The sequence below is a fragment of the Peromyscus eremicus genome, chromosome 5 (genome assembly GCF_949786415.1).
Source record: "Peromyscus eremicus chromosome 5, PerEre_H2_v1, whole genome shotgun sequence".
In the NCBI taxonomy this organism is placed as follows: domain Eukaryota; kingdom Metazoa; phylum Chordata; class Mammalia; order Rodentia; family Cricetidae; genus Peromyscus; species Peromyscus eremicus.
This window is the reverse complement of record NC_081420.1, coordinates 123,411,839-123,472,786: the sequence shown is the minus strand read 5'-3', so window position 1 is coordinate 123,472,786 and position 60,948 is coordinate 123,411,839. Positions and strand designations below refer to the sequence as shown.

Here is a 60,948-nt window from a genome sequence, read left to right as displayed (position 1 = left end):
AATTGGGGAGAAAATATTTAATGACAGGGAATGTTTATCAGTGAGTGTCCTTTAAAACACAAGGTAGGGCTGGAGATCCATCTGTAGCTTAAGTTTTCATGCCTGGCCCACAGTCAGGACAAATCTCTCTCACCTGCCAGTCCCACAGCCTCAGACCCAACCAAGTAAACACAGAGACTTATATTGCTTTCAAACTGTATGGCCGTGGCAGGCTTCTTGCTAATTGTTCTTATAGCTTAAATTAATCCATTTCCATTCATCTATACCTTGCCACGTGGCTCGTGGCTTACCGGCATCTTCACATGCTGTTTCTCATTGTGGGGGCTGGCAGTGTCTCTCTGACTCAGCCTTCCACTTCCCAGCTTTATTCTCCTCCTTGTCCCGCCTACACTTCCTGCCTAGCCAATGGCCAATCAGTGTTTTATTTATTGACTAATTAGCAACACATTTGCCATACAGAACATCCCACAGCACTTCCCCCTTTTTTTTTTTTTTCAAAAAGGAAGGTTTTAACCTTAACAAAGTAAAATTACATATAATTTGGGAATTTGGGCGTAGCATCTCTTACTACTTCCTGCTGGAGGGGGGGCGCTGTATCTTATGGGGATACAAAGAAAATTTTAGAATTATGGAATAGTCCGTGAGGCTGTATCGTCTGAGCCAGATGCCTTCAAACTGTTCTGGATGTTGGATCATCTGGGCCATGGTGTCATCGGAGACCTTTCAGGGGGTCTTGGCTGGTCAAACCTGACGTATCTTAATCTGGAACAAATCCATAGCCTTTGGCTTTCTGTGGGAACAAAAGCAGAGAGAGACTCCTTTCCAAAGTAACATATCCTTTTATCCAAATTTTGAAGTCAAGGTACCTTTAAAATATACATTTTGGCATAACTCAACAGCTTTTACAATCAAATGTTTTTCTGCAGTTAAAAATCCCAAAGACAACACAATCCAGATTCTCTGTGTAATATCCATTTTTACATGGCTTATTTTTTATTCTACCTTTACTGTCTCTTTAATGACTTTATTTTTTAAAACTATGTATTTGTTTCTATAACTCTATATATCACCTTTTTTGTCTCTTTCAAGCCTACGTATCTTTTACACACATTGTAAACTATTACATCTGAATCTGTCTTATTGTGAATCTCTTGCCTTAAACTGCAGCAGCTGTGGCTGCTGGGTCCGCCCACCCCAGCTTCCCAACATGGCTACGTTTACCGCCAGCTCTGGGAGCTATCGTGGGTCTATGCTTTTATCCAAGCAGCATGTAGTCCAGAAACCTCTTTTTTTGTTTTGTACTGTCCAAGTCTAAATCCACCATGCAGCTTAATGTGCCACTTGCAGAGGCCTGATTCCCGCCATACTGCAGGTTGAGCACGCACGCCAGGAACCCACCAGTAGCTGAAACCAGCAGCTGCCGCTCATTTGAGAGAGACAATTAGGAAGCTGTTTTTAGCTCCGTTTTAGAATCTTTTTTCTCAGTTTTTAGGTGGAAACTCTTGCCACCACGTTGGACGCCATTTGTAGCTTAAGTTTTCATGCCTGGCCCACAGTCAGGACAAATCTCTCTCACCTGCCAGTCCCACAGCCGTTCAGACCCAACCAAGTAAACACAGAGACTTATATTGCTTTCAAACTGTATGGCCGTGGCAGGCTTCTTGCTAACTGTTCTTACAGCTTAAATTAATCCATTTTTATAAATCTATACCTTGCCATGTGGCTTGTGGCTTACTAGCATCTTCACATGCTGTTTGTCATGGTGGCGGCTGGCAGTGTCTCTCTGACTCAGCCTTCCACTTCCCAGCTTTATTCTCCTCCTTGTCCCACCTACACTTCCTGCCTAGCCAATGGCCAATCAGTGTTTTATTTATTGATTAATTAGCAACACATTTGCCATACAGAACATCCCACAGCAGTAAACCTTGGTTTGTCATGTTTTGAAGTGGAAAAAATGTTGAAATATGAATATAATCTGGATTATATTTTAAAAGTTGACACCCTATATAACTTTGAAAATGTTAGCATTTTGAAAAACTAGATTTAAAGCCAAAGATGATAAATATTTTTGTGGCTGTTGTAGGATTTCATCATCTGCATCGAAATGTTCCTTGTGGCCATTGCCCATGTACATTGCCATGTATTCTCCTACAAACCCTACGTGCAAGAGGCAGAGGAAGGCTCTTGCTTTGGCTGTTTCCTGGCCATGTGGCATGTGTCAGATGTCAGAGATGATTATTTCTCAACAAGTAAGATGCCTGGGTAAGTAACAGCTGTTTAACTTCTGTTAGTGTGAGTGTGTATATTGGGGGAGGGGGAGCGTCTGCATGTGCAGAAAAGGTCAGAGGTGAACCTCGGGTGTGGCCCCTCAGGAGCTGTTCAGTTTGGGTTTTGGAACAGGGTCTCTCACTGTCTTGAGGCTCACAGATTGAGCTAGGATCTCTGTCCAGAGGGCCCCAGGGATCCAACTCTGTCTAGCTAGCACAGGGACTGCAAGCATGCCCAGCTTTGGACCTCTGCTGAGGACTGAACTCAGGTCCTCAATTTTGTGTGGCAAGCACTTTGCAGATTGAGGTATCACCCCAACCTAAATACATAAGATTTACTCTAGTAATTTAAGAAATAAGAACATACTTAAAGCAGTACCATGATACAGGCTCTTCAAATTTGGGGAGGACAAAGAGCAGAACTATTTTTAAATGGTAAAATTAACTTTTGGCTAATAAATTTATATTGTCTTAAAGGGAAAACAATGAGAGGGCATAGCAACAAAAAAATGAGCCCTGACCAGTGACCTTACCACCTGCAGCCTCACGACTTCTTGCACGTAGCCCTTCACCTGCACGTCCCCCTTCACCTGCGCGTATGGCACGTCATGCACCCCTTCCCTCCTTCCTGCCCCCTCTCCTGCTATATAACCCTTGCTGAGGAGAATAAAATTTGCAGCTTGATCAGAACACACTGTCTTGCTGTCGTCCTTTCGTGTCTCACCCGTCCCTCTCATTCTCTCCCGCAGGTGGGTCGCCCCCGTTGACACCCCGCTGGCCGGGGCATCAGGCCTTTGGACACTCGATTACTTTACAGAATGCAGCCGCTGCATCCAAGTCATGTGAAGACATTGTCACTGATATCCCAGAAGAACAGGAACCTCCTGATACAGGCCAACATCAAGACTTAGAAGACACAGATACTTCACAGGATGCACTTTCTGAGGCCAAGCTGTGTGAAGATGTAATGATTAATATCCCAGAAGAGCAGAAGGAGCCCCCTAATAAATTTATATATTATCTTAAAGGGAGAACAATGAAATGTTATCCAGAAAAAAAAAAAAAAAAAAAGTTTTCCTGAAGACTTGGAACATTCTGAACACACAAGTTGGCTTTCCTGATCATCACAAGATGTAGTATCTGCAGGTTCAAAGCCATCCTCACTTGCCCCAGGACTAGGATGCAGCCCATACCTGCGAGGAGCCTCAACCACAGCGCGACCCGAGGACGCAGCGCCAGCAGCTGGTCATTTTTCTCTGTAGAGAGCCAGAAGAGAAAACAATCAAAGAAGAGAAAGTGCCAAAATCTCGGTTTGGTTTGTTTTCTTGGCTTTCGTAAGCTAATTTGTTTATGAAAATGCCCAGCGTGTGTAATCTGAGCAACTGGAGGCGATGGATCCGACCCCTGGTCATACTTACTTATGTAGTAGCTTGCTGATCTTTGTTACCTTGTGTGTTTGGAAGTTTGACCAAAAAGAAAAAGGTAAGAGAGTCCAGCACCTCTACCCTTTCTTAGTCTGTTTGACAGAGTCCCTTAGCCTTTAATGCTTGGGGGTCAGAAAAACATTTCATCTCTGAACACTTTGCCGCTACAAGTGGAGGTGGGACCGGGTGGAGAAAAATAGATCTTCACACCCAAAGCTCTTTTGAGAAAGAGATTTGGGAAGGAGGAGTCCAGGAGAGTGACTGCCTCCGCCAGAGTGGAGATAACGGCCACCAACTGACCAGGCAGGACAGTTTATATAGGGTCTCTTGGGGGAGGGGGGCGTCACCCAGGGATTGGTCAGTTTTGTGGGCTAGGATCAGACATGGCCCAGATTTCAGAGCCAAACTGTGTTTCTTTCACTGGCCTTTTTTTTCAAACACTAATTCTAAGGCCAGGGCACATTTCTTTCACTGACTCTGATTCTAGGGACCAAGAGTGTTTCTTTGGTACTGGTTTCAGAGTCAGGGCATATTTCCTTGTTTCTGGGTTTGGGGATAAAGTGTTCATTTCTCTGGTTCAGTTCCCAGACCCAGGCTGTGTTTCTTTCCCTGGTTCTGAGCTCCAGGGTCAGGGTGGGTTTCTTTAGCCAGCCCCTTTTCCCTACAGGATTGCCACGAGATTCACATCCTTTTGAGAGCAGACTGTACAAGATATCAGAAAAACAAAAAACTCCTTCAGTTGAGTTAACCACACAGATTTATTTTCTACCTTGTTAAGAGTTTATTAGGAACCCTGTCTTTAACTGGTGCCACCTTTAAAATCAGCACTGAAGAGGTAGAGGGAAGCAGATCTCTGTGAGTTTGAGGCTAGCCTGGTCTACATAGAGAGACCAAGACTCAAAATAAACACACACAAAAAACAAATAAACACACACAAAAAACATTTGATGTCAAAATATGAAACATAAACTACCTGGGAAACTGCCCCCTAAAAAATCCAAAATAAATCAATTTATGAAAGAAAGCCATGTTTAAAAAAAAAAAAGAGTTTAACTTTTTACTAGCCTTTGAGCTAGAATTTATAAATTCATTATTTATGAAATTATGCTTTATTTCCTTGCTGCTTAGAAACTGGGTTAGCATACAACTTAATACTTATGGTAAAATTTACATGCGGAGTGGGGGTGTCTGGGTCTTCAGATACCTACCTGCAATTTACAGGAAAAGATGACCTTTAGTGAATAATTATCAGTCAAGTTTTCCAAAATTAGGCCTTGTTTTTTTTAACTTGATGATTATTCTCTAGCTTAATGGTTCTCAGTTTATAATTTCTTTAAGTTAAAAGGACTAATCATGGGCTGGAGAGATGGCTCAGAGGTTAAGAGCACTCACTGGCTGCTCTTCCAAAGGTTCTTAGTTCAATTCTCAGCACCCACATGGTGGCTCACAACCATCTGTAATGAGATCTGGTGCCCTCTTCTGGAATGCAGGCATATATCCAGCCAGAACACGGTATACATTTAAAAAAAAAAAAAAAAGGAATAATCATATCATACATATCTAGAAAAACGTTTCTCTGTTAGTGACCAAAGTCAAGTAATTTTCCATAGATTTGCTGAAGTAAACGGACTCTAACCTCCACACATGCACACCTGCACTCACACACACAGAAGCACATGTGTATACCATGAACTGAGTGCCTTCAAGAGGAATTTGTTTTGTCACAGTCTTGAAAATTATTTTGGAGTCATGGGGGCCAGAAGGTTGCTGTCTAGGGAGGGTACTCTCAGGTTGCAGATGGCCATACTCTTGCTGAATCCTCAGGTGGTTGAACGATTTCATTTTGAGATCGCCAGCCCTATGAGACTATGACCTCATTTCATCTAAGTCCCCATCAGCTTTATCTCCAAATATGGCCGTTTGCATTAGGGGTTAAGTTCCGACCTCTGAAAGGGGAACACACCTAGGTACTAATGGTCAGACTTTAGACAGTGTCTGCAGTTAAAGAATGCTTGAGATCAAGGACAGAGAGAAGGAACAGCAAAGACCTGGCACCAGCATTTCCCAGGAATTCACAAGGAACCAATGAAGTGAATGCCCAGGAGGAGGGTTTCAAGGGGACATTCTGAATACTGTCCACTCTTGCCAACCTGCCTGTCACTCTTCACAAGTAGAAAGGTCAGTGGGAGCTTAGTGATCACTGAAGCTGGAAGGACCAAACCCAGAACAGAATTGTTGAAGTACGAATGTGTGGTGGAAACTTAGAATCCGGAGAATATATGAGTTTTGAAGATTTTGACTCCGAAGGAGCCTGAGAAATGATAGCACAATAGGTGGAGGGGACTGAGAAGTTTAAAGGAAGGTTTTGTTTTTGTGTTCAAGGTTAGAGGCTTAACTGGAGCATTTCCTCAAGATAGCTCATAAACAGCAAACAAGAATCAGATTCAGAAAGCAAATAACACACTAGGAATGGGCAAAATATTATGTAAATTTTTTTTTTTTTAGGAAGAGGAGGAGGAGGGTTCTTTTGTCAGGCTGTCCTGGAGCTCACAGAGACCTTCTGCCTCCCAAGTTACTGGGACTAAAGGTGTGTGCTACCACACTCTGTAACACCCTCTTCTGACCTCAGCAGGTACCCACACTTACACATGCACATATTCACACAGACACATACATAGAATTTACTAAAAAGTAAATCTTTTTTTAATTGCTACTAATTATTTGGGAAATACAAAGCAGTATTAGTAATCTAATGAAAATTTAAGACAAAAATATTGATCTTTATAGTTTTAATGTCAGAATCTAAACCAATGTGTTCTTTTGTTTTTCAAGGTTGGAATACACACTAAAGTATGGTTTATTGCTGGTATGTTCATGCTGGTGACGGTACAAGTATCCTTCTGGGGGATTCTGCAACACTTGGTGCATTTCACACAACCTGAACTTCAAAAACCTATTATGAGGTCAAATCTTAATGTATTTGCTATTACTACTATTGACTGACTTAAATCATAAACATATTAAGTGTTTTTTATGTTTTACTTTCTGTAGGATTCTTTGGATGGTCCCAATATACAGTTTAGATAGTGTAAGTATGTTTCATTGTATTGCATTAAGAATTCTTGGGCTGGAGAGATGGCTCATTGGTAAAGAGTACTTTGCTCTTCTAGAGGACCCAGGTTCAATTCCCAGCACCCACATGGCAGCTCACAACTATAATTCCAGTCCCAGGGAACCCAATTTCTGATCTCTGTAGGCACTAGGCATGAACATAGCACATATGCATACATGTAGGCAAAACACTCATGCACATAAAATAATAAAGTAAATATTTTTAAAAAATCTTTTATGACACCTTTTTTTCTGGTTTTCTGAAACAGGGTTTTTCCATGTAGCCCTGGCTGTCCTGGAACTCATACTGTAGACCAGGCTGGCCTCATACTCAGAGACCCACGTGCCTCTGTCTCCCCAGTGAGTGCTGGGATCAAAGGCGAGCGCCACCACCACCTTGCTTCTCTTCTGACACTTAACTATGCTTACTAAAGAATGCTTAATAGCCAGGCAGCAGTGGCACATGCCTTTAATCCCAGCACTCGGGAGGCAGAGCCAGGCAGATCTCTGTGAGTTCGAGGCCAGCCTGGTCTACAGAGCAAGATCCAGAACAGGCACCAAAACTATACAGAGAAAGCCTGTCTCAAAAAACCAAAAAAAAATGCTTAATAAAGTAATAAACACAAAATATTGACTTTTAAAAAGAGATTGATAGTGAAATTTTTCATGTTTTTTTTGTGTTTTTGTTTTTGTTTTAGTTGTTTTTTTTTTTTTTTTTTTTTTTTTTTTTTTTTTTTTTTTTTTTTTTTTTTTGAGACAGGGTTTCTCTGTGTAGCCCTGGCTGTCCTGGAACTAACCCTGGAGACCAGGCTGGACTCAAACTCAGAGATCCTCCTGCCTCTGCCACCTGAGTGCTGGGATCAAAGGTATGCACCACCACAACCCAGATTTTTCTTTCTTTCTGTTTTTACTTATTATTTGTTTTTATATTTTTGAGACAGGGTCTCACTATGTAGTTCTGGCTGTCCTGGAACTCACTATGTAGAGCAGGTTGGGCCCCAAACTCACAGAGAGCCCCCTGCCTCTGTTTCCCAAGTGCTGGGATTAAAGCCATGCACCACTGCAACTGGCCAAGTTCACTTATTTTAGTGTTGGTAAGGAAGATATTATAATGAAAAATGCAGATATTTCAAAACAAATATTTTTAATATGTAACTGTTTTCCTTGCTCGCTTGCTTAAATTTAAGATTAGGCTCTTAATCTTTTAAAGAATGAAATATTGTAATTACCCTCATCCATACGTAGCCACAAGAGAATACTTTCCACCCCAGGCATCAAAATGTGCTGATGCTCAGTTCCCTTATATAAAATGGTTAGCATCAGCATAGTGTGTCCCCTGTCCTTATGGTCAGCTCTAGATGGTTGATGACACCTGATAAAATATCAGTGCCATAGGTAGGTAAGAGGACCTCCATGAGTTCGAGGCCATAGTGCAGACCTGGGGTCAGGGGCTGTTACAAATATTTCTGCTCCAGGGTTGGCTGAACCCATAGATGCAGACTCTCATAAGGATGCTGATTGTTCACTATCATGCTTTTTAGTTACTAAGTCTTTTATTTGTACCCCACTCCACTCCAAAAAAGAAAATAAAAGGAAAAAACACTTTCCACAGTAGACACAACTAAAGAAAATGGCTTTAGCCAGATGTGGTGTTGCATCCCTTTAATCCCATCACTCAGGTGGAACTCTTAAGTTGGAGGCCAGCCTGGTCTACATAGTGAGTTGCAGAACCCCCAGGTTACATAGACCCTATCAGGGGAAAAAAAAAAAAAAGAAAAGAAAAAAGAAAAAAAATGCCTTCAGTAGCATTTTCTGAATCAGTAGCATTTCTCTTTAACATCTGTGCTTTTCCATAGTGGTTGGCCTTAAAATTCCCCAAAGTTGGAATATATGCCGATACCTGTAGAGACTGCTATGAAGCTTACCATTTATAACTTTATGACCTTCCTTACCAATAATTTAACAAAATTCGGATCCCGAATATAATGTTACACCTGGAAGCAAAAGATCAGCAACAGCCTCCCATTCCACTCTGCTGGTGTCCACCATTGGCGATGGGAGAGTAAGTGTGTTTGGTTTTGATGGGCCTCTGTGTGGGTCTTAAATATCAGTCAGCTCTCTGCAAGGGGTGGGGACAGTAGGCAGAGCCCTTACACTATGTAGCACGTAATACAGTTTGAAAGATAATAAAATACATTTTTACAATGTACATGTTGAGAGGTTTTTTTTTGTTTTTTGTTTGTTTTTGTTTTTATTTTTACATTGCTTACCCCAATAGAAAAGTTCATCAATGTAATGAGGGAGAAAACCTTAGAAAATGTTTAATCAGCATCTTTTTTACAGTTGGGAATTGGAGTCTAAATGATGGTGCACGTGATCACGCAGCTAATTGTCTTGTACTTGTCTCCCTGCTGAGACAAAGTCACTGACAAAAGCAACTTAGGAACACAGTTGAGGGTGCAGTCCCTTATGGTGGGAAAGGCACGTGGCAGGTGCATGACGTCATACTGCATCTGCTGTCAGGAAGCAGAGAGGAAAGCCGGAACTCAGCTCACTGCCTCGTGTTCAGTCCAGGGCCCCAGCCTGTGGATGGCCACCCACCCTCAGGGTGGTTTGCCTTGTCCCAGGAAATCTTTCTGTGAACATATTCACCAGGAAGCTGCATCCTAAATGTCAATGCTTTATACACATGCATGTGCACAAGCTCACAGTTCATTTGTGCCTCTGTTTTTCTCCTGTGTTAGTTAGAGCCATCACTATCAATTCTATCAGCAAAGTTCCTGAGATAATCAGTTTTATTTGACTCACAGACTCAGTTCATTTGGTCCTGTTGGTTTGCAGTGTATCATGGCAAGAGTGGGAAACAGGAAAAGACCAAGGTCCCAGCACCTTCTTCTGTTCCTTCTGTTCTGGGTTACGCTATAGTGGAGCTGAAGGGAGGCTTTAGGAGATAAAGTTATTAAATATTTTCAAAATGGTCTTCAGATTTCCATGTTGCCACCACATTCTTACCCTACTATCATTTAGGAGGACGAAATTGGCAGGATTCAATATAATTAGTGTCAGCTGTCAGCGTGATTTTAATTTGGAGGCTTTGCCATGTTCTGATGCCACTGAATAGTTGAGATGTTATGTTCTCTTTCTTCTGCAGAACGCTGCTCTTTTGATGCAAACTGGGAGTCCTGCAGTACACTGTGATCAGACCAATTACCACTCTTACAGCATTGTAAGTATGGCCTTACCTTAGCTTTTTTTCTTTTATCTTCATGATACATGACTGGGAATATAGCTCAGTTGATAAGAGTGTTTGCCTTGTATGCACAAAACCCTGGGTTTAATTCTCAACAAGACAGAAAACAAGTGTAGTGATTCATGGCAAATAATCCTAGCACTTGAAGGTAGAGGCAGAAGAATTGAGAGTTTAATGCCAGACTAGGCCCTATCTTAAAAACTAATCTCTATTCTTAAATGGAAAAAACAAATAGAAAAACAATGTTGATTAATAGTGTAAATACGTATATAAAAGCTGGATTCCATTACAATGAACAATGCAAAGGATTGCCACGATTTTCACATTCTTTGAGAGCAGACTGTACAACACATCAGAAAACCAAGATTAGGCTTACTAAAGTAAACAGACTTACTGAAGTAAACAGACTTTACTAAAGTAAACAGACTCTAAATTTTAAGTGTTGCTACCACTACACCTTAAGAATGTGTTCAGGGCTGGAGAACACTCAGTGGAGCACTCAGTGTTAACAGCACTTGGTACTCTAGCAGAGGTTTAGTGAAATCTAGTTCCAGAGTATCCAGTGCCCTTTTCTGGTCACCAAGGGCATTGCATGCACATTGTGCACAGTATACATGCAGGTAAAACATTCATATGCATAAAATAAGTCTCTAAAGGGTACGTATTAAGATACGGGTTTACTTGGTCAGTCATAAAGTTGATTTTTGCCATTTTGAAGGGTATGTGAGACGGTTGGTGTCTACGATGAAGGGAAATTTGGTTTCTCCAGTGCAAGGACTTACTTGGTTATAAGAAATTATTTGTCACAACTAGTAAGTAAATCTTCATTCTTCTTAATTGTACTAAATTTGTTTCTGTTGCTAAATATTATCAGATACTATTTCTTGAGAAAAAAATTACCTTTTACTTTGTACATGGAACTTGAAACAGCTTTAATGTATACCTTTATACAATATAGAAGTACAGTAATATGTTCATGAATGATTTGGTGACTTACATGCAGAGCTGTTTGCTCTTGTGACCACACAGCCTTGTGGGGATAAGCATGGTGTGCCTTCTAAACAAACAAAACATAATGCAATCGGCCGATTCAGTGAGAGGAAAAAGTCTAATTGGCATGAGAGAATAGAGTTTAAATAAAAACACAAGAGTTCACCAGGCAGTGGTGGTGCACACCTTTAATCGCAGCACTTGGGAGGCAGAGGCAGGTAGATCTCTGAGTTTGAGGCCAGCCTGGTCTACAAAGTGAGGTCCAGGACAGCCAGGGCTATACAGAGAAACCTTGTCTCAAAACAAGAAAGAAAGAAAGAAAGAAAGAAAGAGAGAGAGAGAGAGAGAGAGAGAGAGAGAGAGAGAGAGAGAGAGGCAGGGAGGGAGGGAGGAAGGAAGGGAGGAAGGAAGGGAGGAAGGAGGGAGAGACAGAGAGAGAGAGAGAGAGAGAGAGAGAGAGAGAGAGAGAGAGAGAGAGGAGAAAGAAAAAAGAGAAAGAGGGAAAGAGGGAAGGAAGGAAGGAAGGAAGGAAGGAAGGAAGGAAGGAAGGAAGGAAGGAAGTTTATAACGGAAATAAATGAGGTCTGTCTCCAGAGCTTTCTCTCATGTTCATCTCCATGACCAGCAGTCTTTTTTCTGGGAATGTACTCTAAAGAAATGGTAGAAGTGTTTTTGCCTTCTGGGATGTAATGCCCATTATAAGAAAGGACTGGAAACACTCTAAACCCGGTGGACATAGTTTGGTCTTCCCATTGGCATTTAGACAGATACTAAAAGTAAACCTTATGAAACATACACAAAAGTTAGCTACTTTCAGTTGAAAAAGATATTGGGGAACAAAATTTCATTTTAGTTCATGACAGATATTAGAAAATTGGGTTATGACTGTGGAATGTGCCTGGAGTGTTTGCCTATCACACAGCCCTGGGTCAGATCCCAGCATGAGGGTCACAGTTCCTATGTACAGAGAAACGGCTCAGTGCTAAGAGTCTGTTTGTTTTTAGTGGTACTAGAGCTAGAACCCAGGGCCCGGGAGTGTGTGACATGCACCCTGGGTGGTCCTGCTCCAGTGCAAGGGTCTGAACTTGGTTCTTGCTTTACTGCTCTCATATCCTGAAGTATTTTAAATGAGCATAAAGTATCTCCTGGTCTTAATGGGGAAAGTAAGCTTCCAGAAATGCTTCTTGCTGTTGAAATGCTGGTTGGTTATTATAACCGACTCTAAGATGTGAGCACTTATTTTAAGAAGTAAGGCCAGCTGGACTTACACACTGCTCTCAAGGAAATCGGTTTGTGTGATGTAGATTTCATGATCACAGTTATATTGAAACTGTGCTTATTGAAAAAAAAAACAAAATAAAACAAAACAAAACAAAAAGTAACACTTCAAAAGGAAAAAAAAAAAGGTAAGACTTCATATATTACATGAAACAATTTAGGAAATTCTTAAAATTCTTAAAATTAAGAATTAAGGGCCGGGCATGGTGGCACACCACAGAGGCAGGCGGATTTCTATGATTTCTAGGCCAGCCTAATCTACAATGTGAGTTCCAGGTCAGCCAGGACTGCTAAACAGAGAAAACATGTCTGGGATGGGGGGTGGAGAGGAGACAAAGAATTAACTTCTTGATTTGTTTTACCTGAAGACTGTTGAAATCCACTTTCATAATTTCAAAGCACTCTGTCAGAGGCAAATACCCTCCAGGGATCCGACTCATCTTCTCAGTTGTATATGGTTCAACTGCTTCTCCACTATCTACAGTAGAGTAGGCTGGGCTCTGAAATTTCACATTTGCTGGCAAATGGACACCAGCAATGTCCGTAGTGCCCACTCTGGTAAGAGTGTAAGAAAAGGAGAGGTAAAAGATGAGTTGTTTTTTTTAAATTATCAAAATCATTATCTAACTGTTGAGAAAATATAAATATAAAATGATGAAGTCTATACTAAAATGAACAACTTTGTAGGACTGAGAGATGGTTGCTGTTCTTGCAGAGGTCCTGACTCCCAGTCTGACTCCCAGCACACACCACCTGTAACCCCAGCACCAAGGGATATAACACACTCTTATGACCTATAGACACCCCATACACATGGCAGACAGTCACACAAACACACGTGCATAAATAAAAACTGAAAAACTTTAAAAAGGAAAATATTTAGAACACATATTCAACCAACGATTCATATTGAAATGTACACCTGAATTCCAGCAGGTTAACAGAAGACAAACAAAAATGAACAAACACCGAAACTTCACCCAAGAGGACAACCAAACAGCATAAGAGCATCAGTGATCACCAAAGCAATGAAATCAAAACCACACTACGTGCCACACCCCCACAATAGGAGCAGTCAACAGCCAGGGTGACTGAGGACACTGTCTCACATGACTGTATCTATTGGTATTCTTTAATGAATTAAATTGACACACCGAGGCATTTATAGACATAGAGTTGACAGTCAACCAGTACATCCCCCTTCAAACAACTTGGTAGCTGGGGTCTGTCTGTCTGTCTGTCTGGTATCCTTGTGCCTACCAACCTCTAACCATTTTTACTATTGCCCTGTAACATGAACAAAGATTAATGAACAATTCACAGCAAAGATGAGCAGTAGCTATGGACTGCTAATCAGTTCAGGGTGATTTTTATTTCTTTCCTTTATTCATCAACACTACCTAAAATATCTTTATGTTACCTTTACACAAGAAGGAGACATCTTTGAATGATTTAAAATTCCATTCTGCCCAATCACTGCATTAATGAACTTACTAAGAAAACCAATACTAAAATTTATCTTCACACTGGAAATCCTTACTTGAATCCTTCAATTGAAATCAATCTGAACTTAGTATTTTTCTATACAAACTTCTCCCACAGTTAAACGACAGTGAGCTGTATGAAAACAATTTCCATTTAGAAAAAGCTGGGCCAGGCAGTGGTGGCGCACGCCTTTAATCCCAGCACTTGGGAGGCAGAGGCAGGCGGATCTCTGTGAGTTCGAGGCCAGTGTAGTCTCCAAAGCGAGTTCCAGGAAAAGGCGCAAAGCTACACAGAGAAACCCTGTCTCGAAAAAAACAAAAAAAAAAGAAAGGAAGGAAGGAAGGAAGGGCGAGCGAGCTGGGTTTAATCCTGGAGTTCTTCTTAAAATAAGTAAGACTAAACATTATAAACACGCACTAAGCCTTGAAGTAGTAGTTTTGGGGTTTTTTTTTGGGGGGGGGTTAGAGGGAGGCTTTCTGAGTCAGGGTTTCTCTGTGTAGCCCCGGCTGTCCTCAACTTGCTATGTAAGCTTCTGGGCTCGAAATCAAAGATCCACCTGCCTCTGCCAGCACCCGCACTCCACCAGTGCTGAACTAAAGGCGTGCACCACCACTGCCCGGCTTGGAGTGTTCTCTAGCCACTCACCTGTGGTATCTTCGGATCTCTGCACACTCTACTGCCATCCCAAATATAACAGCACTTGCTGGGATAACTTTCCCATACTGTCCACAATTTCGCTTTTCTCCTTTGGTCTGAAAATATAACAAAAGTCACATCATTCCATGTACAAATAAGAGAGAGAGAGAGAGAGAGAGAGAGAGAGAGAGAGAGAGAGAGAGAGAGAGACTGTGTGTGTGTGTTCATGTGTGTGTGTGTGTGTGTGTGTGTGTGTGTGTGTGTGTGTGTGTGTGTGCAGGCTAAGGAATTTTTCCTTTAAAAAGTATTTTCACTGTTTTGTGTGTGTATATATAAATATATATGTTATTTAATGTTTAGAATACAAGTACAAAGAGGTAGAGAGGTGTAAAACTATATCAGTTCAGGATACAATTTAATGGAAAAAAAAAAAAGAGCCCAGTGATCGTGGCACATGTCTTTAATCCGAGCACTAGGGAGGCAGAGGCAGGCAGATCTCTGCAATCAAGGCCAGCCTGGTCTATAGGTAGAGCTCCAGGACTGCCAGCTCCATAGAAAAATTCTGTCTTGAAAACAAAACAAAAACAAAAATGGAGGGACTGGAGAGATGACTCAGAGGTTAAGAGCACTGGCTGCTTTTGCAGAGGACCAAGGTTCAATTCCCAGCACCACAAGCAGCTCACAACCATCTCTAGCTCCAGGCCCACAGGATGCAATGCTTTGTGACCTCCACAAGCACTGCACACATGTGACAAGCACACACACACATCCCACAGGCACACACACACTCATCAGGCGCACACAATTCCCACAGGTACACACACACTCAACAGGCACACACACACTCAATAGGTACACACACACTCGACAGGCACACACACACACTCGACAGGCACACACACTCCACAGGCACACACACTCGACAGGCACTCACACACTCGACAGGCACACACTGGCAAAACATTCAAACAGAAAAGTAAATACATATTCAAAAAACAGGAGAAAAAAAAAGCAGATGACATAGAGCTCAGCAGTAGAGAACACTGGCCATGTGTGAGGCACCAAGTTCAAGAAAAAAGAAAAACATCAAGGTCATTATCTATTTGAAAAATAAACTGCTGTTCCATGTTAAATACATATCATCTTCTATAAACAGTGGATTTTATTCAAGTCCCCTGATACAGCCAATGTATACAGTGAACGAACTGTACTATACATACGGCACATGGGCTATAGCAGAGGAGTTCAGTGTTCTGTCTAGTAGCCTTAACTCACTGAGTACCTTAAAATATTACCGAGCTAGTATTACTACCCTCTTTTCTAGAGATTTGCCAAAATTCCAAGCATTAACACTGTAAGATTCAAAGTACTTCCCTCTCCAACAACTACACTCAAGAATTTTAGTCAGTCCCTCCACAAATAACTTCATTCATACGACTCCCTTCTCATTGAACTCTTATCCGTAAACCTCACTGGTATGCGCGGTGTGCACTGTGTTACACCGCTGTACCTCACTGGTGCACGCGGTGCGCACTGTGTTACACCGCTGTACCTCACTGGTGCACGCGGTGCGCACTGTGTTACACCGCTGTACCTCTCTGGTGCACGCGGTACGCACTGTGTTACACCGCTGTACCTCACTGGTGTACCTCACTGGTGCACACGGTGCGCACTGTGTTACACCGCTGTACCTCACTGGTACATGCAGTGTGCACTGTATTACACTGCTGTACCTCACTGGTATACACGGTGCGCACTGTGTTACACTGCTGTTGAATGCTTTCTCTGGTTTCTTTTCAGGTACACAGACATACTCTGATATATTTCCAGTCTTGCGAACATTCTTGGGCCTCTTGAAATAATAAATTCTTAATCAGATTTGAGTGTTTTCACGTAGCTTACCTTTGGTTGCAGAAGTAAATGCTCCCATGCATGAATTAAACTCTCCACAATTCCTTCTCCAAACACACCTGCATCCACAGTTTCTGTTACAACTAGGGACACTCTATAGAATGATGTTTTAAAGATACATGTAAGTAAAATGACATGCTATTTCTATAAAGCTGTCAAGACAAGAGGAAAAGGCAAACATGTTATAGAAAATCCCTATGTGAACTTTTCTGATACATTTTATTTTAGTATCTTCCCCCGAATCCTGGTGTCCCTTGGGCTCCTCTCTTCTACATCAGCTCCCTTTCCTTGCTCTAGGTGTAAAGGGGTTGCCTTCTCAGACTCTCATTCACTGCCTATGTCCTTAAGAGTAACCGGTACCCACATCTTTACTAGTCCCTTCCTTAACATCAAACACTGAGCTTCTAACACTCCAGACAAATGTTTTTCTCCCAGCCAGAACTTGGGATGTGGAGACAAAAGGATCAGGCAGAAGTTAAAGGTAATCTTTGACTATGTCGTGGGTTTGAAGCTAGCCTGGGCTACTTGAAACCCTGCACTAAAAAAGCAAAAGCAAATCAGGGAGGGAATACATCCAGATTCTCTACCATCAATGATCCTTCTCAAAATGAGTTTTTGTTTTGCTTTTGTTTTCTGGAGACAGGGTTTCTCTGCGTATCCCTGGCTGTCCTGGAACTCACACTGTAGACCAAGCTGGCCTCAAACTCAGAGATCCTCCTGCCTCTGCCTCCCAAGTACTGGGATTAAAGGCATGCACCACCCCACCAGGAATGAATTTTCTTTTTGAGCTGTCTTTTTTTTTTAAACATGTTTGTTTTGTGTGTGAATACATGTACACACTCTTTCTGTGGGTACGGGTGTACCATAATGCACATGTGGATGTCTGAGATGGTTCTCTCCTTCTACCTTGTGTGTGAATATGTGTACACACTATTTCTGTGGGTACAGGTGTACCGTAATGCACGTGTGAATGTCTGAGATGGTTCTCTCCTTCTACCTTGTGTGTGAATACATGTACACACTATTTCTGTGGGTACAGGTGTACCATAATGCACGTGTGGATGTCTGAGATGGTTCTCTCCTTCTACCTTGTGGATTTGAGGGACTGAACTCAGGTCATGAGGCTTGGCAACAAATGTCTTTACCCAGTGAGCCACCTTGCCAGTCATGATTTGATATGCAAATAACATTTAATGCTGACAAGAACCTTCACTCCCAAAATTCCATCTTGACCGTCCACATTACACGTATCTGACTGCGCCTCTCCTACCCCTTCTCCAGTCTTCACAAACCTACCCCAGAGGTCCGCTCCTTTCCTCAGTCATTCATTCTTTCTCAGAGCCTCTCCTACCCCTTCTCCAGTCTTCACAAACCTACCCCAGAGGTCCGCTCCTTTCCTCAGTCATTCATTCTTTCTCAGAAAGAAGGTTTCCCCTTCTCTAAACTTCTCTAGCTTTCACTGCCGGCACTGTTCACTTCTGTATCTAAAGATGTACAAAAATGTCATAAATGGCCCTTATGCTCCTCTCCAGATGTGGAGGCATCTGAGAGGTAGGGATGACTTGGGTATCCTCCACAGTACCTAGACCCAACTATACCTACAGACAGAAAACATTCAATATTTATAACTGCATACACTTAGAATATGAAAAGTAACTCAAATCGTCTAGTCCTACAACTTAGTCCAGAAATCTGCTTATGGTCAAAGTGAACAAGTAAGAGTCTGAATTGAAATATCTATTTCACCTGCTTCAAAAGCACTCTGTGAGGAAAATACGTATTACAGTAACCTTAGCTTCATGCCAGTCCAAATCTTATGTGGAAGCCCTAATCGTATACTTGAAGACAGAGCCCTTAGGAGGCAATTAAGGTTAAATGAAGTCACCAACATGAGGTCCTAATCCAGCAGGACTGGTGTCCTACTGGAAGAACCAACACTTGCATTAAGTCACACACAGGAAAGGTCACACGAGGACACAAAGAACAGGTAGCCAACTGCAGCCAGGAGGAACCCTACCTGAAAAATTATGTGCCTGTTGTTTAAATTCTGTGACCTTAAGCTCCTAAGACAACTTAGGACAACGTTTCTGTTTTGTCTAAAATGAGTATACACCTGCATTGACAATCTGATACACTTCTTCTCTAACAAAGACCCCTGACAAGTGTAAGTACCATGCACACATTACTAAAACTAGAAGAAGTCTTAAAAATCAGAGTTCAAATAACAATAGAGTACCAAAAACTTCTTTACATGTAGACTACATTTAAGTAAGCCAAAAGACAGACAGCACGGGCAGTTACATCACAAGTGTTACATTACGAAAGGGAAAGTTCAGCCGGGTGGTGGATCTCTGTGACTGTGAGTTCAAGGCCAGCCTGGTCTAATGAGTGAGTTCTAGGACAGCCAGGACTGTTTCACAGAGAAACCCTGTCTTGAACAATTTTTTTTAAAAAGGAAAGCTTTAAAATGATGGGACAGATGACGTTCAAATCCCTTCTAGTTCTAATCTTCCATTGCTCTCCTGCCCACAGTGAGACGCAGATGAAAACCTAAGGCTTCTCAGACTGCACGTACAGTATCTGAAGGCCAGAGGAAAACACTCTGTCAACTGGCACTTCTACACTTTCATTTTAATCAAGGATAGTGATGAAAATGGGATGTCTGCTCAGTGTGAACTGTTTACACTTTAAACAGTTACTTAACACTGCTGACCTACAGGAAGTCTATCCACTTTTATGGACAAAAAAGCATGAGTTTATGTGATGTGTTAAAGAAGGGTTTTTGCTAACTTCCTCAGTATCAATTTTTGAGTTCTTTAGATACTTTTTAAAAAGTACGTTATTATAAAATCCTGTATCTTATTAAACTGGCTGATAACCGTACCACAAAACGAGGATGTTAATACTTTTTTTAACATAAGAAGCTAGAAATGCATCTTAATGTTTTGGTGAGTTATAAACACACCTTTCAGGAATGTGTTTTGGAATCTCTATATCAAGTGACTTCATGTGGAGGAGCTGAATCCCAGTCTCCATCTTGTTTGCCGCCACGACGTCACAGGCGAGCTCATACATGGTCCTGGACAATTCACAGGCGTACACGGAGTGCGCACCAGCTTGTCTAGCAAACATGCTGCAAGAGAAGAAAACCCACCGTGAATACTTCCAACGTCTACAGTTATCACTCCAAACACGAGGTCTTCCTTCCCTTCCTCAATACAACCATCATTTCTTCTGCATTAAAGATTAGGGCCAGCAAGACGGCTCAACGGGTAAAACATCTGCCACTCAAGTCTGACAACTCAAGTTCAATCCCTGAAACCACAGTGGAAGGAGAAAACTGACTCCTGAGAGTTAACTTCTGGCTTGCACATGCACACTGTGGTGCACAGGCTTGCACATGCACATGTACACACAAAATACACCACACGTACACACAGATTAATAATAATCTAATTAAGCCAGGCGGTGATGGAGGCACATCTTTCTTTAAAAGACTTATTTATTTATCATGTATACAGTGTTCTGCCTGCATATTTGCCTCTAGGCCAGAAGAGGGCACCAGATCTCATTATAGATGGTTCTGAGCCACCATGTAGTTGTTGGGAATTGAACGCAGGACCTTTGGAAGAGCAGCCAGTGCTCTTAACCTCTGAGCCATCTCCAGCCCCCTGTGGAGCATATCTTTAATCCCAGCACCCAGGAGGCAGAGGCAGGTGAATCTCTGTGAGTTCAAGGCCAGCTACATAGCAAGTTCTAGGACAGCCAAAGATACATAGTGAGACACTATCTCAAAAAGGTCTAAAAAAAAAAAAAAATCAAGATTAAAAAAATAATAATAAATGAAGCTGGGCATGGTGGTGCACATCTTTAATTTCAGCACTCAGGAGGCAGATGCTGGCAGATCTATGTGAGTTCAAGGCCAGCCTGGTCTACAGAGGGAGTTCAAGGAAAGCTAGGAATACAAAGAGAAACCCTGTCTCAAAAAAAGAAAAATAGTAATAAGCATCATCATAATAATAAATAAAAAGAATGAACTAGCATACTTGTTTAAAAACAAACCATTCAATAAAAAATGACATCCACACATTTTGTTTTGTTTTGCTTTTTGCTTTTTTGAGACAGGGTCTCTCTACATTGCATTGGCTGTCCTGCAACTCACTGTGTAGACCAAGCTGGCCTCAAAGTCACAGAAATCCTCCTGCCTCTACCTCCCAAGTTCTGGGATTAAAGGCATGTACTACCACACCCAGCTCAGTATCCACACAATTAAGACACAACTGGCAAGAAGTTTGCTCAAAGGCTTTCTAGATTCCACCAAAATGTTAATATAAAAAAAACTCTAAAATTCGTTATTCAGAATTTCAATAACCCCAAGTTTTTCTTAGTTTTCTTGAACTTTTGATAAGTAAAATCATAGTAAAAAGTACAATACTAACAGTTGCATCAAGCTGGGCGGTGGTGGCATGTGCCTTTAATCCCAGCACTCAGGAGGCGGAGACAGGGAGATCTCTCTGAGTTGGAGGCCAGCCTGGTCTACAAAGTTAGTTCCAGGACAGCCAGGACTGTTACACAGAGAAACCCTGTCTCAAAAAATAAAAAAGAATAGTTACATGAATAACTCTAACAATTATGAAAAAACAATTGCCATTTTTATATACCAATGTTACAATTTTGCTCTCTAACAAAACTGTTCTGTCATGTAAATATAATAAAGAAAGAATAATTACAACAAACCTCAGTATTCCAGTTCCTGTGCCAATATCCAGAACACTTTTGGAGCCCAAGCACACGGCCTTCTGGATGGCTGCATTATAAACCCTGTTCCTCTTGGCGTCATTAAGCATGATGAAGTGCCAGCGCTCCACCAACCAGTTTGCAACACGGTAAAAGTTCTCCTTTGCATCACTGAAATCAGGGTTGAGCTTCACTGCTTTATGAAAATACCCAGCTGCCTCATCTCGAAAGCCCATTCTAGGGGAAGATATGAAAGAATACATTCACCTCTACATGGTCAATTACAGTGCCTCTGTTCACTCACTACCCCAGATCCCAGAGCAGTCTACCTCCAGGCAAAACTTTCTCCTTCTGTGAGTATGGCACTCTCCTGACTTCTTTTCTGAATCTCTACCTAGGCATCTCAGAGGGCCTGTGTGTGGAAATGGGGCATCAAAGGCATTAACTTGTTCTGAATTGAATATGAGCAGATAAAAAATAAAAGACAAAGGGGAAATACTATTAAGTCATCTGAATGCTGCTTCTCAAACTGTGGTGAAAACCTCCTCATCGCTGTTTAAAACAGTTAATCATAGGCTGACTGCACTGCCCATGACTAGACACTTCTCACATCCCATCGGACTTCAGCAGCATCCAAACTGGTCTCTACTTTGTTTACCCTATGAGCTCTCACTTGAGCAGACATGGATTTCTACTACTATCAAATTCTCTACACAGCTGTCATGAATCGGGAATTTACGGAGCACACATTCAACAGATCAGAACAAGTAGAATTCTCATTCATTTCTTCCCAAGCACCGTTAGTCACCATCCATTCTAGAGAAGCTTCATTGTGACTATCATTCTAGGCATGGCTAAGACAAATGGGACAAGTAACAAAAAGGAGATGCTGGTTAGATTGTAGGCACTCATGTTTTAAAATTAAAATACTTAAGGTCAGTATACGTTACTTCTTTGTTACCCCGAAGGGAGAGGTATCGTGTTTATATTCTGAGACTGCACAGAACAACACATCACAGAAGAAAACACATGGTATTAATGTGAACAAGCCTCACCATGCTGAACCAAGATGTGTAACAAGGAAGACTACTGCTGAATTCATTTACTTTATCAGAACCGCAGAGATTGTACACACTCCCTTCTCCACAGCCCTGGCCCTGCACAGCCCTTGGGAGTAGGAGACAAAACTACTAGGTTGATTATTGTGCTGGTTTGAATGTAACTGGCCCCCATAAGTTCATAGGGAGTAGCACTACTAGGAGGTGTGGCTTTGTTAGAGTAGGTGTGGCCTTGTTGGAGGAAGAGTGTCACTGTGGCAGTGGACTTTTATATAAGCAATGTGACTTATGCTGCATATGGCTTTTAGTCTGGGAGTCTAGAGTCTGGGTATGCACCACAGGGAGGTGGAGACTAAGTATGCAACCTCCAATAAAAACCCTGTGTACCAGATTGCAAGCCCAGCGCCACTTTGAGATCTTTGGCAGCAGTTAACTCTGCAGCTCACACATGATTGAGCCTATATGAAGATGAGTATTCAGAGACGGGTAATGCCTGGGGGGCGCTCACCAACCTAAGACAGAGCGCCTGCGTAGCCTGGGCAGGCATCTCCATGATGGGTAAGGTGACCTGCTGACGTCCCACCCAACCTAAGTCAGAAGCTCATTTTTTAGTAAAACGGGGACCTGTAGGACCCTGGCCCCAATTTTGGGTAACTTTTGCCTTGCTTGCTGACCTTGACCTTGATATCCTCCCTATACTAATTCCCTGCTGGGTTCCACCCTCCTGAATGCTTAAGGGAAGTTCTTTGTCTGTGTATCCCGCATAATGGGCGTTAACAGCTTAGATGCAAGATTATAAAACATCTGTAGCGAACTTCTGCACTCTGGGGTTCTCCCATTGTGCTGTAAGCCTGTATTTAAGACCTCCTCCTCCTTCAATAACGGCATTCGGCTTGTTATCTCCCATAAAAAATAAAAATAAAAAAAACAATCCTGTGTACTAGAGCTCCCCAGCCTGCAAGCACGTGACTCACTGCGGAGGTGGGAATGTACACTGTGACTTCAGAAAGGAACCGAAGAAGACTGCTCTTGGATTCTTTCCGACTTGCCCCGTATTCCCTTTCCTTCTGCTAGTGTTGCTTTCCAATCAAACTAACTAAAGACAACCAGTTCCTGACTTACTACCAAACGCACCCACTTCGCCTGCAATGTGAAAGCGAATCAGGCCTTTAACAGCCACCAGTCAGTACAAGGTGCAGGAGACACTGCAGAAGGGAAGTGTTCTGGTCCCCTGTCCTCAGGGCTCCCTGTGTGCATGGGAGGCAACAGCATCCCAGGGCATGGCGCCAGCAGCAGTGATGGCAGCTTACCTAGGACTCCACCCAGCGGAGTTTCATTAACAGTACGCTCCAAATTTATACTTCCCCATTAGGCTTTCTCTGGCACCCCAAAAGGAAAAATTCTAGCAAGTTCTAAAGAACAGATGCACCAGTTTTCTGGCAAGGCATCCTGTGAACCACAGTTGTGCCTTTTCAAACAAGGACTGGATCTGAGTCCAGTAAAGAAACCTCTCCCTTCGACAGTTCCTCAGTCCCAGGGGTATGACTCTTAAATAATATACTGTAAAACTGCCATGGCCCTGCAAGATGGCTCAGCAGGTAAGGGTTCCTGCCACTAAGCCTGAACACCTTAGTTCAGTCCCCAAGGCCTACATGGCAGAAGGAGAGAACCAACTCCCAAAAGTTGTCCTCTGACATCCACATGCAAATCATGGGACATTACCCACACACATGTACAAATGCACACATACCCACATGTGCACACACAAAATAAACCTAATTTTAAATTGCCAGATTACATACCATCTTTACTATTCCTATATTCTTTTGAGTTCTCCTTATTACTAACTAATCACTCACTCCTCCGATCCTGTTATGGTTAATTATGTACAATAAACTTTCCCTATTTAAATTATTCTATTTACAGGCATAGTGGTGTATACATGTAGTATCTGGCTGAGACATCACGTAAGCCCACAAATTCCAGCCCAGACTGAGCTGGTGGTAAGACTCCATCTCAAACCAAACAAAGTAAGTTAATGCATAATTTATACTTGCTTTGGACTGATAAAGAATAATCTTCAACAAGTAATAGTTAAGTCACTACAAACCTGAAGAGATGCTCTCCCATACTATTGCAAATCACTTCATCATCAGGAAATAGTTCCAAGGCCTGCTCATAGCAACCAAGTAAGTCTTGTATTCGACTGAGTGCATCAAGCTCTTCAGCCCACTTGAAAAGTGTATACTGAAAAGTTTCCTTTACAAACAAAAAAAAAGTACAAATTAGTAAACAAGAATGAAGAACACACAACTCTAGCTGAAGAGTCCAGCAAATGGAACTATAGCAGAAATAAATGATGACCTGAAATTGCTAATTTTTAGAAAGACTGTTTGCCAAATGTGGTGGTTTGAATAAGAATGGCCCCATAGGCTCATATATTTAAATGCTTAGTCCCCAACAAATGGCACTTGTTTGAGGATTAGGAGGTGTGGCCTTGTTGGAAAAGCATGTCACTGCGGGTGGGCTTTGAGGTTTCAAAAGCCCAAGTCCAGACCAGTGTCTGTCTGTCTGTCTCTCCCACATCCCTTCCTTCACTCCCTTCTTGCAGATCAGGATGTAGCTCTAAGGTACTGCTCCAGTGCCATGCATGCTGCCAAGCTCCCCACCATGACAACCGTGGACTGCACTTCTGAACTGTAAGCAAGACCCCCATTAAATGCTTTCTCTTATAAGAACAGTGACTAAGACACCATATAAGCACATGCATATATATATATATATATATATATATATATATATATATATTATGTAGAATTAGGCAGTACGATCTTTCTGTAAACATCTGCTCTTAGCTGCCTCTCTCCTGTCTGTGATTTGCAGTAGCTGTGCATCAGGAGTGTCCCTGGCCCTCTTACTCAGCCCTAGTGTACAGTGCACTGTCGCATATGTGTTAATGATGCAACATGTATATGTCTACTCAAGACCTTGTTTTCTGGCCCTCAGACTCTGGCTGTCTCTACCAGTCAGGCACTGGATCTCCAGTCATCTCATCAATCAATGAGCAAAGAACTAGAACTAATACTCAATGATGAACGTGAATTTTGCTGCTATCCTCACAGAATCCTGTAGGCAGAAATTTAACAATCTTTAAAAAGTAAAGTTCAAAATGTTCTCAACTGCCCCACCACATTCCCTTCACAGGCTATAAAGATATCATTCAGTCTCAAACCACAAAGTCACTATTTACTGCTATCCTGTTGTATAAGTTTCCTCTGAGACTAAAACATTCCATCCTGCAGAAAAGCTCCTTAAAAACAGAAGATAGCCGGGCGGTGGTGGCGCACGCCTTTAATCCCAGCACTCGGGAGGCAGAGGCAGGCAGATCTCTGTGAGTTCGAGGCCAGCCTGGTCTACAAAGTGAGTTCCAGGAAAGGCGCAAAACTACAGAGAAACCCTGTCTCGAAAAACCAAAAAAAAAAAAAACAGACGATAAACAACTCAAGAAGTCCCTGAAACGGACCAGGTTCACTACGCCCCAATATAACAAAATTACATAATATTGTTATGATTATAAACAATAATAGTGCTGAGCGTCACTCAGACAAGCCTTATAAGTCTCCTTATAAGGAGACTCTTGAGATCACACCAACTGCCTGGAACAAGCAGAAACCAGGAGGTTTAGAGCAGAGTCACTTGCAAAGGATGCTCTCGAGTCTGGTGGGCTGCCAACAGGTTGTGCAGAGTGTTCCAGTTTCCAGCTTTGTGAGCTGTCATCCACGGTGGGATGGGCTTGGATGACACAGCTGTCTTTAAGTTATTTCTGTCCCTGTAAGTAACCCCAATAAACTCAATGGTTCACTAAGTTGGACTTTAATGGTATCCATATTTTGGTCTGTCATGGGATCCCTATCTGGGGCAAGTAGACATACGTTGTGTCCCCCAAGTTTTATCACAAAACATCTGAACTCCACTATCTTTAATCTGCCACTTCCGGACAATCTCTACTGCTACAGCCTAGCCTGACCCTTGGTCAGTTGGTGGAGTGCAGCAATTGCCTCTCACTGCAACCGAGCTCAGTCTCCTCTTCCTGCATCTGTTTTCCATGATATTGCACTATGCAAAGAAGGCAGGCCCAGACATTCCACTTCTCAAGATAATAAACTTTACACCTTAAGAGTTAATATCCAAAACTGAACTACAACTTTACTAGGAAGACAAGGATAATGAAGGAGATTCTATTATATATATGATAGATATTCTAGATATCTAGAAATATGAATGGACCAAGAGTTCTCTAGGTTAACAGATTGCTCAGTGGTTGAGTACTCTTTCCTAGGATGCTTAAGGCCCTGGGTTTGGTCCCTGGTAACAACAAAAATAAGTAAATAAATAAAACAGCTAAGGAGCTCCAGAAATGGTTCAGTAGTTAAGAGCACTTGCTGTGCTAGGTGGTGGTGGTGCACACCTTTAATCCCAGCACTCACTGGGGAGGCAGAGGCAGGCAGATCTCTCAGTTTAAGGCCAGCCCGGTCTACAAAGCAAGTTCAAGGACAGCCAAAGCTACACAGAGAAACCTTGTCTCAAAAAGGAAAAGAAAAAAAAAAAGAAGAAGAGTACTTGCTACTCTTGCAGAAGACCCAGGATCAGTTCCCCAGCACCCAGATAGTAGCTCACAACTGGCTATAACTCCAGTTCCAAGGAATCCAATGTGCTCTTCTGGTCTCCTCAGACACTTGCATGAAGAGACTCTAGCCAGCCTGAGCATAGCAGGCATGGCTCTGGCAGGCCTTGCCCTTCTCCCCGTTCCCTCTGCCTTGCTAAAAACTGTTAGATTACATTCCTGAAACTAGTCACCAAGGTCTGTTCCCTTATTTGGCCACTTCCTCCTCCTGAGGCTGACTATCAAGGTCCAGCTATCAAAGTATTGAAGTCCAGCAATCAAAAGCCCCCTTTGGCTCACCTAATGAACATGTCCAATTAAAACTAAACACCTCATCCTAACACAGGGTCTCCCCTTTACCCTTATAAACCACCTTTTGCCTCTGGACCACGTCTGCCTCCTCTCTATCCAGAGGCAGTCCTATGTTCCCCTTGGGATAAATCCCCTCCCTCTCCCTGGTCCCCTCCCCTCTCCCTGTCTTCTGTCTCCTGTCTTTGTCTCTTGTTCCCCACCCTTTGTCCCTCTGGGGCAAATAAATCTCCTTCGCGCTGAGAACTTGGTCTTGGGGTGTCCTGAGCCGATATTGGTCCCTTTTACTGCACACACGTGGCACATATACATATATATAGGCAAATATTCATATGTATATTAAATTTAAAATTTTTAAAACATAAGTGGTTTAATGTTATTTGTTTTCTTACTCTTTGTCCATTTGGGGGCCTGCCACCCAGCTCCCAAATAAATCACATATGGAGGTTTATTCTTAATTATTAATGCCTGGCTTTAGCTTGGCTTGTTTCTTTCCAGCTTTTCTTAACTTTAAATTAACTTGTCTGCCTTTTGCCTCTCGGCTTTTACCTTTCTCTATTTTTGTAATTTACTTTCACTCTTACGCCATTGCTGGAGAAATACGAACTTCGTTTCATACAAAACAAACCAGTTACTGAGTCCTACTGAGTGTTGGCCATCACCAGTTTGTTTTTAATAGAAAATGAGGATGAGTCACACACAACCTCAAACTCATTCATGTAGTTGAAGCTAACCTGGAACTTCTGATTCTCATGCCTCTACCTCCCAAGTGCTGGGATTACAGATGTGTGCTGCTGCACTAGGTTTAGACCTCACACGTGCTGAGCACAAATCCACCAACTGAGCTATGTCTCCAGCCATACAGTCAAATTTTACATTTATTTTTTTCTGTGCTGGGAGTGCAACCCAGAGCATCACACTCAGGGCCATTCATGGCAAGCTGTTGTACAGGCCTATCCTCCAAGCCAAACAACTGCCATCTTGGAGGGGAGTTTAGCTGTGTCCGCTTGCAAAGATCCTACCAGACGGACTTGTTGACTGTTTACATCTCTCCTAGAAAGGCGGGCTGGGTCATGAGACCCTCACTGAGTATCCTGCGGTTCATACCACCTGTTGTATGCGACACTGCTCTAACTGCATGGCTTCAAGTAGAGTCTAGAGCTATAGTTCTCAACTTTCCTAGTGCTGCAACCCTTTAATACAGGTCCTCATGTTGTGATGACCCCAACCATACAATTATTTTTGTTGCTACTTCATAACTACTTTTGCTATTGCTATGAATCATAATGTAAATTATCTGATATGCAGATATCTGATCTGTGACCCTTATGAAGGGGTCATTTGAACCCCAAAGGGACCACAACCCATAGGTTGAGAACCTCTGGTATAGAGTGTATAAACCAAGGAAGACAGTGGAAGGTGGCGGGGAGTCCAGCAATGAGCTATGAGAAGGCTATCATCCCTGCTGGGTAAAGGCTTTCCAGTGTAGCCTTTTGTGAGGGGAGCACCCACATCCAATAAGTAACCCCTCATCTATGCTCTGTAAGTAAGTCCAATGAACTCACTAGTTCCCCAGAGACCTCGGTTTGTTGTTGGGATCTTAGGGAGAAGGGCAGATATGGCTTATGTCTTCCCCTGGATAAGAATTTTACCAACACAAGCACTCCTCCAATGATCTACACTCGCAGCCAAATTTTATGTGTACTTTCAACATCCACTATTTATCTTGTCCATTCACAGAAGCAGCAGCTAGAACTGCACAAAGAAAAAATGTGTTGATTCTACTGCTGTCTATACACAGGAGCAAACTACCCAGAATGCTATCATATTCTGAGGTAAACCAACAGGTCCTGAAATTTCTGTGAATTACAAAAGCCTAATGCTACTGACATCTAGTGGGCAGAGGACAGACCATGCTGCTAAACATGAAGGAAGACACAGGACTGTCTTGTGCAAAATGTCAACAGTGTCAGGTTGAGAAATTCTGGGCTAAACAAAGCAAGATCGTCCACAGCTTAAACTGAATGTGCAATTACATTACTTTTTGACACTGAGATTCTAATACACGAAAATGTACAGTAGTTCAAAAGGGTAACTGTTGCACATAAGATGGATCCTCAAATAAAGAGTCCTTTAGGATTGCACAATTTATTCAATTCCAGGATGAACAGTATTCCTTCTACACAGGATAATGCAAAGCCTCCAAGGCAGGGCTAATTAGATTAGATACTGGAAGAGAGAAAGGATTATCCAGTCTTATTAGCATTTAAAGAGCCTTTGGAACCTTAAGTGAGGCAGAAATTCTGAAACAGATGTGAGACGACTTTTGACTTGTTACTAAAACCTGGCTGCAGGAGAGCCCAGTAGGGAATCGACTCCCATAGTAGTCAGATGCTTGAAGTTTCTTAGTCTCTGACACACACACACACACACACACACACACACACACACACACAGTAGGGAATCGACTCCCATAGTAGTCAGATGCTTGAAGTTTCTTAGTCTCTGACACACACACACACACACACACACACACACACACACAGTAGGGAATCGACTCCCATAGTAGTCAGATGCTTGAAGTTTCTTAGTCTCTGACACACACACACACACACACACACACACACACACACACACACAGTAGGGAATCGACTCCCATAGTAGATGCTTGAAGTTTCTTAGTCACACACACACACACACACACACACACACACACACACACCACCCTGTTGTCACTGTTAAGATCGCAAGGTTTGACAGGCACTCCGGGAAGGAAGGCCTCACCTTCACGTCGTCTTTGAGCTCCGGCGCCAGGCTGAGCACCAGCAGGTAATGGGCATAGGCAGTGCCGAAGTCCTGCGCGCCCAGACAGTGCTCAGCGCTCTGCAAGGACCGCGCCACCAGCCGGTCCCGGCCGGCCGCCCCTGCGCCACCCCCGGCGCCGCGGCGGGGTCTGGGCCTCGAGTTCGGCATGGCTGAGTCTCCGCTCGGAAGCCCTCGAGGAAGACGCCCTCCTCCGGGAACAGAGACCCTCGACGTCTCACTTCCCTGGGACCCAAGGCAGCCCCAGGAGGGCAGGAGGAAAGCGCGCTCCGCCCTACACAGAAGGGAGCTCCGCCTTCTCAGGCTCGGGCGGAGCTGCGCACGCAACGCGAGGCGGCGCGCAGTGATGACGCCACGCCGGCGCGCTCGCCCGGGGGAAGCCCCACCCCACCCCACCCCAGCGCCCTGGAGACCGTAAGCTGTGAGAGTCTTGGCCTTGCGGTCAGGTTGATAGGGCGGGCTGAAACCGACGGGTTCGTCCTCTCTCCCACCTCCTGGAGTGTGCTGCTGCTGCTGCTGCGGCGGCGGCTGCTGCGCCAGACCCTGCTTGCCTCGGCCGTGTGCGGTGCTCGGAGCTCAGGGCGCCAGTCTCAATATTGCAAAACGAAATAAAAGCACCGTAAAGTTGGTCACGGTGTGCCCTCTTAACGTTAAGTATTCTCACAAAACCCCGTGAGACGACACTTTGGATTACACTCCATAAAGAAGAAAAAGGCAGTCTCTGAGAACTACTTCAAGGTCGCACAAGTTCGTGGGATGGATGTAGCCGAATCCGAGTTTCCTGATGACCTGTTTCATTCATACAGAAGACTTGGGTCACATGTGGCCTCTAAGATGTTAATCCGAAAGCTTTAAACGATATATAGGAATTGATAGCATACGCTGTTTTTGTCCTCATTTTCAAGAGATTGGTAGTGTGTCAAGTGGCTAACAGGAAATGGAGGATAGAGCATTTTGGACATCAAACTAAAATTCTCCGGCTCTCTAAAGTCAACCTTTGTGTGACTTTCTGCTTTCTCTTGTGACATTCTCTGCCCCACTCTTTTTTTTTTTTTTTTTTTTTTTTTGGTTTTTCGAGACAGGGTTTCTCTGTGTAGCTTTGCGCCTTTCCTGTAACTCACTTGGTAGCCCCACTCTTTTAAGCACCTACCTCTGTGCACCCTAAGAATGTAGGACTTAATTATAGAATATTTCTCTAAGAAGGTGGAAACACAGAGGAAGGCCTCTACACCTAATAGGACTGAGTAGAACATAAAGACCGATAGACTTGGGGGAATGGTCTTGTTCCAGTCCATGCTTTTCTCCTTCTTATTCATCTAGTAACCTTCCTTAAAACATTCAGAAAGACCCAATAAAGCTCTCTTCCTGGCTTAAGTCATAAGTTTTCTCTAACTATACAATGAAATAATCTACAAAAGCATTTTACTTAGACGTACATAGTTAATGTAATTCATTATCTAGAAACATTTAGAAATCACCTAAACTTTTAAAAAAGTTATTATACCTGTAATAACTGTAAACATCTAACCAAATATGTATGATGTCATTTGCATGGTATAAAAGTCAGAGGTGATAGGCTGTGGCTTAGTAGAGAGAGAGATCTCATTCCTTCTTTCCAGAGACTTGGATTGGAGATATGCTGGTTAGTGTTGATTTTCAAACTAACAGAATCTAGAATCACCTGGCAGACTTGCCTCTGGTCATATCTGTGGGTGATTATCTTGACAGCTTTAATTGAGGTAGGGAGACTTACCCACTGTGGGTAGCACCATTGAGTGGCTGAGAATCTGGACTGTGTAAGTGGAGACAGGAATCCGAGCCACAGTGTGCATTCACCACTCCCTGCTTCCTGAATGTGACAATGATATGACCAGCTACTGCGTGCTGCTGGTGCCCTGGCTTCCCTGCATTCTTTCTCTCTTAAATTCCTTTTGTCGGAGCCTTTTATCATCTGACAGCCAAAGTTACATTTTAATTACTGAAAGAATGATAAACGGCGATGGTGGTGGCACTGGTTACCAGTGGAAGTCACGAGCAATGGCCACGACTATTTAGTAGCAGAGCTTTATTAGGAAGAAGCCTGGGAAAGGAGCACGTGCAGAGAGAGGGAAAGATGGTGGGGGGAAGAGACAGAACAGAAAGAGAGAGGGTGGGGTCTGAGTCACGGCTCTTTAAGGCACAAGTGGACCTACAGTGGGCCTACAGAGCTACACCAGGCATGTGCTGACTCCGTGATCACTGCGTGACCACTCCGCAAGCACGTAGTCACCAGCGTACACTGATGATGTAAGACGCAAGACCCTTTGCTTAACTCCTGAACTGTGCATGTGCAGCAACAATTACCATGCCTAAGAGATCCATGAAACAAAAATGCCTCTGATATGCAAGCCCCTAGCCAAGGACAGATAGTTCCTGAAAGGCTGGAGGCTATTGTTTATGGGCGATAACAAGCCACATGTTTTCACTCCCCTAAACAAGTTTATCTGACCTATCTGCACTGGATATGCTTGATCACATGTGGGCGGGAGGCTCACAGGCTGGATGTATGTCAGGATGTGTGCTTGCCCCTGAGTGGACTTGATGGGAAGTGCAATGAATTATGGATTTTCCTTCTTAAACCATTGCAAACTGTGATTCTGGGTCATTTCCTGGGACAGGGGGTATGAACCTGGCCACTTGACCAGTATTTAATTAAAGCTTGCTTCAAATTTGGCTTTAAACTGTGGTAGTAGGCTTAACAATCACAGCAACAGGAAAAGAAACTGAGACAAAGACTGGTGTTTGTTTGACACTTAGTCCCTGGCTGGTGGCACTCTCCGGGAAGATGGGTCACTGAAGTCCACCCTTAGGGTTTAATAGGCTAGCCCACCTCTCCCTTCTTGACAAGAGATCAGCTGCCTCTGGTTCTTGCCACCAGGCCTTCCTGGCTATGGAGGGTTGTGTTCCCTAAAACTGTGAGCAGAAATAAAACCTTCTTCCCATAAGATACTTGTCAGGTATCTCCATAGCAACAAGAAAAGTAACTAATACAGGAAAGATCATTCGAATCACCACATGAGTTTCTGCTTCACCTGAATTATTTCATTTTGTAAGTTATCTTCTACTATGGGCATGATTTCCCCTTCCACAGGGTAAGTTCTCTTTTGGTCTTTTTTTTTTTTTTTAATCTACTCGGTGCCTTGGCCTGACCCAAGTACCTAAAACAACTAGACTACATTGTTCTAGAATATTAGTTGAAGATGTGTTACATATGTTTATGTTGTGCAATATTTGTTTAATAATGCAAGGATGTGTTGCATTCTTTTATGTTGCATTGTCTAATTCCACTGTGTTACTTTGACTGTCTAAAACACCTGATTGGTCTATTAAAGTGTTGAATGGCCAATAGCTAGGCAGGAGAAAGGATAGCTAGGGCTGCCAGGCAGAGAGAATAAATAGGAGGAGAAATCTGGGAAGTGAAAAGATCAAGGAATGAGAAAAAGAAGAGGCCAGCCACACAGCGAGACATGGAATCAGAAGGAAAGAAAAGATATATAGAAACAGAAAGGTAAAGCCCAGAGACAAAGGGTAGATGGATTAATTTAAGAAAAGCTGCCTAGAAATAAGCCAAGCTAAGGCCTGGCATTCATAAGAAAGAATAATCCCCCATGTATTTATTTGGGAGCTAGGTGGTGGGCACCCTCCAAAGAGAAAAAAAAGAGTAAAAACAACCAACAACAGTACATGAATGAAACTGAGAAGGGACATGATTCCTTGAAAGTAACAGGAGGGAAAGGACAAACCATAGAGAACTAAAATTTCTGCGGGAAATGAATGGTCCAGTGCCTGTTCTCTACTGTAGAATTCCTAATATGCCCAGCAAAGTGTGCCAGTTAGATCTTCATCAAGTCAGTGTTGGTAAGAGTTGGAGGGTGGGGCTGGAGCTATGGTTCAGTGGTTTAGAGAATGTACTGCTCTTCTAGCAGACAAGTTCAGTTTCCAGCATCCACGTCAGATGGTTTACAAACTTCTGTAACTCTGGTTCTGGGGGATCTGACTTTGCCTCCAAGAACATAATTTATAATACATGTAATTAAAAATAATAAAAAAACAACTTCTGGGCTAGAGATGGCTCAGTGGTTAAGAGCACTGGCTGCGCTTCCTGAGAACCTGAGTTTGATTCCTAGCAACCACATGGTGGCTGACAACTATTTATTGCAGGATCTGATGGCCTCTGCTGTCATGCAGGCATACATGCAAATAGAGCACTCATATACATAAAATACACAAATAAATAAATCTAAAAATAATTGAAATCTTTTAAAGGAGAGAGATGGAGAAGACACTAGGCAAGAAGTGTAGAAAGAACAAGGAAATAATTAAAGAAGCTGGGTGTGGTTATTTTTCTCATCACCTCTAAGATTAACCTATGGACGGTGACTACTGTAGAATGAATCTTTTTTTTTTTTTTTTTTTTTTTTTTTTTTTTACTTAAACTGCTCAGCCATTAGCTCAGGCCTACCATTGTCTAGCTCTTACTCTTTTTTTTTTTTTTTGAATTTTTTTTCAATGCTGAATGCTGTTTATTGAAGGAGGGAGGAGGTCTTAAATACAAGCTTACAGCACAATGGGAGAACCCTGGAAGGCAGAAGTTCGCTACAGATGTTTTACAATCTTGTAGCATGAATCTTAACAGGTCTTATTAATAAAATCAAACCTGGTGCCAGTTATTGTGGTGAATGCTGGAAGATCAGAGAGACAGAACAAGTCACAGCTACCTCACCTCGCCAGTTCCTTAGCTGATCCTGTTTCCTCAGACTGGAAGACTCTGAGTCCTCATCCAGAATGAGTCTCAGCTGAACTGCTGCTCCAAAGCCTGAAAGCTTAACCAGCTAAAAAGCTTCTAGTTTCTGGTCCTCATGCCTTATATACCTTTCTGCTTTCTACCATCACTCCCTGGGATTAAAGGCTCGCTTTCTGGGATTAAAGGCATGAGTCACCATGCTTGGCTATATCCTTGAACACATGGATTTCTGCCTCTGGAATGCTAGGATTAAAGGCGTGTGCTACCACTGCCTATCCTCTATGTTTAAAATTGTGGCTGTTCTGTCTCTGACCCCAGATAAGTTTATTAGGGTGCACAATATTTCGGGGAACACAATACCACCATAGACTACTGTAAAAAGGAGAATGATAGTCTTCCTGCCTCTTCTAAAATACCTCAGATAACCATGAGCTACCAGATCTCACTAAAACAAGATGTAAGTAAATTAGGTTTAGTACAGATCATTTGTGCTTCTTTATGTAATATAGTTTACAGACACTTTAGGAGGCCTTTTGCAAAAATACAACTGACAAAGTGTAAGGCCTGGTTGTCATAAGAAACCACAATAGAGCTGAGTGTAACAGTGCACTCAGGAGGCTCGGCTCTCTGAGTCAGAACCCACTAGCACCAGTTGGACTAAGCTGCTCCCAGAGAAACAGAGCCCATCAGCACTGATTCGACCAAGAACTCCCAGTGGACCAAGACTATCAATTGGAACAAGAGAGGCACCCTCAGACACAGACACCTCCTGCACTGAGCAAAGGAGAGATGAGTAGATTCCAGTGCAAAAATACAGACAACAACATAAAGACCTATTTGACAGACACCATCAGAACCTGCAAGACCTGAACATACCAATGCAGAAGAAGCAGAAGAAATCAATCCTAAAAATGACATTAAGAACATGATAGAGGCCTTTAAAGAAGAAATGAAAAATTCCCTTAAAGAAATGGAAGGAAAAACAAACAAAAAATTAGAAGAAACCAAAGAAAGACAAGAAAAAGCAATTAAACAGATGGAGGAAACAGTTCAAGATTTGAAAATTGAAATCGAAACAATAAAGACGACACAAACTAGCCGGGCGGTGGTGGCACACACCTTTAATCCCAGCACTCGGGAGGCAGAGCCAGGCGGATCTCCGTGAGTTGAGGCCAGCCTGGGCTACCAAGTGAGTTCCAGGAAAGGCGCAAAGCTACATAGTGAAACAAGGAAACCCTGTCTCAAAAAAACAAAACAAAACAAAACAAAACAAAAGACACAAACTGAGGGAATGCTGGAAATAAAAATCCTGACTGAATGAACAGGAACTAACTATAGATGCAAGCATAACCAATAGAATGCAAGGGATGGAACAAAGAATCTCTGAAGTTAAAGACACAATGAGAAAATAGATGTGTCAGTCAAAGAAAACATTAAAACCAAAAAAGTCGTAACACAAAACATCCAGAAAATTTGGATGAAAAGATCAAACTTAAGAATAATAGGGATAGAAGAAGGAGAAGAATACCAACTCAAAGACACAGGCTGACAGAATGGATATGAAAATAGGATCCATCCTTCTGTTGCATGCAAGAAACACACCTAAACTTCAAAGACAGACACTACCTCAGAGTAAAGGGATGGGAAAAGGCTTTCCAATCAAATGGACTTAAGAAGCAAGCTGGTGTAGCTATCCTAATATCTAATAAAACAGACTTCAAACTAAAATAAATTGAAAGAGATCAGGAAGGACATTACATATTTGTCACAGGGAAAATCCACCAAGATGAAGTCTCAATTCTGAACACTTTGCCCCAAATACAAAGGCACCCATATTTATAAAAGAAACATTACTAAAGCTTAAAATGCACATCAAACCCCACACCCTAGTAGTGAGAGATTTCAACACACCACTCTCATCAAAAGACAGATCTACCAGACTGAAATTTAACAAAGAAATAAAGGACCTAACAGATGTTATGACACAAATGGACTTAATAGATATCTACAGAACATTTCATCCTAACACAAAAGATGAACCTTCTTTTCAGCACCCCAGAGAACCTTCTCAAAAATTGACCACATGCTTGGTCACAAAACAAATCTCAACAGATACAAAAAACATTGGAATAACCTCCTGTATCTTATAGGACCACCATGCCTTAAAGTTAGATTTCAACAACAACAAAAACTATAGAAAGCCTACAATCTCAACTGAAACATCAATGGGTCAAGGAAGAAATAAAGAAAGAAATTAAAGATTTCCTAGAATTCAATGAAAATGAAAGTACAACATACCCAAACTTATGGGATATTATGAAAGCAGTGCTAAGAGGAAAATTCATAGCACTAAATGTACACATAAAAAAGTTGGAGAAATTTCACACTAGTGACTTAACAGCACAACTGAAAGCTCTAGAACAAAAAGAAACAAACTCACCCAGGAGGAATAGACACCAGGAAATAATAAAATTGAGGGCTGAAATCAATAAAATAGAAACCAAGAGAACAATACAAAGAATCAATGAAACAGACATGCCAAGCCCACCCCTCCTCTTCTCTCCCATGCTCCAAGCCCATCAGCAGGTTCCCTTGTCCTCTGGATTCTACTAGATCTCACCAGCAGAGAGCAAGAATGGGTGGAAAACACCACTCCACTGGTGGGTGTGTCTGGGCACAGGTCAACACTCTCTGTTCAGATGGCCTTGCACACGGCCTGTCTTCAGGTGGTCTTGCACATGGCCTGTCTTCAGATGGCCTTGCACACAGCCTGTCTTCAGATGGCCTTGCACACAGCCTGTCTTCAGATGGCCTTGCACACAGCCTGTCTTCAGATGGCCTTGCACACAGCCTGTCTTCAGGTGGCCTTGCACACAGTCTGCCTTCAGATGGCCTTGCACACAGTCTGTCTTCAGATGGCCTTGCACACGGCCTGTCTTCAGGTGGCCTTGTACACGGCCTGTCTTCAGATGGCCTTACACACAGCCTGTCTTCAGATGGCCTTGCACACAGTCTGCCTTCAGATGGCCTTGCACACGGCCTGTCTTCAGGTGGCCTTGCACATGGCCCGTCTTCAGATGGCCTTGCACACAGCCTGTCTTCAGGTGGCCTTGCACACAGTCTGCCTTCAGATGGCCTTGCACACAGTCTGTCTTCAGATGGCCTTGCACACGGCCTGTCTTCAGATGGCCTTGCACACAACCTGTCTAACTCCACATTCTAGTGACACGTTGCACAACTGTCTCAAACGGCTTCTGTGTTCCTTGCTGACGCCTTTGTAAATACTCCCTCCACGGAACTCTCCTCTATTCAGTTGATTTAATTTATCATGTGTTTTTAGCTGGAATCCTGAATGAAATAGTCAGAAATCATGTTTCAGATTGTGGGGCAATTAGTGTCCATTCAAAAACAGTTGTTGGACAGTAACAAGAAGTGTGACTATTTCTCTTTACTCTATTAATAGTTTCCTTGACGAGCCTGAGGGGCACAGACCTTTGATACTATCTCTCGACTCTTCTTTAACGTTATACGGCCTCACTTTTATTAAAATGACTCTTTGTTTATATGCTGTCTTGGGGAGTGGAGAGCAAGCAAGCAACTTTGCCAGATTGACTTGAGTTGGTCTTCTATCCACCCACTGTACTCTCTCTCTCTCTCTCTCTCTCTCTCTCTCTCTCTCTCTCTCTGTGTGTGTGTGTGTGTGTGTGTGTGTGTGTGTGTGTGTGTGTGTGTGTGTGACAGAGATGGAGGGGCAGGGAGAGAAGAAGCAAGTAAGTCTGGCTTTTGAGTTTAATTCTTTTTTTTAACTTGTTTCTTTAGTATTAGTGCTAGGATTTTAGTTATGGTGAGTTTTAGACTTAGAGTAAACTTAGAGCTGGTGTTAGAAATAGGGTTAGATACAAACTTAAAAATGGAGCCATGTGAACATTAAATTTAAAGTTCATGTGGTTAGGGTTAGGGACAGATATTGGTGTAACACTGGGATGTGGGTATAATTACTGTTGAAAATGATTTACAGTTAGTTTTAGTCCTAGTTTTACTACTTGGGTTATACGTCCAGTTAGGCTAGTTTAATTCTTATTGGGAGGCAATTCCCAGGAAATGTTACCTGGGTTCTATCAGCTTTTATTCTAGAGTATTTTTTCAGGGGTGTTTATAGACAGCCTCAGGCAGGGAGCACAGATTTTCCTAAGCTGTAAGAGAAGACAATGTCTCCCTCCAGGACATGCTTGGTCAGGTTAGCTCGTGGTTCACCAGAGAAGACTGGACGTTCTAAGCTTGGAGTTTCTCAGCTATGCCCACTGTACCTGAAGCATACAAGTGGTCTCTTCACACGGCCTTTGGGACTTGAAAGACAAGGGGCACTAATGCAAGCCTGCTCCTGTTCATTCTGACTGCTGTCTTATGAGTAAACGCGGCCTGTGTTTCATGTCCTCTGCTAACACCTATGGATTGTAGGAGGCTAAACTGCTAGGTTAAGTGTCGGTCACTCTCCTGTCACTATAACAAATCCCCAGATAACTAACTAATAAGGAGAAAGGGCATATCTTAGCTCACAAATGACAAGGCTGATGGAGTGGACCCATAGATTCTGAGGCCTCTGGCACTGCTGTTAAAACCACAGCAGGATGCACAGGGCACAGAAAACAGCTGATCCCATGGCCAAGAAGCAAATAACAGGAAGGGGCCCATTTGAGAGCACCACCACTGCCCAGTAGCATCATCCTAGAGACCAAGCCTTTCAACATGGGGGCCTTTGGGAGACATTCATCACTCAAAGTACAGCACCTTGCACATGTGGAACCAAAATAAGACCAAAATGCTTTCACCCCAAAACTAAAGGCCTAAGACTGCTCCTTTTTAGCTACAGGCCAGAAGTTACTGGAACAGACCAGAAGTTACTGAAACCAGTCAGTTCAGATTCCAGAAACCAGGAAGTGTAAAAGTACAGAGTCACAAGGTAGTCAGGAGGTAATGGTTGCCGGACTATGGAATGTCCTCTCCCTGGCCCCCTAGGCAACTACTTGACCATAGAATGTCCCAATCCTAGTTTCCAGAGTGACTGTGTAATCACCAGATGCCCCCATTTGGGGGCAGCCAATGAGAAATGGTGGCGGGCAACTACCTCCTTAGAAGGAAAATTGAATTGTGATTTCTGGAATTCCTAGACACAAGCCAATCAGAATTGGACCCGTACTAGCACCCCTAAATGATGTAACCTTGTGGTTTTTCCCTTTAAAAACTGGGCTTTCAGATAGGTGGGCACTTCCTCCAGCCTCCACTGCATTGGATCTGTTGGACAAAGTCCCTGCCTAGGCTTGTATTGCATTTGGATATCCCGAAATTAAACCTTGCTTTTGCATTCCGGCTTGCTCGTCCTTGGTGGTCTCTCTAGGGGTTGCGATCTGGGCACAACACACACAGAATCATATCTCATGCCCTTCACAGCCCTTGCCAGCCAATGGCATCCTTTGATTAGTTTCCATCCTGAAGTTGGGTCATTTTGTACCAGACCTGCTGTCCTATACAACTGTAACCACTTTCCCTCGAGATACTCTGGGCCATGAAGTGTCGCTCGTTGGTTTTTTCTGTGTCTCTGTCCTCCCACCTTCATTGATTAGAGAGCCTAAACTCATTACACTGCTCTCCAGTAGTGTGGGAGCCCATTCTCGGGTTCCTCGTGGCTTTACCCAGCAGGTCTGAATAGAGGATGATTAGACCATGAGCCTAAGTGCAGGTGTCTGGGATGGTCTGCACTTGGCTGTGCTGGGGGAGGAGGCCTTTTGCTCCACCCCTTGGCGTCTCTATAAAAACCCTAGGGCAGAGACAGTCGGGCCCGTTGGAATAGGTTCCAGGCCCTCTCGAGGCTATCCTTTATTTTCTATCTGTTTATCTCTGCGATATTCTCCACAATAAATCCTTCTATCTAATATTTCCTGCTGCTCGCACTCAAGAAAACTCTGGGGAACTGTGGGGGTGGTTGGGTAAACGCCCCACAGAATGGCGCCATGAACAGGGACTGAAGAAAAAAGAAAAAAAAAGGGACTAAAGAAAAGGGGGGACTAAAAAAAGGGACTAAAGACAAAGTAATAGGGACTAAAGATAAAGGAAAATAATAGTTTTATTACAGAGTTTTTGGAGAAAGTGCTGAGTTCAGCCCTGCCAGTGGATGAGGCATGCCGGTGTTATGGAAAATATATATTTTTTATATATATTGAGAGGCAGGGGTTTTATCCTCGAGAGAAAAGGAAAGTGGACTGGAAGGATGTCCGATGCTGCAGCGAAATTCTCTTCTGTCAAAATTTTCTATCTTCTATCCCTTAATTTCTATCTGTGAAAAATAAGTATAAGGCATAGGGTAGTAATATAGTGTAGGAAAAACTTAGAAGTGTAAGATTGTGTAGAAAAAAAATAAGGCAACTAGACAGGAAAAACTCTACAATTTTCTAACTTTGGGGGATATAAACGCAAACTGGGAAAAAAAATCTTTCTTTGGGCTTTTTGGGTAGTAAAAAAGCTCTTCTCTGAGCTTTTGGGGAAGAAAAAGTTTCCTATGGAAGCTTTTGACCTGGGGACAGCTGAAATGCTAAGTCCAAGCTGCAGGAGAAAGTGATTTCTCCCTGAGGCAAAAATGGGGGTGTAAGAAGTCAGTTTAAAGTTGGGAAGTTTTGGGAAAAGTTGGTCTTTCTCTCTTGGGGGGAAAAAAATCTTTCTCTTAAACTAAAAAGCTTTTCTAGAAAAATTTGGGAAAAAAAAACTTTCTAAAAAGTCTTAATCTTTCTCAAACTAAAAGCTCTCTTAAAAACTAAAGCCTTTAACTTTCTCAAAAGGACAAAAATTAGAATCACTTGAAGATATTAGTATGGGGACCACCTGTGATTAGCTCAAAGGAAAAACAACAAACCTCTTAAGACAGCAAAACCTAAGCTCTCTTTCAAGCTTTAAAAATCCTCCCTGCAATGCAGGAGGCAGGGACAAGTTCCTAAAAACCTCTTCTAAGCTCTGTCTCTTCAAACTAATAAAAGACAGTGGGTCAGAGTACCCTAAGGGAAACGCTTGGGAGAGTGTGGGTAAAAAGCTACAGAGAGCCTAAAAGGGCAGGAAACTTTACTGAGAAAAGCAAAAAAGCCAAGCTTTTCAGTTACAGCCAGCCGAGCTAAGGCATCAAGGGTTGTGTTTCTGAGTGAGTGTCTTTGAAAAGGTGCTCCTAATCTTCCTAACGCAAAGATCCCCTGAAGCATTGTATCCTTACTTCTGACCAAAAACCCAGAGGCGACTGGCCAGCGTCTGAGTTGGGGTGCATTTCGGGGATACTAGGGTTCCTGCAGTTGTAAACTTCCTGGAGCACAGAGCTGAGGCAGGAAGGTGCAGGACCCAGGAGAAGATTGCTAATGAACAATCAAAGCTTGACTTTCCTACAAGTCCCGGGTTGATAGGTCCACAGCTGCAAAAAGAAATCTGAGAAAAAGCTTTCCTATCAGAGTAAGGACCTTTCTGGGAAAACAGTAAAGCTGAACTGTGTCTGAAGCAGTTGTGCTGCTGAGTCAGAATGCTGTCTGGGGAAAGAGCCCAGCCAGGGCAGAACAGAACTATCCAGGAGTAAAGCTTTCTTTTCTCTCAGAGAAAGCATCTCTGAGAAAAGCTTTGTTTCAACTGACTCCAGGTGAAATGAGGGAGTATAGCCCTAAGGGGTGATTGCCTCTGGCATAAGCTCTGTCCTTGAGCACCCAGACAAACAAACACAACCCACTGGGGGACTGGGCCAGGTGAAGGCCTGATGAGGCAAAAAACCTATCCTAACGGGAGTTTAGAAATGGCAAAAACCTCTTGTTAGATTTTCAGTCTGTACGCAAACCACACAGACCCTGAAAACAAAAGGACAAAAAGCCCCTACCTTCAGTAGCAGGGAAAGCCGCCACTGTAGTGTCAGAAACTGTTCCTGGGGTAGAGGGGATAAACTGAGACCAAACTCGGAATTGTCTGGGAAAAAGACTCTGAAGAAACAGAAGGGACATATTCCTCCCCAGAAAATACATGACCTGTGAAAAGCTGCTAGAATTTGAGGCAGATTTGGGGGGAGAAAAAAAGCCCCTACCTCCAAAAGCAGCTAGCAGAGGTACAGAGCTGCAGACAGATACCTGAAGCTCTGCATCTAGGGGGGAAGGAACAAGCAAAATGAGATAGATCAGTGGGAGAAAATCTCTGAAAGAGCTATGGAAAAGCTGTTGTAAATGATCTTGTTTTTCACTGACTGGCTAAGACAAACACAAGCCCCCTAGGAAAGTTGCTATCAGAAATTGCCCACCTCAATGCGCGCTAACGAGGCAGGTGCGGTTCTGATTTGGGGGCCAGAGTCAAATGAAGGAGAGACACCTGTTGAAGCCAGCTGAGGACAGAATAGAAATCTCCCAATGTGCCATAGCTGAAAATGTAAAATGCTTGTTCAAATCTCCCGTTGCAAAAGCAAAAAACTTTGTTCAAACCTCCCGGGCAAGTATTTGTAAGCAAGTCTGGTAAAAGAACTAGTTGACTCTCAGACCCAAAAATAACTATGGGAAATGACTGATATAAGGGAAATGATATAAAGGACTGATATAAGAGACTGATATTATTATGGACTGATATAAGGGAAATGCATTCTGGGAAAGGTAGTTTTTCCACTAAAGATGGCGACATTGCCCTGAAACACTTTTGTCAGCTCGAAAATACGTTCATGGTAAACTTAAAATACAGCTTTTAAAAGAATAAGGAGGAAAATCATCTAAGAGTTTAAGTGTCAGTTCCAATGAAACATTGAAAGGATACGGAACTAGGCACTTTGCGGTTTGGGGGTTGGTAAAATGACTTATTTACCCTAATAGCTGTGCCAAGTTTTCCGGTAGTTGGATGACAAAAGCTACCTTTAAGAGCAAACAAGCCACTTTAAAACCCTTAAGCAAGAGAGAGCAGTTTATACACTGAACGTTGTCTTAGATATGAAGAAACTTATGTGAAATTAAAAATTATTTACCTCTTGAACAAACAGCCTGCAATGAGTGATTCCTTTGCAAATCTAATTAAGGGGATAAGAAACAAGCATTCAAAAAGAAATGACTGCTTTATAGATGGGAAACAAACTTCAGAAAATTTGTCTTAAAAAAAAAAGCTTTACCTGAAAGTTCCTTATAAGAAATCAATGCTAAATATTACAGCCGCTAATAACATCAGAAGTTAAAGCTAATGAAGTGAAAATACTAAATACAGTTCGGAGCTGTGCCGCTTTTGGCTTTACTAGCTCCTTTAGAAAAATACTTTATATCACCTAATAGCTGTGCAGTATTTGGCGAAGAGCTTTACAGCAGCTAAATACGGTAATTTCACCCTCAGCGTGAAGTGAAGTTTTTCGGTAGAACAAACCAAAAGTACTGCTGTAATAGAAACGTTTGTCTGAATTGAAGCACTTAGGGGAACTATTATGAATTTGGGTGAAGGAACAGCCTCTAGTTAAACACCGTCTACTGCTGACAGTGCATCCCTGCCAGTCTGGAACGGCTGAGAGAACTGACAACTTTGGAGTGTGGCGTCATCCTGGGAAGGTTATAGTCCCCTAGCAACAACTATCACAATTCTATAACAACAACACTCACTAAATCCCAGTACTTTATAGCAAAGCTGACTATAAACTCTAAAATTTAGAAATGATGTACGTACTTCCTGTCTAGTTAAGAGAATCTGTCTAATAGAGATAGTACTAATAATTAAGAGTAAGAAATAGAAAAAGATGAAAATAAGATATGTGAGTTTGTAAAAATTCTCTTGTTAGATCTGTGTTAAGAAATCTTTAGGTGTTTGCTAAGTTAAATATATGCTAATGGTAGCCCTGTATAAGTTTGTAAAATAGATCTATAGATCCTTTAAGAATATAAGCTTGCAAGAAGTATCTCATGTAGTCTTAAGACATGTAGTAATAAGCTTGTAATAAGTAAAGATGCTAGTTGTAAATGTAAGTTTAAATAAGTACATAAGAAGTAATAAGAAATATATTTGCTAAAGTAGTTCTATAGTTTCCTTAAGGAGTATAAATAAGTAGATGTTAATACGTTATATGTGAGTTTGTAAAATGTAAATGTTGAATGTGAGTCTAAATGCTTTGCAAGGCAAAAAAATATGTTATATGCGAGTTTGTAAAAAAGTGTAAATGTTAAGTGCGAGTCTATTAATGTATATGGTGAAAGAACCTGAGACACAGAAGGTTAGTGTCCTAGCAGACTGCAAAGCAGGCAGTCTGAGCGGTTTTCAAAAGTTCCAGAAGCCGCTAAGAAGCAAAGAATGGCGGACCCCAGAGCCAGCACAACAAGGTATCCGCAGCTGAGATCCGTGGAAAATCTTCGCAACACAGAAAAACCTGAGCTAACATCAAAAATGGTGCGGTTTCAAATATTACTGTAACTAAAAAGGTCTCCAGCTTGAGAATGAAAGTTGCAGAGATGCTTGTTTTAACAAAAATTGTTAACTGCAAAAAGTTTTGGTTGTAAAACGTCTCTTCATATTTTGAAGTGAAAGCCTAATACCAGAATTTATTTGTTTGAACTTTTTGAACTTAAAATGAGATAAAACTACAAAAAGATTTTGGTTATGGATTTCTCATATTTGGAAGGCTAGTACCAGAATTTATCATTTGAATTCTAGGACTTAATGAACTGAAAAATAGATTTCATTGCAATGGGACAATTTTGAGTTTACTTACAGTATTGACCCAGAAACTGTTTTCTGGAACTGGTTTTGTGTTACAAATAGAACTGCTTAAACAGAAAAGTTTGGGTTTTCTAACTAGCCTTGGGACTTTGTTTAAAAAATTATAAAGTAAAGGAGGAGTTATGAGATTAAATTATGTTTGCAGAAACCTATTGATATTATGCACCCTGGTTTTGTGGAGTTAAGGAAATATTTAAGTTTGATGTGAATACATTGAAGTTTTTCTTTGGGGTCCTGCTTCTGCTTTGACAAAGGGGTAAACCCGCAGACTTCCCTTTTAAGCTCATGCTTAAGGTGGGCGGGGTTGAATTTCCCTAGGCTTCTGTCGCTCCTCCTGAGAATGAGGCCTGGGGGCGGGTTCAGAAAGAGGCGAGTCCTCTGGCTGTGCTGAAGGTGGGGAAGGGGGTTGAGGTCAGCAGGGAGCTGAGCTATGGTGAGGTTTCCAACTTAGGGGAAGTTGGGATTGCAGTTGATGAGCACATAACTGAGCGGGTCTGAGGGTGGGGCCTGACTTTGAAGCAATTTACAGACGACTCTTGGAAGAAGGGCAGGGTCCTTAGCGTTTGGGAATGTGGTGGGGTCAGAGATACAAGATACACACACACATCGGGATCAGAAGCTTGGAGTAGGCTTGGTACTGAAGGGTTGGTACTTCCTGGGCCAAGGTCCAAGCTGCAGGTGGAACCTGATATCTGAGGATCTGGGTTGTGGGGGCTTCCTGGCATACTTCTCACTGATCCAATCTTCCCACCCACCTTTCTTCAGCTGAAGTGGTGTGCTTGGGTTGCCGTCTACTGTTCCTTTATCAGCTTTGCCAATTCCCGGAGCTCGGAGGACACTAAGCAGATGATGAGTAGCTTCATGTGAGGATCCTGAGTAAGGGGATGGGGTCCCATGCCTGCTCTCTAGGACTGACACCTCTTTTCTGTCTCAGGCTCTCAATCTCTGCCGTGGTGATGTCCTATCTGCAGAATCCTCAGCCCATGACGCCCCCGTGGTGATGTCTACTAGAAGGCTTGGATCCTGGACTCCTGTCCACCTTCTCTCTGGCCTAGCCTTTGACTGCCTCCAACCTGCCCTTGGCTGCTGTCTGTAAACTCGCCTGAGTGTCGTCTCTGGTCTCCCAGCTGAATAGAGGGAGGATGGCCCTTTCTTTGGGGTCCTGCTTCTGCTTTGACAAAGGGGTAAACCCGCAGACTTCCCTTTTATCTCCCTCCCCTGGCTACTGTTATGAGAAACACTGTTCATGTTTCTAAGTATTCGCTTGTTTTCTTGTTGAAACCAGTTGATAAAAAATTTTCCACTCTGGATGGCATGTATCACTTCTCTTTTGTTCATGGGGTGCTCTGCCCAGTGAAGACCGGCCTGTGTGCCCCTCCCCCCCTTGAGATTTTTTTTTTTAACGAGTTAATGTTCATATTTCTTAAGGCTCATGTCTTACATCAGGGGTGAGACAGTTATTTCCACACTTGGATGACTGTTGTCCCAGCCAAACTGACTAATCTTGGCTTTGGTTTTCTTTTTTGTTTGTTTGTTTATTTATTAACCTACTTGTTTATTTTGAGGTGGTGGGTATGAAATTCAGGGCTTTATACATTTTACACAGGTGCAATACTGTAGAGCTATATTTCTAGGTTTTATTTATTTGTGTATTCCTATAAAGCTCTAGCAGGCCTGGTAATCAATCATATATCCTAGGATGGCGATATTCGTGCCCCAGCCTTCAGCACGCTGAGATTACACCTATACACCCACACACCAAACTCTGGCCCTGGGTTTTCTTATTAGAGCAACAGATTAGTGAATAGACTGGTTGGGGTTGGGAAGGGTATGGAAGATTCAGGGTTCTTCCTCCCCTACAAGGCCCTTTCAGCTCATAAGAGAATCAGCTTCTGTGCAGACCCGGCTACGTGCCTCATCTCTGGCAGTTTGTTAAAGTCCCAATCCCCACACGGCAAACCAGAACTGTTTTCTACTCCAGCTTCCAGCCAAACTAGGCCCTTACAGGACCCAGCCCTAAAGAGAGTGTGATATCCTAGAATCCCATCTACGCTTTCCACTCCTTAGGAAACACTGCTGTCTACTGGAAAAGTTGAATCCTTTGCTCACACTCATTATCAAAGCCTTACAGCTAAAGTCTTCAGCCAAAAGAGCCCTAAGTGGAATGGGGGTGGGATTCAGACCCAGTCCTTCCCTGTGCTCCAATTCCTCAGTACAAAACTCCACAGCCTCTGTTTGTAGATGGCCGAGGCCCTGCCCCCTTCCGCGCTGATTGGCTGGCTCGGGTTCTGGGGGCGGAGCGTTCGCGGGTACTTAGCTAGGCTAGGGAAGCCCGCGGAAGCGGCCACCGGAACTATGGGCGTACCAAGGCTGGCCTCTGGTGTCTGTGCTGGTGGCGGGAGTGCTGGGTGGCTCTGGATGGGCTCCTGCACCCTCGGTTCGCCTGGCCTGCCTGTTTCCTTTCTCTTTTGGTTGTTATTGGCCACACCTGGCGCTTGGGCCGCAGGCTACGAGGTGAGCTGGGGCCTGAGGGCGGAAATGTCCTTGGGCTAGAGTTGAAGCAGAGGTGTGGGTAGCACTGATCTATGGTGACTGCTGCTGATCTGATGGTGTGGTCTAAGTGCGTGCATTGGGTCTCTGGAAAGGTCTGGCGTGCGTCTGAGAACAGGGCTGCATGTGATTGTATCCACTTCCTGTGACTCCAGCTGGCGTGCTAGGACTTTGCATGCACTTAAATGTGGTTAATCTGGCGACGGATGAGCAGTCACTTGAGACAGGGCTCTAAGCTTTGCACAGGTTGTGCTTGCTATGGTTCCACTTGCATGGACTCGCTTTTTGGTGACAGTACATTCCCCAAAGCCGGCTTGGGGCAGCTCTGCTGGAAAGCCTGCCTTGCAAATCCTACTATATCACCTGGAAGCGCTTCCCCTCTTCCCTTTCTAGAGTTATGTGAGCGGGGCCGCTCATCCCCAGCTTCATCTCCCTTCAGGTTGCCTGGAGTCCCAGTTTGGCCTCTCAGCTTCCTGGCTCCGGGTTCAAGTCACCTCTCTACACCATGCCTCGGTGTGGTGTGCCAGTCTGTCAACTAGAGCTAATATTGCCCCACATCTCAGGCTGGTTGCCTGATGTCTGGAATGCTTAGCTCACCTCAGCTACTACTAAAGTTGTTACTTTATGAAATCTGCTCTATGGGGTTTGTGCAAAGTGGGAATTGTGTCTATGAGCACAATACTCTGTGTGTCCTTCCTGAGGCAGCCTGGGACAGATGCTCTTTGACCTCTCTCTCTGTCACTCCAGACTCAAGACCTCCCTGCCTGCTTTGTAATGGTGGCCGTCAAGACTACGGTCTTGAACATGCTAGGCAAAGATTCTGCCTTAGAGCCCCCAACCTGCTGGCTTCTCAACTCTCGGTTACTGACAGGGAATGTGTATGTTCTGGGGTCTCTGTGCAGACATGTCCCACAGTGAAGCCAGGCATGCTCAACGTGCACCTGTTGCCTCATACACATGATGATGTAGGCTGGCTGAAGACAGTGGACCAGTACTATTATGGCAGTGAGTACAGAGTCGGGGGCCCCTTCTCAGTTTTTCAGGGACCTGGACATTGGGGTGAGAACAATGAGTCATCTGGACTTTTGTATCAAGGTATGTCTCCTAGTGGTTCCTCACTGCCTGACCTTCATGTCCACAGGCCTAAATGATATTCAGCATGCATCTGTTCAGTATATCCTAGACTCGGTAATCCCCTCTCTACTGGAGGATCCCACCCGACGCTTCATCTACGTGGAGATGGCTTTCTTTTCCCGTTGGTGGAATCAGCAGACAAATGCGACACAGGATATCGTACGGAAACTGGTGCGCCAGGGTGAGCATACCTCAAGAAGTGAAAGGAGGAAGCTCAGTCCAGCTTGATCTCTGAGATTATTTATTTATTTACTACTATTATTTATTGGGACAGTGTCTTATTACATAGCCCTTCCTGGCCTGGAACTTGATGTGTACATCAGGCTGGCCTTTGAACTTGTGGAAATTCTCCTGCTTCCCTGATGCTGGAATGGAAGGCCTGGGCAACCAAGCATCTCTGGGATTTTTGTCATATCATAGTGTGTTCACACTGTACCTATAGTTCTACCTGCTTAGAATCTCTCTTCATGTGGAGACCTGTATCTCACAAGGCCCCATCTACAGTGGCTTCCCAGGAAGCCAGTCATGCAGATCTAAGCAGACTGGCTTGGAAACTCCCCTCCTCTCCAGCTTCAGTAACAGTGTTGTCTGTTTTCCTAGACTTGCCCATGATGGCCCTGTTCCTAACAGATACCCTTCCCCCCTTGCATTCCTTGCACAGGGCGTCTGGAGTTTGTCAATGGTGGCTGGGTGATGAATGATGAGGGAGCCACCCACTATGGTGCTATTGTGGACCAGATGACACTTGGGCTACGCTTCCTGCAAGACACGTTCGGTAGCAATGGCCGTCCACGTGTAGCCTGGCATATTGACCCTTTCGGCCACTCTCGAGAACAGGCCTCTCTGTTTGCCCAGGTGCCAGCCACCCTATTTTCTTTTGGACCTGCCCCTTAGCTTAACTTCAACTGTTCAATTAGCTCCTCAAGCCCTGCCCTTCTCTAGCAATTTCGGGGACTAGACCCCACCTGGCTTGCTGAGACCCCACCTCGTGGGTGAATTTGACTCCTGTGAGTTGAGTGGTCTGTGACTGCTTTGCCTCTCTCCAGCTGGTTTGGTCCCTTCCCTTGAGCCTGCTAGGGTTGAGGCCACCACTGAACAGTGACCAGTGTCGCCACCCTGCTTTAAAACCAGCTTCATGTCTGTGCTGACCTATTCTCACCTCAGACTGCAGAGTGGAAAAGCCTCCTTTGTGCCTTGACATAACCAGGGAGGTGGAAGAGGGTTTTGGTTCTAAAGCTGCCTCTTCTTTGCTGACCCTTCTCAAGCTTAGAAGAACACATCCAGGCTTTGTGGGACCCATGCCTGCAATGTCAGCACTTGGGGGGCTGGTACAGGAGGACTGTGAGCCTGAGGTCAGCATGGCCTCAGACTGAGACCCTGTCTCAAAGAAAATCTAGCTTTATTAATTTATTTTTTAGTTTTATTATTTAATATATGGGTGTTTTGACATGCCATGTATAATTTTATACACACACACACACACACACACACACACACACACACACGGGTGTTTTGACGTGCCATGTATAATTTAATATATATATATAATATATATATATTATATATATATATGAGTGTTTTGCCTGCATGCACCATGTGTGTGCAGTGCCTATAGAGGAGCGTTGGAGGGTTGTAGGATCTCCTGGAACTAGAGTAATGGATGGTTGTGAGCCAACATATAGATGCTGTGGTATTGAACCCTGGTCTTCTGGAAGAGCAGATAGAACTCTTAACCACTGAGTCATCTTTCCAGCCCCGGCAAAACCTAGTTTTAGTTGAGCACTTCCTCTGTGCTCTTTCCCAACTGAGCAAGAAGGACTGCACTCATTCACTCCATCCCCTGTTCTGCACTCCAGATGGGTTTTGATGGCTTCTTCCTTGGGCGCGTTGACTATCAAGATAAATTTTTTCGGAAGAAGGAACTGAAGATGGAGGAGGTGTGGAGGGCCAGTGCCAGCTTGAAGCCCCCAATTGCTGACCTCTTTACTGGTGAGGATGTGGGAGGGTAGGGGAGTCACACAAGACGTCAAGCTAGAAGGGTCCAGGTGTGATTTTGTGATAAGCTGTGATTACCCTAGAATTTTTATTGATTTTTGAGCTGGGCTCTGTGTGTTCTTTTGGTACTAGCCCTTTCTAATTCAGAACTCTATTCTGGGTAGGACATGGCAGGCTCTGACCCCAGGGCAGGTCTGGGTGCTGAGTCCAATTTGGTTTACAGGTGTGCTCCCCAATAATTACGACCCTCCGAAGAACCTGTGCTGGGATGTGCTATGTGCAGACAATCCCATAGTGGAGGATCCCGAAAGTCTCGAGTACAATGCAGATACTTTGGTCAGTTACTTCCTGCAGCTGGCCTCTTTACAGGTAACACAGGTATCTAGACCATGGGCCATAGCATGCAGGCACAGGCACCTAACCTTTCCCAAAGCCCAAGGGAATGCCTTCAAGGGATTTCCCTTTGGGATTTATTCTTCCTTAGAAGGATACACAAGAAGCTGGAGAGATAGCTCTGCACTTAAGTTCACTTGCTGCTCAATTATGAGGACCAGAGTTCAGATCCCAGCACCCACATTATAAGCTAGTCATCCTGACTGCAAATTCCTGTATGGGAGTTATTTGGAGCCCTAGCTCCAAGGGGTGTAGAGACAGAAGGCTCACTGGGGCTTCTGAATTCCAGCCTAGCGAAGAAAATGCAAGTTCCAGGTTCAGGGAGAGACTCTGCCTCAAAGGAGTAGGTGGAGAATGGTAGGGGGACATCTGACACTCTCTTCTGATTTGTGCAGGTGTGTGGAGGCAAATGCATCCCTCACAAACATGTGTAAACACACACACACACACACACACACCCCTTATTTAAAAAAGAAAACCAGATGTGGGCCAGCTGTGGTGGTGCATACCTTAATCCCAGTACTGGGGGTAGGCAGAGGCAGTCAGATCTCTGTGAGCTCAAAGCCAGCTTAGGACTACATGGGGAGACCCTGTCTCCAGACAAAACAAGTAAATGAACCGAAGAAGTGGAGCAGTGAGACTGCTCAGTGGATAAAGGTGCTTGCTGCCAAGCTTGACACCCTGAGTTCATTTCCAGAACCCACTTGGTGGAAGGAGGGAAGTGACTCCTGTACATTGTTCTTCAGTCTCCAAGCTGGTGCTGTAACATGCACACCATAGTATGTGTCCCTCACTCCATAAATAAACATGAAGTAGGAAGAGGAGGAGGAGGAAGAGGAGGAGGAGGAAGAGGAGGAGGAGGAGGAGGATGCATGAGAGAGTATGGCTCAGTGCCCTGTAGCCTCATCTGAGTAGTGGACCCTAGAGTCCCTCACAACTACTGGCTGTTTTTGTTGTTATTTTCAGATACGGTCTCCTGTAGCCCAAGCTGGCCTTGACTTGCTATGTAGGTGAGGCTGGCTTTGAGCCTTTGATCCTCCTGCCACCATTTCCTGGGTGCTGAGAACATAGATGTGCACCACCATGTCTGATTTCTGCAGTGCTGGAGATTCAACACTCTACAGACTGAGCCACATCCCCAGCCCCTCACTGGTTGTTTTTGTGTTTCCCTCTGCTTCTACATGCCATAGTCCCCATGTATTCTTGAGTGTGGGTTTTGTTTTGTTTTGGTACTGGGGATCCAACCTGGGGTCTTGAGCATGCTAGGCTAGTATTTTCACACTGAACTACACCCCTAGGCCCCCAGGTGTTCTTTTGGACACTTAGGTATAGGGACAGTCCAGGACACCCTGGCCTGAGGATTGCTTTGTCACCTATAGCAACAGTATTACCGAACCAACCACACTGTGATGACCATGGGTTCAGACTTCCAATATGAGAATGCCAACATGTGGTTCAAGAACATGGACAAGCTTATCCGCCTGGTCAACAAGCAGGTCAGTGTGCCTTTGTGTGAGTGTGTTATCCAGCTCTTTAACTGCAATCAAATGCCCAAGATAGTTAGGTGATAAAGGAAAAAGAGCCAGGCATAGTGGTACACCCCAGTACTAGGGCCACTGAGGATTGCTTAGAGTTGGAGGCCAGCTTGGGACACACACACACACACACACACACACACACACACACACACACACACAGATATACACACACACACAGACCCTGTTTCAAAAACAAAATCATACACAAAACTAAAATAGAGAAAGTTACTTTAGCTTTAGTTTTCCTTTTTCTTTGAGACAAGTTTTCCAGTGTAGCCCTGGCTGTACTGGAACTCACTCTGTACACCAGGCTGGCCTCGAACTCAGAGTTATCTGCCTGCCTCTGGCTCTTGAGTGCTGGGACTAAAGGCATGCTCCACCCACTCAGCATAGTTTTAGTTTTGTAAAATTGTGTGTGTGCAGGTGCACATGACCATGTTTGTTCTTGGAAGCCAGAGGAAGATGTTTAGTGTCCTGCTTTATTGGTGTCTGTCTCATCCCCTGGGAATTGAACCTGGAGCTAGGCTGGCAGTCAGCCAACCTGTACTGTACTCGTATCTGGGCCGCGTCTAGTGCTGGAGTCCAGGCTCATAGGTGGCTGTTCCTAGTTTTGTCTGTGAGTTCTGCAGATTGAACTCAGGCCATCACACTTATATGCAGGCGTTCTTACCTGCTGAGTCATTTCCCAGCCACTTGAGGTTTTTTGAGACAAACTTTCCTGTAGATTTGGTTGGGCCTCAAACTCATTGTATAGCTGAGGATAACCTTGAACTCCTGATCTTCCTGCCTCTACCTCCCAAGTGCTGGGATTAAAGGTGCATGCCACCATGATCAGTCTCTTTATTTCTGCTTCTCTGTTCCTAGTTTTTCTTTTCTCCTCTTCCTGTCCAACCCCGCCTGCTTCTCTTCTACATGGTCCTTTTCCTGTTCCTCCTCTTTCTTCTTTTAAGAAAGTTTAGTTATTTTATGTGTATGGTATTTTGTGTGCATATGTATCTGTGTACCTTGTACATGTCTGGTACAGAGTCCAGAAGAGGCCATTGGATTCCCTGACCTGGAGTTCCAGATAATTGTAAGCTGCCGTGTGCTATTGGAAATTGAATTTGGGTTCTCTGGAACAGCAGCTGGTGGCCTTAACCACTGAACCACTTCTCCTTCTCTGTTAAGAGACAGAAAGAATCTCACTATATATCCCTGGTTGGTCTTGAAGTCACAGAGAGCCACCTGCCTGTACCCTTGAGTGCTGGAGTTAAAGTCCCACCTCCTCCTCCTCCTCCTCTTCCTCTTCCTTCTTCTTCTGCTCCTCCTCTTCCTCTTCCTTCTCCTCCTCCTCCTCTTGTTCCTGTTGGGATTCATGTATGAGTTTCATATATGCTTGGCAAGGGCTTGACACTCTAGCTCCCTCTTCCAGTTTTAAAGACCCTTGTGATTATTGTGGGCATCCCAGGTAATCTCTAGTTTAAGGTTAGCTGACAGAAATTCCAATTCCCTTAAAATTTAAAAAAAAAAATTTATTTTATATCCAGGCATGGTGGCGCATGCTTTTCATTTTAGCACTTGGGAGCAGAGACAAGTGGATATGTCTTTTGGTAGTCTGACAGTGCTAAACAAATAAACAAACAAACAAACAAACAAAAAACAACAAACCATGATTTCTACCTATAATGGCATACTTAATTTTCCCATAATTAATTAGTTAATTAATTAATTGTTTTTGAGACAGGATCTCCTGTAGCCCAGGCTGGCCTCTGCTTGCTGTGTAGCTAAGAATGACTTTGAACTTTTGCTAGGCCTGTCCCTCTGGAGGGTTAGGGTTACAGGTGTCCTGGGGGTTAAACTTGGCTTCGTAGGAGCTAGGCAAGCACCGTACCAACTGAGCTGCACACGCCCAACCTCTCCCTGTTTTAAATAATTCCCTGTTGGAATTATTTAAAAAGTTTTGTAAACCAGCTAGGTACAGCTGCCCATGCTTGTTGTCCCAGCTACCAGGGAGGCTCAGGCAGGAGGATCACTTGAACTCAAAAATTCTAGGTCAGCCAGGGCAGCTGGATAACATGGGGAGATTGCCTCAAACAAAACAAATAAAAAAGAAAAGAAAAATTGTGTAAAATTATAGGATTATCCCTGAAATCTTTTAAGAGTGACGGACAGTGTTTGGTCTTGGCCAAGACATATGCCCACATTTGACTACCATTTTGTACTCAGAAAGGGTGTTTAGGGGCTGGAGAGATGGCTCAGAGGCTAAGAGCATTGGCTGCCCTTCCAGAGGACCCATATAGTGGCTCACAGTCATCTGCAATTCCAGCCCCAGGGAATTTCAGACTTTCAAGGGCACCAGGCAGGCAGGTGGTGCATGGACACTCATGCAGGCAAAACATTAAATATAAACATTAAATAGAGAAATAAAAAGAACAACAACAAAAAATGTGGAGAACTCAACCTATTGGATGCCTGTGGGGCCCGGGAAGGTACAGATCCTGAGGCTCACACACGCCTTTCCCCAGCAGCAGGCAGAGGGGAGCAAGGTCCATGTTCTCTACTCCACCCCTACGTGTTACCTCTGGGAGCTGAACAAGGCCAATCTAACCTGGTATTTGGGGCAGGGGACTGGGGAGCTTGGGGCGGGGTTGGCGTGCTCCGTGGGCTGTGATTGCTCTCAATGCCCTTGTGCAGGTCTGTGAAGGAAGATGACTTCTTTCCTTATGCTGACGGCCCCCACATGTTCTGGACCGGCTATTTTTCTAGCAGACCGGCCCTCAAACGCTATGAGCGCCTCAGCTACAACTTCCTTCAGGTGAGTGAGCATGTGGGGATCCAGGAGGCCCAGAGAAGCTGCTGCCTAATATAGCCCTTTCTCCTCAGGTGTGCAACCAGCTGGAGGCACTGGCCGGTCCCGCAGCCAACGTGGGACCCTATGGCACAGGAGACAGTGCACCCCTTAGTGAGTGTCATCTGTGGACCGTGGAATTGAGTGGGGTGACAGAGAAGCGTTGAAGCTAGAAACCAAAACCATCCCTAGGGCACTTTACTTTTGGTGGTGCTGGGGATCGAACCCTGGACCTCTTGAATGCCAGACAGCACTGTTTCACCGAGCGCTGAGCTACATCCCTAGACTTCGAGATTCTTTCTTTTAAATTTATTTTTATGTGTTTTTCCTGCATGTGTATTAGTGTACCACATGCATATCTGGTGACTTTGTAGGCCGAAAGGAGTGTCACATTCCCTAGAGCTGAAGTTATAGACATATAGACACATATGATATTGGGAGCCAAACCCCGGTCCTTTGAAAGGTCAGTCAGTGCTCTTAGCCAATGGGCCATCGATGGCTCCAGCCTTCCAGACCATTCTTAAATCTCCTAAGAACCCTGTTAACCTGGACCCGAGCTTTTGTGTGTGTGTACTTGGTGGTGGGGCTCAGAGTTCTGTGGGAGATGGCATCCGACTGATGTTCTGTTGGCAGAGGAGGCAATGGCTGTGCTCCAGCACCACGATGCGGTCACTGGTACTGCAAGGCAGAATGTTGTAAATGACTATGCAAGGCAGCTGGCAGCAGGCTGGAGACCCTGTGAGGTGTGAGGGGCAGGACCTTGAAGGAACTAAGAAGGGCATGATCCTGGGTGATGGGCGGGCCCTAGAGTACTCTTAGGGGTGGGGTTTTGGGAGGAGGAGGGATTTGTGCTTGGGAGAGAAGGGGTGGAGCTTACAGGAAATGGGGCTGGGTCTAGGTAGGAGAGACTGGGTCTTGGTAAGGGCACGACCAGGCTTCCTGGGGTGCAGACCTTGGATGCAGGTCTTTTGGTGATCCTCACCAGGTTTTGGTGAGCAACGCTCTGGCGCGGCTCAGCTTCTACAAACAGAACTTCTCATTCTGCCGCGAGCTCAACATCAGCATCTGCCCAGTCAGCCAGAACTCTGACCAAGTGAGTAGGGCTGGGAGGCAGGTGGGACAGAGAGGGCTCCAGAAGGTGAAGCCTGCAGTGAAGAGGATGGAGCGCTTACATAAGTTATGTTTGGAGGGCCATTTTGGGTACAGGGAAACTGGGACAGCATAGTTCATCACAAGGGGCATGGCTTGTCCCGGAAGGCCAGGACTGTGTGGGAAGATGCTCCACTAGATGGGTTTGGAGGCCTGTTGTGACTCTGCCCTTCCTGCCATAGTTCCAGGTAACTGTTTACAACCCCCTGGGCCGGAAGGTGCATCAGATGGTCCGACTGCCAGTCAGTGAAGGCATCTTCTTTGTGGAGGACCCTAATGGAAAGACTGTGCCCAGTAATGTGAGCCTGCACAATGAGAGCCCCCCAACCCTAACACCCCCCACCCCCTGCTTTCCCAATGCATTTCCCCCAGATCTTGTAATATCTCCGTGAGTTTCTTCCTCTTCTGTGTGTCTCTACATCATGAACAACTCCCTCCCACAAGTGACAGCCCTTCTAAATGTCCCCCTTGGAATTTGCCCTCCCTTTCTGACCCCCTCCTCTTTCTTCCTTCCAACAGGCGTTCACTGTGTAGCCCAGGCTAGCCTCCAACTTGTGATCTTCCTGCCTTAAGCTCTTAGATGTTAGGACTGAGGGTTTTGGTCACCTCACTGTTTCCCCAGCAGATTTTCTGTTTATGGACAGCCTCTTCACTCCAGGAGGTCTCCTTTCCTGAACCTCTCAGCCCCCTCCTGTCTCTCTCTGCTTCCTATTTCCTCCCAGACTCCTAGTCTCTCTCTGTATATACCTCCACCCTCCTCCCCTTCTCTCTTCCCTCCTTCCTCTTCTCCCTTTCCTTCCTATTTCTTCTGCAGTGAACTAGGTATAGAATGTGCTAGGCAAATGCTCTTCTTCCTCTCCCAGTCACACCTAGGTTTCTTCTTCTGTCTATTCCTTACCCTCCGAGGTTGATGCTTGTACCCATGACTGGTTTTAGAAGTGTCTTCTTGACTCTTGACTAGCTTCCTCTCTCACTCAAGGTGGTGATACTTCCCAGCTCCTACAGTAAGAAGTACCGATGGGAGCTGGTGTTCTCAGCCTCAGTGCCTGCCCTGGGCTTCAGCATCTACTCTGTGGTCAAGGTGACTGTCCATAACTCCCAGGCCCAGAGCCTTCAGGCCAGCCCCAGGAGACCCAGGTCCTATGTCTTGGCCATTGAAAATGAGGTGAGACTCTATTTGAATCTCCTTCCTTGCCTCTGTGACAAATTTAAAGAGTTATAAAAACTGCTTGGATTCTGGGTCCTTGGGTTCTGGGTCAGTCTTTGGTTTACACTCGTCTCTCCTGATTGTGTGTTCTTTAGTGAGGAAAGTGACCTTTGAGCCTCACTTTCCTTTCTGGAGCAGTTGTGTAAACCTAGTGTAACCATGAGATTGCTATAGCTGTGTCAGGGCCCATGGCAGGTAGGTGTTCAGGGGACATGGAAGGTGATGTGTGAGATTTTGTGTTCTGACAAATAAGCTTGCCTGGAGATCAGAGGGTGGAGCTAGCCATTGTTTAACCATAGAGACCAGGTGGTAATGGCACACACTTATCCCAGCACTCTGGAGGAGGAAGCAAGAAGACCAGGAGTTCAAGGCCACCCTGAGCTACACAAGGTTGAATCAGTCTAAAGAGAAACAGAGCCAGGCATCGGTGGTGCAAGTTTTTAATCCCAGCACTAGAGGGGTGGAGACAGGAATATAAGGTGGGTGGAGACAGCATCTTGCCCCCATTCAGTCTGAGGATTTGCAGAGGTAAGAAGTTTGTGGTGGCTGGCTGCTCTGCTTCTCTGATAATTTAGCTTTCACCCTCAATATCTGACTCCAGGTTTTTATTATAATTAGGATCATGCTTCAGGAAGGCTTCTTTGATAAGGAGACAGCTGAAGGCTCAGACTGGACTCAGTGACAGACACTTGCCTAGCATCTGTGAAGCCCTGGGCTCCATCCCCAGCACCTCAGAAATAGTTATAAATGAAGAGCTAGTATCTTAGAGTTTTTACTGCTGTGATAAAATACCATGACCAAATCCAGTTGGGAGGAAAGGGTTTATTTTGCTTACACTTCCAGGTAACAGTCCATCACTGAAGGAAGTCAGGACAGGAACTCAAGCAGGGCAGGAACCTGGAGGCAGGAGCTGATGCAGAGGCCATGGAGGGTGCTGCTTACTGGCTTGCTCTTTATGGCTTGTTCAGCCTGCTTTCTTATAGCATCCAGGACCGCAAGCCCAGAAGTTTCTCCACTTACCACGGGCTGGGCCTTGTCCCATCATTCACTAATTTAGAAAATGTTCTACAGGCTTCCTGTTATATCTTATAGAGGTATTTTCTCAATTGAGGTTCCCTCTTCTCAGATGACCCAAGGTTTGTGTCAGGTTGACATAAAAGCACCCAGCACAGCTGGAGAAATGGCTCAGCAGGTTAAGAGCATGCACTGTTCTTGCAGAGAATCCAAGTTTGGTTCCCAGTACCCAAGTCTAGCAGCTCATAACCAACTGCCTGTAAGTCCAGGTCTAGGGGGACACAATGCCTCTGGCCTTGTCGGCACCTGCAATAATATGCACACACCCACTTATAAACATAATTAAAAATAATAATAATTAGTCTTAAAAAAATGTCCTGGCCAGGTGTAGTGGTTAATGCCTTTAATCTTAGCACTTGAGAGGCAGAGGCAGGTGGATCTCTGTGAGTTCAAGGTCAGTCTGGTCTACAGAGTCAGTTCTAGGACAGTCAGAGCTACATAGTGAGACCCTGTCTCAAAACCAAAACAAAACAAAGAAAAAAACCCAAAACTAAACCAAACCAAACAAAAAAACCCCCAGGTAAGTGAAAGAAAGAAAAGCTGATTGTCCTGAGACCTGGCATATTTGCTTCTTGGGCTCCGTCTTTCATAAAACATACTAAAAGTTGTATCAGGATGGTGTGGACCTTGGTGTGGTGCGGTGTGTCTGTAGTCCTGACACTTTGTGGGCACAGTTAGGATTGATGGGGTTTACTGACTAGCCAGTATTGTTGAGTTGGTGAACTCCAGGTTTAGTGAGAAACTCAGTCTCAGAAAACAAGGTGAACAGCCTAGTCTGCGTAGTGAGTTGAGGCTAGCCAGAGGCACATAGTGAAAACCTCGTTCAAACAATAAAAATAAAAGGGGCTGGAGAGATGGCTCAGTGGTCGAGAGCACCAGCTGCTCTTCCAGAGGACCTGGGTTCAGTTCCCAGCACCCACCTGGCAGCTCACAACTGTCTGTAATTCCAGTTCCAGGGGATCTGACACTCTCACACCAGTGCACATAAAATAAAAATAAATAGATTATTGAAAAAGATTAAAAAAATAAAAATTATGGTAGAGAACCATTGACACCCAGCCAACTTCAGCCCCTTGCCTTCCTATGCATCACATGAATGTACACACACAAACATGTACACAGGCAGACATACCACACAAAAAGTTATAGGATGAGACTTCTGTGAAGATAAGTAATGTCCATGCAAGTCTCATTATGACATGTTCATTGTTACTATTCACCTTTTCTTTAGATTTTAAAGGAAATGGAAATGTTCTTCAATTTTTGGGGACAGGGCTTCATAGAGCCCAGACTGACCCTGAACTTGATACATAGCTCAAAATGACATTGAACTCCTAATCTTCCGCCTCCACCTCCTGAGTCCTGGATTATAGGCATGTACCACATGTCATATTTATATGGTGCCGAGGGCAAGCACTCTGCCAACTGAGCTATGATCACTATTACAATATAAAAATATTTCTGTGAGTCACTGAAAGCCTTATGGGTTCTGGCATTCAGCTCATGGGTCGGATGATACACTGGTCAAGCTCTTGAGCAGGTGAGGACTGGGGTCACTTTAGGCTACCATAGTTGGCTCTGCTGCTGTGGGGTGTACAGACTGGATCAGTATAGAATTGAGG

General features: G+C 43.9%; 2 protein-coding genes and 3 long non-coding RNA genes across 10 annotated transcripts in view; 4 read left to right on the top strand and 1 right to left on the bottom strand.

Moving 5' to 3' along the window:
* Nucleotides 1–2,055: 2,055 nt before the first annotated feature.
* On the top strand, nucleotides 2,056–11,141 carry LOC131911910 (uncharacterized). Of its 2 annotated transcripts, none has more exons than XR_009379459.1 (3): nucleotides 2,056–2,249; nucleotides 3,017–3,749; nucleotides 10,771–11,141. It is a non-coding gene; the product is annotated as an uncharacterized LOC131911910 (long non-coding RNA). The 2 variants fall into 2 exon arrangements; XR_009379460.1 differs by having other exon boundaries at nucleotides 2,056–2,262.
* LOC131911909 (protein arginine N-methyltransferase 9-like) lies at nucleotides 2,709–30,267 on the bottom strand. Of its 3 annotated transcripts, XM_059264338.1 has the most exons (9): nucleotides 29,904–30,267; nucleotides 24,258–24,406; nucleotides 21,090–21,326; nucleotides 19,318–19,485; nucleotides 16,344–16,446; nucleotides 14,451–14,557; nucleotides 12,683–12,875; nucleotides 3,461–3,523; nucleotides 2,709–3,219 (listed from the first exon to the last, which is right to left on the bottom strand). In XM_059264338.1, exons 1-8 carry the CDS (start codon nucleotides 30,090–30,092, stop codon nucleotides 3,473–3,475), a joined length of 1,197 nt encoding a protein of 398 aa, XP_059120321.1. In that variant the 5' UTR covers nucleotides 30,093–30,267; the 3' UTR covers nucleotides 2,709–3,219; nucleotides 3,461–3,472. The 3 variants fall into 3 exon arrangements, 2 of the variants coding, with proteins under 2 accessions (XP_059120321.1, XP_059120322.1); XR_009379458.1 differs by lacking the exon at nucleotides 12,683–12,875; XM_059264339.1 differs by lacking the exons at nucleotides 2,709–3,219; nucleotides 12,683–12,875 and having other exon boundaries at nucleotides 3,361–3,523.
* On the top strand, nucleotides 5,437–8,775 carry LOC131911912 (uncharacterized). The gene is made up of 3 exons (XR_009379462.1): nucleotides 5,437–6,654; nucleotides 6,743–6,779; nucleotides 8,659–8,775. It is a non-coding gene; the product is annotated as an uncharacterized LOC131911912 (long non-coding RNA).
* Nucleotides 30,268–45,740: 15,473 nt separating the features above from the next.
* Nucleotides 45,741–46,767, top strand: LOC131911908 (uncharacterized). Of its 2 annotated transcripts, XR_009379457.1 has the most exons (3): nucleotides 45,741–45,753; nucleotides 46,225–46,322; nucleotides 46,394–46,767. It is a non-coding gene; the product is annotated as an uncharacterized LOC131911908 (long non-coding RNA). The 2 variants fall into 2 exon arrangements; XR_009379456.1 differs by lacking the exon at nucleotides 45,741–45,753 and having other exon boundaries at nucleotides 45,793–46,322.
* A 651-nt stretch (nucleotides 46,768–47,418) lies between these two features.
* Nucleotides 47,419–60,948, top strand: part of LOC131911907 (lysosomal alpha-mannosidase-like) — an 18,799-nt gene continuing 5,269 nt past the window's right edge. The window contains exons 1-14 of one of the 2 annotated variants that reach the window (XM_059264336.1): nucleotides 47,419–47,973; nucleotides 48,912–49,014; nucleotides 49,151–49,324; nucleotides 49,805–49,998; nucleotides 51,000–51,132; nucleotides 51,362–51,516; nucleotides 52,911–53,027; nucleotides 55,574–55,659; nucleotides 55,743–55,863; nucleotides 55,932–56,010; nucleotides 56,530–56,639; nucleotides 56,882–56,989; nucleotides 57,228–57,344; nucleotides 58,025–58,210. In XM_059264336.1, the coding sequence (XP_059120319.1) occupies nucleotides 47,701–47,973; nucleotides 48,912–49,014; nucleotides 49,151–49,324; nucleotides 49,805–49,998; nucleotides 51,000–51,132; nucleotides 51,362–51,516; nucleotides 52,911–53,027; nucleotides 55,574–55,659; nucleotides 55,743–55,863; nucleotides 55,932–56,010; nucleotides 56,530–56,639; nucleotides 56,882–56,989; nucleotides 57,228–57,344; nucleotides 58,025–58,210 (1,956 nt within the window). In that variant the 5' untranslated portion in view covers nucleotides 47,419–47,700. The remainder of the gene's footprint in view (nucleotides 47,974–48,911; nucleotides 49,015–49,150; nucleotides 49,325–49,804; nucleotides 49,999–50,999; nucleotides 51,133–51,361; nucleotides 51,517–52,910; nucleotides 53,028–55,573; nucleotides 55,660–55,742; nucleotides 55,864–55,931; nucleotides 56,011–56,529; nucleotides 56,640–56,881; nucleotides 56,990–57,227; nucleotides 57,345–58,024; nucleotides 58,211–60,948) is intronic. The other variant, XM_059264337.1, reaches the window with a different exon arrangement.

Bases quoted from the DNA above. Each gene is read 5' to 3' on its own strand.
- LOC131911909 (XM_059264338.1), bottom strand. From the start codon at position 30,092: ATGCCGAACTCGAGGCCCAGACCCCGCCGCGGCGCCGGGGGTGGCGCA. The intron at 19,486-21,089 runs GTTTGTTGTAAT...CTTCTCTTGCAG, and splicing joins ACAGGAACTGGAATACTGAG to CATGTTTGCTAGACAAGCTG. The intron at 3,524-12,682 runs GTAAAACAAATC...GGCTCTCTACAG, and splicing joins TGGATTTCAACAGTCTTCAG to AGAAAAATGACCAGCTGCTG.